The following is a 58,451-nucleotide window of genomic DNA, read 5'->3' on the forward strand; positions in this document are numbered from 1 at the left end:
TATAGTAGTATAATGTCTATTATAAGAAGATAATAATGGGTATCAAGTTAAGTAATTAGTTTCTTGTTGAAGTTGAAATACGTGCAAAGAAACAATTGAAAGTGTCTTGAATATGGGTTGATATTTAACACGGTTTACGACCCACCAATCCAGTTACAAAACAATGGTAATTGTCTGTCGAAATCGAAAGTTTCAGCGCGAAATCTTGGATCTGTTAGCATCATGAGGCAGAGCTGGTATGTGAAGCAAGACTTTGAAGCAGAGCAGGGCTTATGTCGGTTATTAGTGTCATGTAGATTTCAGATTTAGAAAGAGAGAGTCGGTGAGGCGGTGTGTCGGTGGGAATAGGGTTTTAGTGGCTATATAAACTAAAACCCTAAGAGAGGTTGTGCCTAATTCTCACGAATCTCTTGTGTAACTTGTTTGCTTATCATAGTAGAAATCATCACGCCGTTGTCGCCATGAAGTAGGTCTCACTAACCAAACCACGTAAATCTCTTGTGTTCTGTGCGATTGTTCTATACTTTGTATTGCTTTTTTTGGATTACTTGCTTTCGTCATAACAGAAAAGTGAACAATTATGTTGTACAAAGCATGTTAGAGTCTATTCACTTATTGACCTTACAAAGAAATTTTTTTTATTCAAATGGTTACTTCGTTTGGAGATCCATTATAGTTTTAGAAAAAATTATATATAAAGAATTCTTCGATTAAAGAAATAAAATAAGTCAAGTTTGAAGAAGTTAGTCATTGAATTAGGAAAGATAAAAACAAGTGTGAATAGATGAGACTGATGAGAGGATTACTTTGACATAAAAGATTGAATACAAATTAAAATCGTTCATTTTCTAGTTTTTATGGCTGCATGGGCCTGATGTTTAACTCCAAGGACACAATGACATTTTCTATAAGACTCGTCCACTCTTTTCTGACATCTTCCTCGGTTCTTATTAATGGTCGACCTAGCACATCTTGCAATGTCAGTAGAGGTATTAGACAAGGTGATCCGCTCTCGCCTTTCATTTTCACGGATTTGGAGTGAGGCACTAGAAATTCAGAGCGTCATGTAATCGTTGTTTTTTTTTTCGGTGAAATAGATAGCATTAGATTAAATCAAAGCGTTATTACAATACTTATTGACTAGAATACAAGGTACATTCATCCACACTTTATCTCTCCGATTCTTCCTGGCCCATTTCGCTAATTTGTCTGCATTTTGATTCAGCTTTCTCCCAGTATACTGAAATTTGATCTTCTGGAACTGTTGAATGTAAGACTTGATTTTCTTTATATGCAAGATAGATTGCCATTGAACTGCCTGTTTGTCATTACGAAGATGATTTATAAGATTAATGTTATCACTTTCTATGATGATGGATCGGTGATTCATCTCTTTAGCCCATTCAATTCCAAGAAGGATAGCCTTGGCTTCACTTTCTTCACTATTTCTCGCTCTACTAGATTTGACTTGTGCTCCGATGAATATAGATTTATCATTATGTGCAATCATGCTAATTCCCATATTAGAAGAAATATTAGTAAAAGAGGCGTCAACGTTAATTTTTATCATATTATTCGGTGGGGGTTGCCATTTTTCATCAGTTGAAGAATTTATATTTCTATCCTTATTACTAAGTTTTTTGTTTAAGTTCGGGTAATTTTCTATCATTTTTATAATGTGTTGCAACTCATTTATCTCATGTTGAAAGCAGTGGTCACACCTAACTTTCCAAAGCACCCAAAGAATAAAAGAAAGATGGATGTTTCCTTTGGTGTAGCATAGATTCCCATTCTCTTCCCATGAGAAAATCCAGTCCGATATGGATGTGATATTCTCCGAGATTATGTCGAAATAGAACCAGATGTTTTTAGCTAAGGCACAGTGTAAGAGGGCATGTTCAATAGATTCAGTAATATTGCAATTGGGGCAGTTATACATGTTTCCTATATATTTTCCAATTCTGCCTCTCACTGGGAGAGCTTCATTGCAGACCTTCCAAATAAAAATTTTGATTCTAGGGATGATCGGGAGATTCCAAATGAACTTCCAGTTGCGTGTAATCGGGTTGTTCATTTATCTCATGTAATCGTTGTTTCTTCCTCAAAAAATGACATTTTTTATACGCTGGAAGTTGTTTGTCACTACGTTAGACTCATGTCAAGTTAAACGGAGAAAGATATAACTCAAGATATATGTGTAACATGATTGGACTGGTGAAAAATGTAATTTTCAAGGGATATATAACATTCCAAAGTAGCCATCGTTGACCTTCCAAATACCATATATAACCATAAGATCTTCATAATACTCCGTATTTTGTATTTCATGATATATTACGAAGTTTTAAAATTCATTGTCGTTTATTGTAAGGTTATTTTCCGAATGACCTCGTAGTTTGTGACTAGTTTCCTGCATGACTTTCTAGTCTATGATAAGTACCCAAATAGCTTCTTTTCTGTCATTTCAATGCATTCATTAGGAAGTTTACTTTTCACGTTCCTACAATACTCATTAATTTTTATTTTGTCTTGTTTTATTTATTCCCCTTCTTTCTAAATCTCACCTCATCACCTTCTCCTTGTCTCCCCTCAAAATAGTTACTCCTTCCGTCCCATTTTGTTTGGGTGTTATTCTTTTTAAAGAAGTCCCAAAATATTTGTTCACTTAGTTGAAATAAGACTCATTTATTACTAGTTTTATTGATGTTTCCCAATCTACCCTTACTTTTAGTACTAATAAAAAATTTCTATTGGTTCTACACTAGTTCCTAGTTTTCATTGTAATAATCTAAAGTAAATATGGGTAATATAGGAAAATACATTTAGTTAGGAAGCAATAAATGAAAAACCTTAATAAGTTGAATCTCCCAAAAAGTCAAACAAAATGGGACGGAAGGAATATAATGTTATCATCAAAATTTAAAGGCAAGTTGTTTAAATAGTTCAAATTTTCACCACCCGTATATAATCTGCCCATTGTTTTCCTTAACATCACTGAACTTCTATTTATCTAAAAAAGGCACCTGACTCTCAAACTGTGAAATCAATGACTATGATTCAATTAAAATTACACGGAAATTTAAAAATGAAAACAGAGAGAAAACATAGGATTTTGATTTAGGTTTTTAGTTTTTTATGGGTAAGATTTATAGGGTTTTTGAAGAATGTAAGAGAAAATTATAAAGGGAATGAGAAGTTTAAGAAGAAAAATGTGTCGGTTTTGTTCTTTGGAATTTGGGTTGTAATTAATTTGTCATGCAGAGGAATTGGCTGAAAAATATATGGAAGAAATCGATGCAGCCAAATTTAAAGGGAGAAAGACAAAAACGGGCAAAATCGAAGCTACGGGTATCACAATTGGACAAAATTTTGAACGATGGTGCAAAATAACCTCCGCTTATTCGCTGTCGCTTTGCCACAATCGACCCACTTTGAAGGTAACATTCCACCATTTAGGTCCTCATAGCAGACTTTTAGTAGTTTTTTTTACTAGTTCTAGTAAGTTTTAGTTTAGGTAGTTTCTTATTTTCTTGAGATCCTAGTGTTTTATTTTCTTAGAAGTTGTTACTTGAATTTGATTAGGTTTACGAAACCTTAAGGCTTAAATTAAAAAAAAACAGATTTTCAGTGTGCAACTGTGCACCCTCCCCTACGATTAAATTAAAAAAAAAAAAAAAACCGCCACATGAAAAAATAAGACTATCAAAGCGGCCAAATGAGCTAAATGAGGGAGACATCACAATTGATCCAGAGCATGGAGCTCTCTACCCAATTTCCTCCGATGATTTTATGTATTTTTATGGTTTTTCTTTGGCCTTTCTTTCAACAACAACAAACCATGAAAAAAAATAGCACATATAAACCAAAGGTTGGTTATTTCTATGTAAACAAAATACACAAAGTAGCAGACTACCACTCAAAAACTAGAAAAGCTAAATAAAAGTTCAGCCAGCCTTATGGAATCAAATAAGACAGAAAACCACATAGAAGGATCTCTATATAGCCATCCTCCTTCCCCATTATTGCTGTTCCTTATTTTTGTCACCATTGAAACCAAATAACATAAAAATGAAACAAGAACAAGACAAGTTCTTACTTCAAAATAGCTGATTCTTTAAATAATAAACTGAAACTAATCTGTATTTATTGGCGTGCTTCAACCCATGGTGTATGAAGGAGATGGTAAGTTGATAACAGTGCTCTTAATCTTGGTCATCATGTTTATGCTGTTTGTTATTCCTTGCGAACCGATTCCGCTGTCCTTTAAACCCTGCGCACACAATTGTTATCTCTAATTAAATCCTGCATATTTGTCTCAATATTAGTTCTAGTGTCGTTGATTTCGTAAGGCACCACTCATACCCACTGGCTAGTTCCACATGCTTCAAGATTTTCTCTTGTGGCATGGGCCTGCCTCTCCAGCTGATTAATCTAGGCGAAAATCTACAAAAAGACCTAGCTGATATGTAAGACAAGGTGTTATATTATAACCTAAGTCTGGAACTGGAAGGTCTTTCGAAGCAAAATAAGACTAGGTGCCTTTCACATGAAACTTCTGCTTGAGAAAATTTAAGCGCATTGAGTGACAAAGCTTTTCGAGTAGGTTCGCATAGCCTTTATTATAAACGAATCCCTTTTACCATTGGGCTTGGGCGGTTAACATAGGGATGATAGTACTTCTAGTGAATTCATATTTGTTAGAGAAGACAATATGTCATATAAGGATAAGGGTTATTTCCCATATGGCCCCCTACTTTGTGACTAGCTTCCCGCCTGGCCCCCCACTTTACGAGAAATACCCATATGGCCCCCTTCCGTTATAACACCGTTACTCTCTCTCTTCCATTTCTTTTCTCTCTCCTCCAACATGTTTTCTCTCTCTGCCACCTCGTCAAAACCAGCCACCTCATCACCTTCTCCAGCGAGGTCGCCGGCCGGCCAAATTTCCGGCCGGCGACCTTCAAATATAAAAAAAAAAAATTTTCTTTTTTTCTCTCTCTTCTCTCTCTCTTTAAAAAATTTTTTTTTTTTTAAATTCTCTCTCCTCCCTCTCTTCTCTCTCTCTTCTTCTTCTTTCTCTCTCTCTTTCCCCCCTCTCTATTCTCTCTCTCTCGACCTCCGGCGTAGTCGCCGGAGGTCGAACAGACTGTTCTGTTCGAACAGAACAGATCTGTTCTGTCGAACAGAACAGCAACTGTTCTGTTCGACCTCCGACGAATTCGCCGGAGGTCGAGAGAGAGAGGGGGGAAAGAGAGAGAGAAAGAAGAAGAAGAGAGAGAAAGAAGAAGAAGAGAGAGAGAGAGAAAGAAGAAGAAGAGAGAGAGAAAAGAGAGAGAGGGGAGAGAGAATTTAAAAAAAAAAATTTTTTTTTTTTTAGAGAGAGAGAGAAGAGAGAGAAAAAAATGAATTTTTTTTTTTTATATTTGAAGGTCGCCGGCCGGAAATTTGGCCGGCCGGCGACCTGCCGGAGAAGGTGATGAGGTGGCTGGTTTTGACGAGGTGGCAGAGAGAGAAAACATGTTGGAAGAGAGAGAAAAGAAATGGAAGAGAGAGAGTAACGGTGTTATAACGGAAGGGGGCCATATGGGTATTTTTCGTAAAGTGGGGGGCCAGGCGGGAAGCTGGTCACAAAGTAGGGGGCCATATGGGAAATAACCCTAAGGATAATGAACCAAATGCCAGAAAGTGTAAGCTAAACATGGAAAAAACAGATTTACCTGGAAAGGAAAATGATCCGGCCCACGAGCTGGGGCCGAGTTTATTTGAATAGTTCCTGACTCCATTGCATCACTAATCAACATTGCCTTGTTTATATCTCTTGTGAATACACACCCCTGTATTTCATTTATATCATTAGCTTATAGTAATCACAATATATCACATTTTCAGAATCTTAATTCTACATCATTAAACTGCTTGAACATAGGAATCCTGGTGTAAACTATGAAGAGAAACTACGGTAGTGTTTACTCTAAGCCAGATCTGAAATCTGACGCAATGTCTGAATTGACTCGAGTCAGATTTTAGAATGTTTGTTTTTGTCTGACTCTGATGTTTGCCTCGTCTGAGTGGGTGATTTGGGGTCTATTTGATTAGGACAAGTCAGATTCGGAGAATGAGACAAAAAAATAACTACCACTGTTACCGAACAAGCATTCCGAAAAAAGGAACCGAAAAGGCAAGAAGAATTTCTATACCTGGAGGCCAAAGTTGCTAGCATTACAATGGTTAATTCCTTCTTCAACAGTTTTGATCCTAATAACAGGCAAGACTGGTCCAAAAGGTTCTTCCCATGCAATTCTCATTTCAGGTTTAACATTGTCTAATAGCAATGGCCAAATAAGATTTCCATCTCTCTTATACTCTTGACAGAAAGTTGCACCTTTTTGCTTAGCATCCATTACCAAACCCTCGATGAAATTTGCCGATGACTCTGAGACCACCGGAGTTATATCACAGTTCTCCTCTGGTGGGCCAACTGTCAATTTCGAAACTTTCGCCTTCACTTTCTCGACAAGAGTATCAGCTGCAGACTCCATGACTAGAACAACTTTTACAGCAGTACATCTTTGCCCACTGCAAAATTAGTGTAGAATCAAAGTGTTTAATTTGCTGAATTGCTTTTTTTCTGGGTTAGTTTTCAATTTGGAAACCAAAAGAAGTGAAGAAAGATCTGTGATAGTCCCACATCGCTTGGGAGAGGGTAGGGAGCTTAGTAAGATAAGTGTCTGGGGCCTTTTAGGTGGGCTCCTGGAGTTTCCACCTGGAACAAAACCCCGTACTCGTTGGTGTGTGGGCCTGGGTGACAAAGGCGAGGACTATATCTACAATTTCTGAGGCTTAGGGGCGTAAGAATATACCTGTAAGAAAAACCTCCTTTAATGATATTCGCGGCCACTAAGTCTAGATCAGCATCTTCAAGAACAATACAAGCATCTTTTCCACCTAACTCCATTTGAAGAGGAACCATTCCTGCCTTTTTTGATATTGCAACTCCAGTGTCTCCTCCAGTAAAGCTACAATAACCACGGATAACTAACGATATAATTCTCGTAATGGGTAACAAGGTAAAATATAAAAAAAAAATTATGAAACCCGAGAAAGTAACTAGTTGAAGACTACCTTATACAGTTAACTCCAGGATGCATTGTGAGAAAATCACCAATCTCGGAACCTTTTCCAGTAACACAGCTGATAAGGCCTTTGGGGAAACCAGCTAAGTGAAAACAATGTATCATGTGAAGAGCTGCTACCGCACCCTGGAATAGAACAAACAATTTAATCGAAAATCAAAACAACATTGCTAGACCCATTTGAGTGTATGATCGACCCGGGCTAATTAGTGTAAACCGAAAGGAGTTCTAACTTTCAAGCACATTGTAAGGGTAACCATTAGTAGCCTCGCCCTTGAAACAGAGTTGAAACTCTGAGTCAAGTAGTGTTTGATATTTTCTGTAGTCAGATCTGAAATCAGACTCGAGGTCTGAATGGACTCGAGTCAGAACTCAGAATGTTTTCTCTTGTGTTGACTAGTCTAAATGTCTTATTTCGATTGACCTTTTGTCTGTCTGATTTAGATTATTCAGATTCAGACAAAGAGAAACAACAACAAAAAAACGTCACCTTAGCTCGTACGGAGGAATTCAGCGATGTTATACCTGAGTTGGAGGCTTAAGCACAAGAGAGTTCCCGGCAATCAAAGCGGGCGCAATTTTGGAGACAGCCAAGTTAACAGGATAGTTGAAGGGTGGGATTGCTAATACAACCCCAAGCGGTATCTGCAATCAAATTCGATGAAACCAAAATCCATATATAAATATAAGCCTATTAGATCGATAAAAAAAACTATAGTGGAGAAAGAAATCTATCTGTCCAAATTCCAAACTCGAACTTGTTTTACAAACCAATATAAGAATCTTTTGGTTTTATATTCCAAGCCATCTAAGAGCTTAAATATCGATATCTCTTTCCAAACGACATTTCTCTATAAATTCGCTTATTGTTATTCACTCAAAGGATTCTTATAGCTATCAAATTTTCACTCATCTTCATTTTGTTACTTCTTGAGTAAGTACTATTTCACTAATCCATTTGAGTTTAGCTAGTTGAAATACACTAGATAGTGATATATAATGTTCATAGATGGGGGGGACATCTTGAACAAAAATGACAATTCTACGACAACATTTTTGGGTCGTCATTCAGTCCTTAGTGATCATTTAGAAGATTGTAATAGACAACTTCTTCGAAAATTTTCATTTAATAAACATGGGCTTTAAATCATCATTTTTTTTTGTTGTTGAAGACCTTAATCATCTTATTGGTTTCAACTATATACTGATATACTTAACCTTTGTAAAATATTAGTCATTACTTATTGAATGGTAGGTTATGTCATGAAAAATAAGTTGGCTCATAAGAGCTAATGCTGGTCCAAACTATCAATCATCCCCACCCCATCCATTGCTCAAGTAAGAATAGGTTGAAGATAAAAACTAACATCTATAGTTTGTCTACCTGTCTTATCCAAAAAATCAAAAGATGGACACACACTCTCTCTCTCTCTCTTTCTCTACATATCCTGAAAACTACCCATATCCATGGTAGCCACTTATCCTTTCACACGTTTTCCTTTTTATCTACAATCCAATCCATTACTCACCCAAGAAGACCAAGTATAAAGTTTTAAGTTGGTTGCTCAAAAGCCTCCTCTTTTTATTAGTTTCATCCACCACCACCAAAATTTAATCTCAACAAAGGGCTATTATTGGATGAGGTCCCCACTCACAAAAGGATAAAAAAAATTCAATTTCTACCCACTAGATTTTATGATTTTCAATATGGTTAGTGAATTTCATATTGGTGTGACTAGCCCAAATAAGTTAGGGAGTAGCAAGTTATTTATTTTTAAAGCCAAATGACGAAAATGACGTTCGGCGACTAGACTATAGCAACAAGAGCAAACCTCTTGAGCTTTTATGAAGAGTAAATTACTCTATACAAGAAAAAAAAAAGACAAGGAGTAAATAAATTACTGAAAGTTCACTCGAGACTTTTAAATAGTGAAGATTAAGTATTTATTAACTGTCCGAACAATTACTAGCAAAATTTATAATATTGTGACAAAAAGCGTGACAAGTTATGTAGTCATTATCATGAAGTGTTGTAGTTGAGCAAGATATTCATGAAGTACTACTAGGTCTAAATAAATGTCACTAGACATCTTAAGGTTAACCTACTGTGTGACTTTGAAACCATACCATAATACATTTGATCCAAACTAAGCACCCATTTGATGTGGGTCTACTATTTTGTTTCTTTATAGACTTATAGTTGTTAACCACTAGAAAATTGCCACATGCATGGAGAAAACAATGTGGGCCTACACAAACACATGAAACATGCATCAAATCATAATGAAATGAAAATAACATATAGTTTTGATGTTTTTGTTTGATTGTAGTTGGTACCTTAGAAACAAGGCAATATTTAGACCTCTCATTACCAGGAAAGCTATCTGAGGTTAGAAACTTTCCTTCTCCCAATATTCTCACTCCTTCTTCACCACAATAACTAACCAAATCTCCTGATCTCACAACCTTCAAAATTAACACCCACACAAATTTAGAGATAAAGGGTAAATATTTAAAAAAAAAAGTTATTTTTTATTCAACTTCCTTTATGACCTGTTATTTTTCGTAAATTTAAATGTGGTCCCCTATTTTAATGTAAATGTCATAACTACCCTTCCTATATATATTTTTTCAAAATAAAACATATATAAATAGAAAACATGATTTCCACCTCACATCTCTATTCACCAGACAAACTATATATAGGAAGGGTAGTTATGACATTTACATTAAAAAAAGGGGGTCATATTTGAATTTACGAAAAATAGGGAGCCATAAAAGAAGTTGATCACATAGTAGGGGGCAAATAGGAAATAACTCAAAAAAAGAAAAAGGTGATTTTTTGAGTGATGGTCTAGGATCATGTTATTGATAGTACGTATAGTCTTGCGAAGCAGATGACAAATAAAATTATGAAAATGTAACGTCTCGGAAAGTCATTCATGAAATCGCCATATAGAACTGGTCTAGCACTACTAATGAATCTTGTCACGCCACGTCGGCCGTATTTATTCTGGCGATAAATCTTGTCTCGCCATGTCAGCCACGATTCAACCGAGAAACTAGTCGGGTATAGTCTCATTTTCACTAAAGTTTCTAGAGAGAGAAAGAGGAAAATATTTGTGTGACCTCAGTGACAGCATCTTTAGCAGGCTTAGCAATCTCCTTAACAAGACATTCAGCTATAGGTGCTTTATTTTCTTTAAGAATGGCAGCAGCTTTGTGAAGCATTTCAGCTCTTTTCCACAGTGGTGTCTTTGCCCACAATTTCTGTGCTATTTTTGCACTCTCCATCACTCTATTCACTTCTTCTTGTGTACATGCTATAACAACAACACAAAATCAAAATTCAAACCGAGTTGAGGTGAGTTGAGTTAACTCAGCCGATTCAATACCGATTCACCAGACAATTATCATAAATTACCCATCCATTGTTAAATTCAGGTGGTAATCTGAAATGGGTTGTGAAAATTCAAGGCAGACCGAGTCAAAAACTGAGTCAAAACGTTAACCCAAAATGCCAAAAAAAAAACAGAGGAATTAGTAATGGAATTTGTCATAGTACCTTGGACTTTGTATTGAGTTTGTCTGGTGGTAGGGTTGATAATGGCAACAGATTTTCCAGATGAAGATTTCTTCCAAACTCCATCTGAGTAGTATTTGAAGACATTGTCTTCACCTATGATATCTGCAAAAATACCAGTCCCAGCCATTGATTGTTCTAGAGAGAGAAAGAGAGTTAGAGAGAGAGAGAGGTGGTTGAAGAAGTAAGGGGTGATTGAGAAATTGTGGACGGATTTATAGAGAAAGAAAGGGGAAGGTCAGACACGCTTCTCCAATGATTTTGGGGGTGTATGGAAATGGAAGTAGGAAGGTTGATTCGATGGTCTTTAGTTGAACACGTCAGCTCCTCGAATTACTCATTATCAATTGAATTTGGATTTTACCCCAATTTGGTACATTAATTTGAGGCGCCTTTAGAATTCTCCTAGTTTTAATGGTAATAATCTATTAAAATTAGAAGTAAATAAAATTAAAAGAAAATCCATTTTTAAATTAAAAATATTTGAATCAATATGTAAAAGAAATATCCTTCGGATTTATGCCATTAATTCGTCGGGCTTTAGGTTATTAATTCCGCTGAATTCCAGACTAGCAATAATTCGGCAGTTGTTGTACCACATTTTAATGCCTTTGTAATAACTAATAACCATTGTAATTAATAATCAACAAGAATATGTAAAAGAAACTAAACATGCGTGTTAAAATGTATTGAAAGAAACAAATAAATAGTTTGTAACTGCTCGCACAACAAGAAATCACTTGGGGTTCATAAAAAAAAAATATATCACTAGGGGTTTTCACGAATGAAATTATTGGGCCGAGCTGGATTTGAACCAGCGTAGACATATTGCCAACGAATTTACAGTCCATGATATACAAGCATACTAGTTAAAAAGCCACATTGGGTGTAGCCTACAACATGTGCCCAATACGCCTATGTTACAATATGTTCCCAATTTGACTATTTACTCTTGGAATAAACTCTAACTTTAACTTCTTCAACCAAAAGGATAAAAGAACAGGAACAAAGAAGAGAAACACAAAGAGAGGTCAGTCCGGATCAGACTTCCTTCCCATCGAAATTTACTATTTATAGAAAGTTAAATATATTAAGCATAGACTAACTTGGTGATCCAATCATGTATTCTTTATCTATCACTTACTAATGATTTCTTATAGTTCTTAAAGTGGCTTTGTACTTAATAATGACAAAGGATAATCACTCACATTTCTTTAGCTAGACTATTTTTTAAGTGAATATATTGAAAACTTTTGAAAGTACTAATTATTTATTTTTGTTCCATTGCTAGACAATATGTGAACTTATCGCATTTGTTTGAAAAACTTTAAAAGGGTAATGATGGGATTTTTTTCATTCCACCAGCGAATAACGTATGGACGTGTCACTTTGTTTAGGTCCATTTTAAGCTCGTTTCCAAAACTTTGATGTTAAAAGCAAGCCTCAACATCTTTTAATGGAGAGTGGGTGTACATAATATCATTTACTACTCTATACACATAGGTCTCCCATTATGTTGGAACTCCACCTCCATCATATGTATTGCAGATAAGGAAAAGGGACAAAGACAAGCTTACCAATAAACCCCAAGTTGAATCAAACTTATGGGCTGTTCATTTGGAATACAACCTCAAAATCCTTGGTCTTGTTGTCAAGTGATAGTCTGTTATCTTAGAATATTCCTACAACCAGAATCCCATTCCTTGGGTTGTGGTGACATGGGACTGGACTAAATTATTGAGCAGGCATAGTAATATGTTGGTAATAATTTAAGTTTAATATTTAGTGAGGAAGTATTTTGGATGAATGGCTAAAATTTTGGTTCATTGGGGCTAAGTTATATTTACGCATGCGGCTTTGAACGTTCTGTTTTATCGGATATGTAGCTTCTAAACTAAATGTGCTCGTAATTTATTAAGTTTATGGTGTGTTTGGTTGTAGGATTCCTAAGTAGGATTCATATAAAAAGTGGAATTTGGTAGGAATCATAAATCATTGGTCTGTTTGGCTACCAAGAATCCTAGGACTCTTGAATTCTAAGGATTCCTAATTCCAAAATTTGTATTGGACCAAAATCCCACCCTACCCCCTAGGATTTGCTAGGATTTCGGATTAATGAACTTAAATTTCAAACTTAAAATCAACAAAAAAATATTTCTTTCTACAAAATCATTATCTTTTTTCAAAATCATTATTTTTTTCAAAAATCATATTTTTCTAAAGACGTTTAAAAGTACTCAAATAATAATAAATCATAGGATTCTTAATTGTCAAACAAGCCAAAACATATTACTTGGATTCATGAATCCGTGGAATCATGAATCCCAAGGACTCATGAATCCTCCCAAGGACTCATGAATCCGCGGATTCATGATTCCGCCATCCAAACACACCATTAGTAAATTATGTTTTTTGGCAAAACAAATATAATATTAGGATGTTATAGACTATTGATTAATTCAAAGGTTTTGAATTAATCAAATGACCATTTGATTAATTGTTCACTTGGAAAAACAAGTATGTTCCCTGGCGATGAAAGGATATTTTAGGTGGGTTTTTTCTCAGTCAGTCATATTTGTCTAGAGAAAAACAAAACTCAGAATCAATTCAAATTAACTATTAAGACGAGTCAGACATCATGAATCAGACACAATAAAGACAGTAACATCTGACTCAAGTCAATTAAGACTATTCATACATCAAGTCGGACCTCAGATCCTCTTAGAGAAACAAAACAAACACTACCTGTCACCTGAGATGTTTATGAATTTCAAATAGAGAATAGAGATGGTGACAATTGATATCCTCAAAGAGACCATGTTTCAGTAGTGTCATCTTAAGATCTTCAGTAAACCAACTCATGAAGCCAAATATTCATAAACGACTTGCCCATTTTCAGATCAAAATACAGACTAGACTGCATTTCAGCATTCAGATAAAAACAAAGAGATGATATTTCTGATTCGTAAAACACAGATAATATCTTCAACATAAAAGTTACATGTTAATGTCAAACAGTCAAAAACGTTAATCCTCAGCCATCTGTAGATTATAAGAAATCAAAACATGGGTTATGGTGAAAGTAACGACGGTCGAAAAATAATTTTGGAGCTGCCTCTGATGTCACTAGGTACGCCTAGCTTGAGGAAGCTAACTTGGTTTCAGTAAGTGGAAGGTATACCCCTTCTGCCGCCAACCAAACATTATCAGGACGTTTCTCTTTAACTCCGCAAACCTGTTCAAACAAATGCACAAGAAACATACTTCAGCTGAAAGAGAAACAAGAACATTTTAGAAGAGGGACAGAAACTGTAAAAAAAAGATATCAAAACAGGAAAGTGACAGATTACTAGCATGCTTGTTTTTTGTCTGAATGTGAAATCGACTCTAGGTATGATTTGACTTGAGATAGATTTCAAAATGTTTTTTTTGTCTCATTCGTCCAAATGACTGATTTTAAGTCCAGTTGAGTCGGAGGATTCAGTTTCAGATCATTCAAATTTAGATGAGTACAAAAAAAATTACAAAGACCACTTAAGTCATTTTACCTCTTGCTGACCCCCAGCTATCCTGGTATATTTCTTGTCATGACTGTGAAGGTAACCACTCGTGTCGACGTGCTGAAGTCTAACTCTTTGGTCTTGTCTCCATGTTTTCCCTTTCCCTTCGATCTCTAGCCTAACAAAAAGTAGAAGCGGAATGGAGATCAGAAACCCAGATGGAGAAGTAGCGATCAATACCTGGTTTAGATGAAAATATACAGGGCTTGTCAGTTGTCACCTCCAATAATCTCCAGTATCAGACATGCCATCCCCTCCATAGCAGCTTACCTGATATTAGCATAATTAAGTTGCATATATATAGACAAATACGAAAAATTCTGAATGCAATTTCTCATGGTACTCTGCATTTTCTATTAATTTTTCGTTAAAACCATCAATTTCAGCTGTATTTTCAAACGCGATTTCAAGTTATCAGGGTGTGCTTTTGCCTCAGTATAAATTAGTGAGTCCAAAGAATCAAAAATGCGAAAATAAAATAAAATAAAACAATTCTCATACAGTCATACCATAAAAATAAATTCACCGAAGGAAGTATTCAAAGTGTTAATTCACTTAAGAAAAATCAGAGAGCTTGCTAATGCATCTGGCAAGGGAGAAAGAAACTATTGAATAGAAAAAGAAAATCAAAATCTGATAGAGGAGAACTATCGAACTAGTGCAGGAAAAGAAAATCAACAAAAGCATTGTTTTAAATTGCATAGCAGAAACCCTTATAGACTAACAAAGATCACTTCAACAAAAGGAAAACACACCAATCACAATGTTTATTGCAAATCTATGCAACATGGATACTCTTTTTTAATTTTTCTCAAATACTCGTATGTGATACTCAGATACTTTGAAATCCTCGCAGCACTTCAATAGGTAATGCAAGATTTTTTTTTTTTGTATGTACATCTTGCATAAACTTATACTAAATCGGCTTAGGTCCATAAAAGACTACTCTAAGCTATTGTTCTCTATGTATAATTAAACAACAGTTAATCTAAAACAAACAGATTATAAGTATATAATGAACCTAATAACTAAAACAAGGAAATGTGTATCGATAAGATCGTATTCCTGTTTAGGGATTTTCAAGTTGCAGTTTCCGAACTCCTCGTACCAACGTTAGATTCCAATACCAATGTCGATAAAACATAGTTAAGAACAAGGATACTGTATTCTTGAATGGGTTTTTAGCTAATTAAATCATTTTGGCAACATAGCTAGTTCCAATTAGATCCCATAACAATTGGAATAAGAAGATAACTCAAGACGAACATTTCAACTGTCAGCCAAATAGAATTCGGTGAACTTTTCAATTAACTAACCTCAAGATTGCCTGATATCGGTGATGCGTGCAAGTGGCTATGAAGCCATTTTCGAGTCCTCGTGTGCTGGAGACGGATAATAGTTCCGCCCTTAATTGCATCCCCTTGTTTAGCAGATGTATCAGGTTCAGGCCTTACAATCTACAACCACAAAATAAAGTAAACATGAATAATGAGAATCCATTATGAGCATACAAGTTGAAAACCCCTAAATTTAATAAAATTAAGAAGACAAAACAAAAAACCCTAAATCAATCAAATTAGCATACAAACAAACCAAAAACTGAATCAAATTAACAAAGTCAAAAGAGGGCACAAACCCAGTAGCTATTGGCATCATCCACACTAGGAAAACCAGTAACAGATTGCTGCCCACTGCCAGATCCGTAAGGCACATCATGAGAATGAAGACGAACTTTAGTCTTTTCGTGCATCAATTTCACAACTGACCCATAAGTAATCTGCTCAAAAAAAAAAATTAAAAATTGTATCTTTACACATTAAGATCCAATTACAGAATTAGGGTTTTCATTGAAAGAACACACATGTATTTATTTATATACCTCAACGCCTTCGGTAGATGGCGAAGCAGAAGAAGCAGCAGAAATTGGATCGAAATTGATACCAAGGAAGAGAAAAAGAGCGAGAGAGAAAAAAGCAATAGCCATGAAGAGAAGAAGAACGATGAACCAAGTTGTTTGCCAAAAAGGTAAATCAGATCGAGTACGTCTTATTGATTCTCTGTAGATGATTCTAGGTCCTGCCGCAGCTAGGTTTCGTGAAGAGGGTGAAGAAGGTGAAGAAGGAGAAGAAGGAGTGGGTTTTCTTCGAGATAGATTCTGAGAAGAGACTGATGAAGAAGCCACGATTCTTAGGTTTTAATTTCTCTCCAGAGCAATGAAGCTCCGGTGAGTCGATTTTTTCTTGATGAATTGGAAATTACTTCTTCTCTCTGTTTAATTACTTTCTCGTTTTGTTTAATTCTTTTCTTTTAGGGGGTTGAATATGTGAGGAGTTTTGAATCTTTATTAGATTGGATCTATCGTCTATGTATAACTTCTGTTTGGGGTTTGATTTATGTTTTAAGTCAGATCTTAAATCTGTTTTGAAATCTGAATTGACACCAATTAATGGTATTGGTAGGGATGGTAAGAGCATCTCCAGTGCAAGACTCAAGAAAAACTCTAAAAATCTTATGTGTCAAGTGTGAAAAATGGATCTCTAAATAGTCTCTTTTTTAGTTGACTATTTAGAGATGCTCTATTGAAAAACCTTCTCCAATACAACACTTGAGGGAAACTCTAAAAACCTATATTTTAGTATAAAATTAATTGATTTGCTTATGTGGCACTTAGAGATACTCAAGAGGGCACTGTAAATTTAGAGTGTCCTCTTAAGGATCTTTAAAATAACTACCGCCACCTCACTTTAGAGATCGAAGTTAAGTGTTGCATTGGAGATGGATTTTGAAGAGAAACTCTAAAAAATCCGATGTGGCACTCTAAAATTTAGAGTTTGAGTGTTGCATTGGAGATGCTCTAGGTAAAGATGATTCAAAGTGAATTTTGATTTTATTTATTTATTTGAATCGGACAATTTAGATTGAGACTAATGAAAGGTCGGTGTTACGGGAAAGTAAAGAAATTTTCCGGGGTTTGAAGTTTTGGGTGTAAACAAAAAAAAATTAGACCTTTTTATTTACCCCAAACAACCAAATTTTTTTCAGCTTATTCTTCCTTTCACCTACCACCACCATCTCCGGCGACTTCAATCTTCCCGACGACTTCCACCATCTCCGGCGACATTTTTTTTTCTCTGACGACTTCCACCATCTTCCTTTCACATTTTTTTCTTCGACTTCCACCATCTCCGGGCTCCTCCCCTTCGCCGGAGTATTGGGTATTAAACCCACTTCCAGCTGCTTCAAAACCACCACAAATCTTACAAAATCATTTTAGACCCTGATATTTGAGAAAATCCAGCTACTTCATATAACCCATAACACCCATTTAATTGAATCCTTCGTGCTGTTGTATTTCCACAAACTTTTTGTGACATTTCTGGGATTTTACTCACACAGTTATAAAAGTCACTGTTACTTAGATCTCCTCTGCACTGAAAAATAAACCAGAAATGGAAGTTTGGCCTGACCCTGAGTTGGTTTTATAGAACTTTGTTTTAGATGATTGAGAAGTTAAAGAATCTAAAAGATCAGTTAGTTAGGGTTTTTGAGTAAGATGGGTCAGTAAATGTTTGATTTGCACACCAAGGGCGTGTTTGAGGGGGTGCCACCGGTGCGGTCGCACCGGGCCCCTCAAACTACAACATTTTTACTTTGTTCGAGGGGCCTCTAAATTGCGAACCAAGTCTAATAGCTAGACAATGTAAAATGATTCAAATAAAGTGTGTAGCTTATTTGGTAAACAACATACAAAATAAGCATGAGGTCACAAGTTCAAAACCCTCAAGGTTTTTCTTTTTTGTTAATTTTCCTCAAGGTTTTTCTTTTTTGTTAATTTTCTCGATTCTTTGTTATCTCGAACTATTAGGAGTAACAACAACTATTAATAATAGATAATCAAGTAGGTTTAGGTTAGTTTTGTTTTGCTCCAATAGGTTTAGGTTAGTTTGTATAGTAAAGACTAATTGTGAAGTGTAATACTTGTTTCGTTAATGGAATAAGTTTACTTCGATGCTTGTGGTTCTTGCTTAAATAAATTTTCGGAACAAAAAATACACAACTTAGATTCATGTGAAGAAAAAAAAAATCTTGGTCCATTTTGATTTTTCCTAAATGTATTTTACATTTGAACTAGAAATTTACGCTTTAATGTTATTGGAGAAAGGGCCCCTAAATTTCTTTTCGCACCGGGTCCCCGAATCCTCATCCACGCCACTGTTGCACACCCTTTATAGACTAAATTTGTGTTATCTTGAGTTGATTTTGTTAATGGAAGAAAGCCAAAACAGAGAAGAATGGTTATAGAGATAAACCAATAAGGTTTTTGTATAAACCCATTAGAGTATTGGGTATTAAATCATTGCTAGGTTTTTTCTTTTCTGTTTACATAGATGGGTTTTTATTCTGTTAGAGAGAAAGGGGGAGAGAGAGAGAGATGATGATGATGTCGCCGGCAATACTCAGCTGGCGACTTTCTGCCGGCGACGAGTGCGTTTGGTTTCATTTTCTTTTGTTTTCCACCATCTTTTCCGGAAACATTTCTGCTTTCTCCAAAGTCGTGGCCTAATGAAAATAACTTTTTAAGTAGATTAATAATAATTCTTAGTTCGACAAAAAAAAAGATAAATAATAATTCTCATAAAAAAAGAAAAAGTAGATGAAAAATAAATTTACTGAATCTACAGAAAAATCTATAGAATCTTCTTCTGTTAACATGCCACGTTCCATAGTTTGTTTTAGCCAATGAGTTTCTTACACGTGGCCTGTGGAAGATGACATGTCTTGTTTGAATTAGGGTTCTTTAATTAACATGTCATGTTTCATAGTTTGCTCTAACTAATGAGTGTCTTACATGTGGCCTATAGAAGATGACATGGCTTGTTTGAATTAGGTTTCTCCAATAAAATGTGGATTTTTGAATGTGATCTAGACATTTTGTGTATGTACATTGGAAATAATATTTACCATAAAAAGGCTATTATATTTAATCCCGTGCAAGTAAAATTTCAAAAACTCACTAACTCAGGTAACTTTTCTGTTAAATCAATGTATAATTATTTGAGAAATGTGAATAATGGACCTATGCACGACACAACGAAATGGTTCTTCATTTGGAATATGAACTCTATACCACGCATAAAACTATTTCTAAGGAAATGTTGTACAAACAATCTACCAGTAAGGGACAAAATTGCCAGGTATATTGATAACATATACAATTGTACATACTGTGACGAAAATGAAACTCTAGACCATGTGATGTTACACTATAGCTATGCTAGAGCAATATAGTTTCACTTTCAGGTTAGATCTAAACAATTAACTACGGCTAAGCAATGGATTCAACAATGGGAACAATTAAATGAGGAAACTACAACTTTACATGCAAAAATTCTATGGTTTATCTGGAAAGCTAGGTGCGAGAATTGCTTTAATTCATCAAAACAAACACCAATACAGATGATCATCCGTATCAACAATACGTCCACCACACCACTCAGTATTGAATCATTAGTAACCAATAAATGCAGGAAAAAACTAAGGCAACAACAATGGAGACCTCCATCGACACCATTTCTCAAAATTAATGTGGATGCTTCCTTTATGCAAACCAACTGGAATAGGGTGTATTATCCATGATGAAGAAGCAAATTTTATCATAGCTATCGCAGACACTGTTAGAGGACAAAATTCAGAAGAATGTGAAAGCTTAGCCATACACTACGGTATCTTATGGGCGATCCAACTTCAAATCCAACATGTTCACTTCGAAAGTGATAATCAAAACTTCATCAAATACATCAATGATTAGAGTGACGGTTTACACTGGCAATCCAAACAGATCATCTCCAAATCTCTAGATCTCAAGAATCAGTTCACAGACATCATTTTCACTCATGATCCCAAGGAATGCAATTCCAAAGCAGATGCTCTAGCTAAATGGGGTAGAAATAATTGTCAGAAAAAAGTATGGAATGTAGTACCTTCTTTTATTTCCGCTTTAAGTTAGTTGAGTTTGTAAGAAAAAAAAGTAAAATTTCAAAAATTTTAAGTTGTGTCTTTTCTGCAAGACTGCAACTGGTGTCTAATTTGTTTGGATGTTGATTTAGGTTGGTTTTGGGCACAGTATGGGTTCATTTGAGCAAGACATTTCAGATTCGAACGAGTAAGATAAGTCAAATTCAAATAATGAGAAAAAATGAACACCGCCTAAAACCCTTATACCAGATGCAAGTATATGCAATAAAACATGCACCGCCCGCTCATCTTCATCCTCTACAATTATTTTTGTTGGAAATGTTCACAATGTTGTTTTTCTGACAAACTGAACAAACTTCATCATTCACAAAAGAGACATCTCTTCTTGTTCTTCAGAAGAATAACAATGTTTAGTCGTATGACAATTGACAACAAATAAAAGCGTGGTTTTGAAAACTTCAAGTGGTGTTAAAGATCAAATGCTTAGTAGAAAGGGAGATATTCGACAACTTTGTACTACATCGGACGGATTCAAAATGGATGAGAGATGAATTATATGGTAATAAGCCACTAAGAACAGATAAACAATTCAAAAATCTGTCAAAAATTTCTATAGACATTCACAAGTTTTCAATTGAATAGGAATATAATAAGTAGCACTTGACAGGCTCCAAAAAGAAGAAAGATCAAAGACAACTTTACATTTCGACATGTCTAAACGGGAAAACAAAGTCAACCGATTCCTATGATTTTTATAAACTATATATCAAAATATATTATAGTCCCATCCTTCGATAACCCACTGGCAACCAAGATAATAAGAAAAAAAAATGAATTTGAGTAACAATTGCTATAGATTTTCTTGAATATATATGCTTACCTCGACAAACAAGAACCTTCTGAAATATGTTGATGAGTGAATGTTGCAGTGTCTTTCCACAATGAGACTTCGATTTCTTTCTGACGGAGCTTCTCTTTAGCACATTCTAAGTCGAACTCCAACTCTTTTATCCGTTCCTTTTGTCTTTCTTCTAATAGCTCATGCAACTTCCTTTCGAGCTCATGAGGAGAAACTCCCAAATGTTCGTCATTAACCACATTTACAATTAAATCACTCGAACTTTCGATTGTTATGAAAGCAGAATCTTCGTCAATCATCTGCAATTATTACAAGTTACAACAATAAGAACTCTGGTCCGCAGAATTTGTATAAGAATTTGGCATGGTAATATAAGACAAAACTAACATAAGGAATTTTAGATTTAGCAAACAAAAAAATAGGAACACTCTGTTTGGTGTTCAGTGAGTTTTTGTGAATATTCACATACCAACTTACGCACAGATAGTGCCTAAGGCAACCTGTAAAATCATGGTCTAGAATAAGCACGAAAATGGCAAACTAAAGATATGAAGGTGGCACTTATGGGGAAGTTTGAGCTCTATTGAATCGATCATAATTCTCTGTTCATGAGGGTTTTCGTCCAAAGATCAAAGCAGCTCCGAAGCAAAAGTTTTCAATGTAAAAGGAACTTACAACATAAAGTTACAATTCACTTGGTAAAGGGTAGCAACATATGTTAGAGATTTCTACAACTCCTAACTAGTACCTCTATTCCTCATTCAAAGGACCTAAAATTTTATCTAGTCTCTCGTAGCAATAATTCAGGAAACCGTAAAAGTCGTCAAGAGTTGACAATTGATTTTAAGTATTGTGTACAGAGGCAGGATGTGGGTACTTACTCATGGGAAAAAGTAAAGAACATCTAGACGAAGTTTTATTAAACTCGACAGAAATTGATAAACTTAACAAGTCAATACTTATCTAAGACGCACAAATCATTTATGTGATAAGTTAACCGAGAAAACTTACGTTAAGATTAAGCACTTTTAGATTGATAGTGTACCTCTTGTGCTTGTTGTTGCGAATGTTCCAAAGAATCTTCACTATCCAGTATATATTGCAGGCGTTCTAATTCAACTTCAAATTCAGCCTCAAGCTCATCAAAGCCATCTACAGAGTTATCTTTTTTTCGAGATAATTCTAAATTCCGATCACATTCCTCAACAGTTTCTTTCTTAACCAAATGATGACCCGACATACGATTTTGAATGATGGAGTTACACTTGGTACTTGCAACAATAGGGGAATTCGTAATCGAGAAACAAATATCATTGTTCGAATTAGAAGAACTTACATCTTCCCTCTGAATCTTTTCGTTGAAATCTTTAATAAGTGGTTCTACTTGTGATCTCAACTCCATTATCTTATTGAGTTCATCTTTACAAGCAACCATTAGAAAAGCTAAACCTGCTCCAAGACCCAAGTTGAAAGAGACATCCTCCATGCATTTCCCTGCTGCAAACGAAATAATATATCGAAGATAGTCAGTCTATTACCACTAGAAAAATTGAACTAGTACACAATGATTTCTTAAATGTCTTTTTCTACATAAAATCGGGTTTTCAGACGAATTCTAAAGCTCACTAATTTCTAATACATTTTCAATTTAAGAGCTAAAACTGCAACTTTGCAAGTCGTAATCGAATAGAACAACTTTTTCATGAAACCCATTAAGAAACACATTGTTTGGTAAAACAACAATTTATAACTTTTTTGCCAGTACAGACTGGGAATACCATTAGAAAGATTGAAAGAAATTCTTAATGAATTCAAACAACCCTTGATCAGTGGATTTCAGAACTCAACTGAGTTCTGAAAAACCCAAGTAAAACAACACCATTTCCTTGCCAACCCAAGTAAAAAAATACCATTTTCTTGCCAACCCAAGTAAAAAATTACCATTTCCTTGCCAAACACTAAAAATGGGGAAAGTCCAAACATTCCTTTATAAAACCTAATAAGTACAAAACTCAGAGTATCTTACTATCTTCTGAAAACCCTAATAAAGAATTAAAAAAAAAGGAACATATATATAGACAGAGCCAGAGAGAAAGGGGAAATCTACCTGAACATCGATTTACTTCAATGGAAGAGGTAGACGAAGCTGCTTCATTCGTCTTCGTCGATTCATCATAATCAGAGACATCTCTAGTATCAGTAGCAGAAGAATCTAATAAAAGAAGAGACTGATGATCATCATTATTAACCACAAAATCACCCCTTCCATTATTCATACACTGAGAATCATGGATAAAGCTCGAACAGTCAAACCCAGAACTGGATTTTTTTGTAGAACCTTTATAAGAAGAAACCCATCTTGAAAAACAAGGTTTTACTAAACGAAATTGAACAATCAGATTTTTGTATACTTTTTTCTTCTTCTTCTTCTTTGTCTTCTTCATTTTGATTAAATCTTCTTCATTTCCTGTTTCTTCGTTCATTAAGATATCTGAAATTCTCATCTCCTTCTTCGTTTAGATTGATCTAAAGAGATGGTAGAAATTTGAAAACTCTCTCTCTCTCTAAGATGGATGATGAAACGAGGCCGTCCACATTCCTTTGACAAAGAAAGCAAAAGAGGGGTCTTACCATTTGAATTTTTTTTTTTTGCTTTTAATCAAAACACCGATCGAACGGCGGACAACCCACCACGATCAGATAAAAAACGTTAAATTGGACGGAACGTTATAAAATGTTGCCCTTTAAAACTCATAGGAGAGGCAAATAGGCCAGCATTGGGGCGTCTATTTTGTGGTTTGGGACTTGGGAGCATGTAAATTTCTACTTAATCAAAATTAACCTACAAAAATGTTGTTGGGTCTAAAAATTGAGTTGCTTCTGGGCGAATAATGATGCAACCCTCTCTCTCTCTAATGTGAAAAGAGAGAAATAATCTGATCAATTGGAATTGGTCACATCACTATTCTTCAGATAATCGACTTTGGCTAAAAGATATAGCATTACTCATTCACCTAATAGTATTTACGTGTTGTAACCGTCTAGCACTGCTAGACGCTTAGCATGTTCACTAAAAAAAATGGAACAGCCCCGTTTGTCTAACTGCCAATGGGGAGGTCAAAGGAGGCTAGAAAGAATTATCGGTCACAAACTAGGGTTCATATAAATTAACTTGATGATAGTTATTTTATAGGTAGAATTAGATTATGCTAGTTAAACCTGGCAACATCATGGTCACAATGTCTTATCTCTTTTAAACTATAAGTATTTGCGAAAGATATTCTAGTGATAATACTCACTAAACTAAAATTTTACATTTGTTTTTTTTTTTGCTGAATAAAATTTTATATTTGTTGTGTGAATAGATATAACTCATTCGACCCGTTATTTTGCACTTTTTTGTTTGAACTCTGTCAAATCTCTTGAGTAAATGGAGGCATGGAGCATTAGAAATATGAAAGCATACCCCGAAATAAAGTTTTTATCTGGTACTTATTTAGAAGTGGAGCGCCTTCAAGAATGTAGAAGACAACAATTGACCTCAATAAATAATATATTAGTGCTTGGCTCAACGGCAATCATGTTCAAATAATAACTTATTTTTGGGTTGAGAAGAATATAACTCTCAAAAGTACACAGGAACCTAGTCCTTAGTACTCAGAACAATAAAGAGTTAGTTTCGTTTGGTCCCTAATCTGTGACTAACTTACCCTTATGACCCTTATAAGTGTCCGACAGTTCGATTAGTCTCAAAAAACTAAAAATTGCTACTTCTTCCGGAACTACCTTTAAGGACCAAACAGAATTAATTCCAAAAAACTTTAAATACACTAACGCTACCTCATCTTTACATCTCTCTTTCATTTCATCACCTCTTTCCTCCACTTCAACTCTATCGTCACCTCATCATCTTCTCTCGGGAAGGTCGTCGACCACCGACCAAAATTTCCGGCGACCTTCAAAATTAAAAAGAAAAAAAAAATATTGTTTTCTTCTTTCTTCTTTCTTCTTTCTTCTTTCTTCTTTCTTCTTTTTCTTCATCTTCCTATCTCTTCTTCTTCTTCTTCTCTTTCTCTAATCTCCCTCTCTACTCTCAATCTCTCTCTACCATAACTATCTTGCGAAGGGGAGGATCCCCTTCGCTGGAAGTTTGGCTGGCCGCTGACCTTCGTTGGAGAAGATTGAGAGAATAAGTAATAAGAATGAGAGGTGTTAAGCTTTTAATCATCCTGGCGTCGAGCTATTTTTCCGCAGGACCTCCCTTACAGTATCGTCACCACAGTAGAGTTTAACCACCAAGTTCGGGATGGATTGGTGTGGTTCCTCTACGCCTAGGACACCAGAATATCGAACCATGAACGAAGAAAGGCATGAGAGAAAAGCATATTGACTGGTGATTGGGAGGCCCCAACATTTATCGAATTTGAAAAAGAGTCAGAAGAAATGGTTCGATCCTCTTATTTCTCGAACCGAGAGGGTGGCGATAGAGATGAAGTGGATGAGAGAGGTGGTGAGATGGAAGAGAGATAGAGATATGAGGTGGCGTTAATGTATTTAAATTTTTTTTGTAAGTAATTTCATTTTGGTCCCAAGCATAGTTCCACCAGAAGTTGAATTTTATTTGGCCGTTGGGAGTCAAATTGATCTATCGAACACTTATAGGGGTCCAAACAGAATTAACCCTTAGCTTTTTTCCGTTTCTTTTAATAAATAAATTATTGTCCATTTTAGTCGCAAGTGACAAACCGTCCGTCTCGTATAATGAATTTTACATCGTGTTGCCCATCAAATATGTTTTCGTTGTATAGAACTTATCAAATAAATGCACGTCTAGAACATTATTAACGACATGATGTTGTGCAACAAACTTATATGCCATAAAGAATAACAAAAATGTCTGAACCAAATGAATACGATTTAGATGTGTGATATATTATTATAGTAACATCTTAAAAATCATAAAATTTCAAATCTTATAGTAATATTAAAAATAAAAATAAATGTTGAGTCAGACATTTTAGACTGGGATATATATTAACATAGTAATTTTTTTTTTTATAAAATCACAATATTTTAATATTTTAGTTTAATAATCAGTTCTACCAACCAACCCAATCAAGCTCATCAGTGTTTCCACATGTTTACTCCAATCTAAAAAAAAAAGAGATTCCAAAATACGAATGATCAACTCTGCAATCAGTTGTTAGAATCAATAGGTGTTCAAATCGTTCATTTGAATAAATTGAAACCCTTCCCAACCAGAAACACAAGCTTTTTCCCTACAGGTTGAGAGAAAAAGGAAGTCTCCAATGGGACACCTAGCAATAACTCTAAAGTCCAGTTCTCAAGTGTCAAATAAAGATTCGCTTTCGTAAGTGTCTCTAAGGTCTCTAATGGAGATCTCTAAAATCTCTCTACTTTGTCACTCTTAAATTGAATATGAAAAAAGTAGTTGAAAAGAAAAGGTTTCTATTAGTTTAAATTTTAAAGTGACACTTACAGAGTCTCCAATAGAGACACTCTAGTTTTAGAGTCTCAAGGAGACACTCTAGTTTTAGAGTTTCTCTCTCTAGATAATCTATAGTAAATGTGTCCACCTCATAATAGAGTGTCTAGCAAAGTGTTCCGTTGGAGATGATTTTTAACAAAAACTCCAAAAAGTCATATGTGGCACTCCAAGTGTTAGAGATTGAGTGTCCCATTGGAGATGCTCTTATGTGATTGTGATTAGGGATAACCTTACCCAATGAAGAAAGATTATTATTACGAAGGGTTTCTAATACGTGGCATCATATATATATATATATATATATATATATATATATATATATATATATTACTTTTAAATTAGTAAACATTGTAGTATTTATAGATCAAAGTTTATAGAATGAGAAGCAAAGTTACAATACCATGCCAACAACCCTTGGTTGGAGCGGTAAGAGGTATAATCTTCCACCTAGAGGTCAAGGGTTCGAGGCACACGCTGAGCAATTAAAAAAAAAAGTTACAACACCATAATTAAAGGAAAAAGTGTAACTCTAAGTATATCTCCAACTCATAACTTTCAGGGCTGTACCACGTAAACCTTTTCAGAACTAACGGTCTTCCAACCAACCCGTATATAGGAGAGTAGCCGCCGTAACACAACCTCAACCAAGACAATCATTTTAAAACATGAAATCTTTCAAACCGCACTAGAAGAAGCATACGGAAGAAAAAAAATACATAAGTGCATGGAAGTCATGTGATTTCTTAAGAGTAAAACTCGAAGACTCCAGATACCCCACCAGACTTCTCTCAAAGAGAAATTATGCCCACCACAACCGGAAGAGATCCTAATCAAACACCTGGTAACATGGATTTCTGACGAAACCTAAGCCAAAAAGATCGACAAGGACAAAAAGAGAACAAGATAAGCTAGTAAGAGTGAGAGGTGAGGTACAGAACCAGAACCGGTGAAAAGTATGCTCATGGACTCATAGTTGAGACCGAACTAAAAGTGCTAGCCAGAATCAAAGCCATCAACATTTCCAAAATAGTCGATATTGCCTTACTGTGATCAAAAGGTCGTTATTTCAACAAAAAAAAGGATCAAAAGGTCGGCCCACATGATATAAGAGCGAGTGCTTCTGTATTATTCTGGATCGAAATGAGTGCCCATAAGATTATAAGACTAGGCCTGACAATATAAAATATATCTGGTCTCTGAAGTAAGAAGTTAGACCCAGAGAACACAAGCCTAGTATAGGAGCCCAAAGAAGAGGCAAACTGATGAGAGAAAGTGAGTTAGGATTCAACACTTGTAAAGAGTTGAAAGGCATGAATGACAAGTGTCTATCTCCTTATGATTGAGTTGACCAATCACAAATGACGCAAAAGATGGCCAACGGATTTTGGGAGTTTTCCGACAGAGAATTTGGGCCAAAACAAATACTGGAGTACAGTGTGATTTGTGTTAGATGCAGAACACCCTTCTAGATCAAAGGGCCAGGTAGTATGTCGTAAAAGCCATATCCAAACTACTGGAGGATTAACCTCGTGACTAAAAGTGCCGAAGAAAAGAGTAGGCAAAACATCTTTATGGAGAAGAAGGTATCAAAGTAGAACTAGAAAAGTCAAAGCAAAAGAAAAACTGAAACAGAAAGCTATTGAGGTCTTAAAAGAGTGTTAATGATAAACCCTGAACTACCAAACAAGATAGGAACTACTAGGAATCTGTTAAGGACTCGACTTGAAGAATAAATTAAAATGTGTCATCAAAACATATCAAAGACTTACAAGGGTTGAGCTGGGATCGGCTATCTCTCCTTTTGAGAGTACAAAATTGGTAACCTTTACACCAGATTTGATCCTCACGTGGCATCATATATTAAGATTTACTTCACCTTATTTTTGTTTTTGAATCGATCAATAATGGTTACAAAAGTTGATTTCTACCTTTTTATATTTCAAATCAGTAATAAAAACAAATATCATAAAAAAGAGTTAATTCTTATTTGGCTCCCTACTTTGTGACTAATTTCATTTTTGGCCCCTTGTTTCTTGTAAATTCAAATTTGGCCCCTTTTTTAAGATAAATTCCTTAATTACTCCTCCTACAAATTATATGTTTCAAAATAAAAATAAAAACCCTCCACCTCACCTCTCTCTCTCTCCACCTTACCTCTCTCTCTCCCTACCTCACCTCTCTCTGTCTTCTCCGACCAGGTCGTCCGCCGGAAAAGTTTTCAGTCGATGACTTGGAAAGATAAAAAAAAGAAATCACTCACTCTCTCTCTAGAAAGTCTGACGAAGGGATTTCCCTTCGCTGGAGTTCCGGACTGTTGAAGAACATTTTTTTCTTTCCATGTCGCCGACCGGAAAATTTTCCGAACGACGACCTGTTCGGAGAAGACAAAGAAGGGTGGGGAGAGAGAGAGAGGTAAGGTGGAGAGAGAGAGGTGGAGGGAGGTGAGGTGGAGGGTTTTTTATTTTTATTTTGAAACATATAATTTGTAGGAGGGGTATTAAGAATTCATCTTAAAAAAAAGGGGCCAAATTTGAATTTACAAGAAATAGAGAAGAAGGAAGCTGATCACAAAATAGTGGCCAAATAGGAATTAACTCTAAAAAAAAAAAAAATGGGTTAAAAGCTAAGGGGATCCCTCCCTTTTGTGGAGTAAAGAAGGAGCTTCCACAAAAATGGGTAGAAATGTACTCATTGACCTAAAGTTGTTGGTGGTGTCCTTTTTTTTTTTTTTTGAATTAACCAAAAAAACAAAAAAGAAGGTTCAAACAGGATAAAGACCAGAACCCATATGACACGAAATGATACAACCAGGCGCTGATCTATTAATTACCAAGTCATTGACCATCATTATTAGAAGAAGTTTTGGTAAAGAATGGAGAAAATCTAGTGTATTGAGCCGGTCATATAATAAGCAATGTCAAGGAGATATCAATTCCCTAGATAGAGAGAGGAATTTTAAAAATTAGTAACAGATAAATGAAGAAGAAGAGTCAATTCCGAATCCATTTTGTTTCAATTCCTTTGTACCAACTCCACCAAAATGAAAAACCCACCTCTCAAATCATTCCTTCTTCAAAACCCATGTTTTCGCTTCTTCGATTTTAATCGTATTCAGATTCTTCATCCTTGATTTCATCTCCTACCCTCGTTCTGCACTTCGTTGTTATATCAATGTTTAATTATTAGATTCTAATCCGTATGCTTATCTTGTAGTTTGATTTTGTTTTGGGTATTAAGTTTGATTAACTTATTAATCTGAATCCCCTTTCTTCTCTAAATCTATTTGGCTTGATCTTTTCTTTTGGAAGGAAATATACACCCAAGCTTCCTCAAATTGTTCTGTTTTGTGTTATTTGAATTAGTTAGTCTGGTTTTTCATTCGTTCTTACTTTTCAATCTTCAATCCATTGTCTTCTCTGAATAAAACCTGTTTTTTGATTAATTTCCCCAAACCCCAATTCCAATCAACATGGGAATTCAAAGTGACAAGGTGAGATTCAATGTTGGAGGCAAGATCTTTATAACAACAGCAACAACTCTAGCTAATGCCGGTAGAAATTCAATGTTTGGAGCTATGTTTGATGAACAATGGAACCTTAAACCAAGAGAAATCAATGAAGAATACTTCATTGATCGGAACCCAGGTTGTTTTTCGGTTCTTCTTGATCTTTTAAGAACTGGGGAGCTTCACATCCCATCAAACATACCCGAGAAATTACTATATAGAGAAGCTCTTTTCTATGGCCTTCTTGATCATGTTAGAGCTGCAAAATGGGGACAATTCGATGGAAACCGATTAAGACTAACTGGTTCAATAAGAGGGCGAGCTCCTGGCGATGGAACGGCAATTCGGGCAAGCCCAGATGGTGGTTGCGCCGTTGCTCATGGAAGTGTGGTTCATGTTTATGATTGGATGCTTGAAGAACACCCACCATTAAACCTTGACTATCAAAGAGTTAATGATATCGGGTGGATTGATTCAGAGAATATTGTGATCAGTGCTTGTGAGAGATTAGGTCGAGGCGACGGAGGAATGGGTTTGTTTAGTTCGTCCACAGGAGATCTCAGGTATAAATTTCAAGTTAGCCATGAAAATAGTGTTAAGAGCTTCACTGGTGGAGCTTTATGTTTTGATTCTGATTATAGAATATTTGCTAGTTGTAAAGGTAGAAGTAATGAATATGGGATTGGAGTTTGGGATCAAATTACAGGAAAACAGATTGATTTCTTTTATGAATCTTTAGGTTGGTCTCTAGGTGATGCAGATAAGGTTCAATGGCTTAATGGAAGTAATTGTTTATTAGTTGCTACTTTATTTCCAAGGAAAGATAATTGTTATATTAGTCTAATAGATTTTAGAGAGAAAAAAATGGTTTGGTCTTGGTCTGATAATGGAGCTCCAATGACAATAGACGAAAAACGAGTTCGTGATGCTATTGCTATGGAAGAAAGCAACTCAATTTGTGTTATAAATGAGTATGAAGATTTAGGGTTTATGGATTTAAGAAGTTCAGTTGGTAGTGTTAGATGGAGTTCAAGAAGTCGATTAACGAAGGGAAAAATCCCCGACGAACCTTGTTATCCTAAATTAACATTACATGAAGGGCAACTTTTTTCATCCATGAACGACAGTATCTCTGTGTTCTGTGGTCCTGATTGGGTTTTAACATCTAGTCTTCGAAGAAGTTATGGTGGTTCAATCTGTGATTTTTCGATAGGTGGTGATAGACTTTTCGCTCTTCATAGCGAAGAAAATGTTTTCGATGTTTGGGAAACTCCACCTCCCCCAATTATTTGATGATCTAGTTTACTAAATGCCTACTATTTCTTTATGTGGGTATTGTTCTATAACATTATAGAAGATGATCTCGGCGAATTTGACATAAGAACTTTGCTTTTAATGGCTAATGTGAGTTTATCGAAATACCTACATATTTGTTTTGTATTAAGGATTTCGAGTTTGTTCATATGTTTATAGAGAAATGAATGGAAAAGTAATTTATCTCTTGTTTTTTTGTTGAAAGGCTTTATAAAGTATGCTTTTGTGTATAGCTTGCTTAGAAGTAATATCTATTAAAATTAGGGTTTTGCTTTGGATTGAAGAACAAAGAATCTGAGATGTTCTTTTTTTTTACATGGCTTCTTTTTCATCTGTCACCTATTCCTTTTCCAAAGTTGGCTTTATCCATGCCACTACACCCCTGAAATAATTGTGGCAGCTTTTGCAGAATGAAGTAGTTCTTAAAAGTCTTCTCCCATGTGAGAAGTTGCAACTACCATATGAGATTAGATAGTATGAACTCTTGATTACCTAACTTGAATATTAGGTTTTCAGGTAAAACTTCAATTAGGTGTGAACAGGAAGTCATAATGATTTATGTAATACCGAAGTTTCATGGTGGGTCAATCTGCTTTTTGGCTGTTGCAAACAAATCGACATCCACCAAACTTGACTAACTTTTTCTCCTCAATCCCTATTCTCATTTTCCTCATTACATAAGTAATACGACAAGATTTAGTAAAAGTAGCAAACTTTTCTATACCATAAGAAGACCAGAACATTTAGGTCGAATAAAAGTTATGCAGAAAATTAGTATTCTTACATGATTAGGATGTGTTTAACAGATCACTGCAAGGAAAGGGTAAAAGAAGTTTCTTCAATTACTACTCTTTTATGCTGCATTTGAATTCGTTCGATGAAAAAGAAAGCACTATAAAATAGAAGATACACTATAAATTACCGTTTGGAGTAACCGAAAAGAATTTTAACAGCGATATTGGAAATGGACTTACCCTTGGCTACTCATGCATAATCTGGCATCACTTTTTTGAGGAATGTGATGGGTGAAGATTCATTTGGGACAATTTCATCAAAACCAATGTAATTTTGCTCCTTGTCGTAAACATGGCATATCGTCATTATAGTCTTCATCAAACGCCAGTTCCATGTTGCCTCATTCAGATACTTTAGGCATTGTTGAAGCACACAAATGTGAGTAAAAGTGAGACAACAATGGAGTTTTAAATGAAGTAATTAAGAGTAGAGGAGAGGAATGATAAGTGTACCTTCCCCCAGTTCTCTCGCAAAGATTGAGTAGCTGCCCGCAGGTTGTAACTAGGTATCCTCGTCGAAACATGGTGCGGAATATGCACGTTGATGTCATGACAGAGAATCTCTATCCTGTTTTTACAACGAAAAATTTCACAAATATTACTCATTTCTGTAACACTTAGTGTTCTTTCTGTCCTACATTGATATTCTCGGATACTAGTGTCAGAAACTCCATTCACTTCATTGTGTATAAAAGAAATTTTGTGTCAAAATCTTGTGTGAATGTTCACAAAATCGTGCTAGGACCATAAAATACAAGTCTAGGTTAACGTATTTATGCATAATATAACAATGGGTAACCGAAAACCAAAATGAACTTGAGTAAAATGTGTAATAAATAAGAAAACGAGAAATGTGTATGGCCGTATTCTCAGACAAGCCTTTTCCTCTTGTCTTATCTGACACCTTGTATCAGTGCCGGGTACTGCTAAACCCAAAAAATGGCGAAATATGAAGAGAAAAAAACACTAAGCGCGGGGATAAGCATTACCAACGAGGATAATTGCAATGAACAGTTCCGTTAAGTTGTGCCTGAGCAGCATTCCACTCTCCCATAGCTTTAAATGGTATATGAGGAGCTGTGTGATGTACCATTGTGAAAGTACTCATCTATAATTCACGATAAAATGAAAATATGGTTACCGATATCCAAGTTGAATTAATGAAACCCTAACTACCAATGATAACAAGAAATATAGTAGTATTTACCCAAAAGTGGTATCCCAGCCATGGCATCAACCAGAACTTAATCCATCCCATTATCCCTGTCTTCCAGATAATCAATGGCCACCCAATTGCCATAAATGCAAACACACATGCCAAACTTATTTGCACCCTTTTAACTTCGTTCTGTCTAAACTTCTTTGTATCGAAGTGCCAACTCAGCCTAGTAATATGACGGTTTAAACATTTTAATAGATCGAATGAGATTATTAAGACTCAGAGAACTGTCAAAATCAGCATTCATCTGTAAGAAAGTGAACCTATAAGGTCCAAGAAAATTATAACCCAAATGACTTCGTATTTCGGGTTTTTAGGTATCATACCAGTGACCTATTGACATCCAACATCTAAAAGGACCATATCCAAATATAAGTGCCTTCCTCAAAGCTGATTTGGCTTCAAATTCTTCTCTCCAAACTGGATGCCATGCTGTATCTCCAAGCAACCTGAACGTTAAAATCGGAGAATTTTTTAATAGAAAAGGAAATGGATAAAAATGGAGAGGGGCATAAAGAAAGACATGAATCAGATGGAAAGAACTATTCATGTGTAAAAAGGTTTAGGACTGTGATGTGACTAGCTGAGAGATATTTAAGTGTCCAGGGGGGAGTCTAAATAGTTTTCTCATACAATTAGATTCATTTTCAACCAGGATTTAAATCAATTACAGTCCAATTGGAAGAAGGCATGTCTTCCTCTACATAAATTCCAGTCCAATTGATACACTCTCAAGCCTGTTCTTACTATATTGATGTAAGTTTATTTCCAGTTGTTATTATTATTTTTTTGAGTGTACATCGAGTTCTTGTTCAGGACTAGTAAATATTATCAAGTATAAACTTCAGTATCAGCTTCAAAGTTCAATCCATGAGTTTATATTAAATTGCATCAGAGCAAGAAACCCGTAAAAGAAAATGAGACTCAAACGGATATGGGAAATAAATGAATGGATGGAAAATAAGACATACATGTTTGTTTTGGCGTGATGGCGGTCATGCTTAAAACGCCAAGGTTCATATGGGTATATTAGGGGCAAAAATGCAAGTGTTCCAACAATGTCCTCCAGTAGTTTGTTCTTCGAAAATGACTTGTGAGCGCAATCATGGCCTATGACAAAGAACTTCCAGATAGAGAAGGGAAAAGAAGAAAGAAAAAGATAGGTAAGCGCCTTGCAAATAAAAACAATCAAATTACACAACTAAGGAAGTATTAGAAAGAGAAGAAAAATACTGACTCCTGTTACTGCTGTCCCTGTCCATGCCCAAGCCAAAGGAAGTAAGTACCATGGAGCTTTGGCGATCATAAAAATCCCTATGGCATATGAACTGATGGATACCAGAACTGATTTCCAAGCTTTTACATCGTCAATCTCAAACACCTAAACAAAAAATTATAGTACGAGTTAGATGAGACAATAAACACAAGAACACTGACTCTGTGATGACTCAAACAATATGCTTGGATCAGAAAGTACAAAGCTACAAAATGACTTATGATGAGAAAGGAAAAACTGTATGAGGCTCATAAGAACTTCTTCCACTTCTTCCACTTCTTCATTACTTGCCATCTAGCCCAAGAGTTATTTTAGGCGATGAATACCAAATGTAAACTTGCGGATCATGTGAGGAAAAGAGCAGATGAAGGAGCACTTCCATGTGTTCATGGGATGACCTCAGTACTGATTCTCTGACATTTTAGAGATGATTACCTTCTTGGGAAGGGTATCAACGATATCCTTCAGAGTAATATTATCTGGAAGTGGCTCCCCAATTTGAGTAAATCCATATTTCTCACATAACTGCTCTCTGTTCTCTGGACTGTCAACTGCAGATGGTGAAACTGGGACTGCCACAGCTTTTATTGTTTTAGTCCTCTTTTGGTGAGAAAAACACTCTTGATGCTTGATCCCACTTTGGAGAATGTTCCCTAACTTTAGCTGACATATGCCTGTTTATCATTAGAATGTGTCAGGGACCTATAGATAAGAGTGAGAACTGAGAACGATTACGACTATCACGAATATCCAAAGTTAATAACACTAAACACTTCCTAAATGCATGCTATAACTTTTACACAATAAGATAAAAACTTTGTAGAACAAGCACAACTCAAGTACCTAAGATGAGAAATAGTAAATCAAACATAAATAAATATTAACCACGTCTTGCATAAGACAATACTTAACGGCAAAACCAAAGTTTCCCAGTAAATACAATATATCTGGCAATATTAATCGAAATAACTATAAATACACACTTAGTTTCTGAAAAACTCTTGATCTTGACGCTCAGAGTATCATATTAGAGAACAATGAGGTAATATGCGTGCTTACTTGGTATTTTCATTTGAAGGGAAGTTTCGTATAAAATAAAGAAAATGAGGCAAAGTATCTTGATCAACATGTGCATCATATGTAGATATTAGGAGGAGACACTGGGTCATCTTTTGATTAATTGTATTTTACATGGCATTTACCGAGTTAGACTAATCCGACGGATGAATGCCCTGATCCACTTCTTACCTCAACTGGCAGTCTGACATAGGACGGGGAACACCCGAACTTTTTTCAGGTGCCGTACCATAGGCTGGGAAGGTAAATGAATCTGGGATTTTTTATGCATTCACGTATTTTTGTTGAAACGTCCACATTTGGATTTGGTGTTTCTTTATAAAGCCTTTTTAAGGTCATAGGTGATGTCCAAAGACTTGAAGGGCCTACTATTGGACCGGGAGAGAGCTTACAGTTTGAACAAAAGAAGACTCTTTAGATATTGACTCGTCATTCCAATTACTTGGGTGGTTTGGAGGAGAGGAATTACACAATCGTTGGAGGAGACATTTAAAAGGTCAAGTTTTCGACCCTTGAGTCAAGTTTTTGTTCTTATGGTGTAAAATGAAGAATAGGCACTTTCCAACGTCGCTTCGGAAGGCAAAAATTGCAATTTCCTGCTTTTGTTGGGTTGTTGGACCCATTTGTTTAAATCTTATGTACAGTTTCTCTCTATAAAAATATAATCTTAGCCTGAAATTTATCTCTTTTGGTTATATGCTATAATTGAGTGAATTGGATTTTTCAACATTGATTCCTCTTAGCTAATTAAAGAATGTGGGTAACCTACTGTTGACAATGAAAACTGAAACAATCAAATTTTCAATCTTCATAATCCTAATATTCTTTTGTTTAACTTAAAACAACCTAAATATGAACTAACGTACCCAAACAAGTTAAAACCCTAGAGAAGAGACCCAAGTAAAAAAAAAATTGAGCATTTGAACTAAATTCATGAACTTACTTATCCTAGTTACTTGAATAAAGGAAAACAATACTATTTTGATTCTTCAAATTGGAAACATACCCGGAGAAATTCGTGAAGATAACTTACTACTCCTACGAATTTGTCTTTGATGAAGTCCCTATATAAAAATCAAACAAAACGAAATAGTTCAATGGAGTTAGTGAGAGAAAGTAGTGAGAGAAAGTATAGAGAGAGAGAGAGTTATACCGAGAAACAAAAGGAAGAATCTGCAAGTCTGACAGCCATGAGAGGAGAAATGAAGAAAGTTGGGAGTTTGGGATTATTTTTTATAGAAATGGGGGGGTTAGCTAAGCTTAGCTAGCTCAGTCCGGTTTAAACGATGAAAGTGTGATGAGTTTTAAGAGAGAGAGACACGTTAGAGCAAAGGATAGATAGAGTGTTGTTCTTTTTTTGGGGTCTTGCTCTATTGGTGGGCGACAATTGTTTGGTTTCAAAAAAGAAAAAAAGAAACTCTTTATTAGGGTTTTTGTTTCAATTACTTGGCGTAGGAAGTAACATTATATATTTTTTTTTTTGAAAACCATGATGAGAGAGCCCTAAAGCCCGACATAATGAATCAGGTCTAAAGCCCGACAAATTTATTATATTATTTACTTTATAGATTGTCTAAATTAGATGTAATAAATCTTGATGACAAACTGCTTCCACCGAGACTCGGTCCCACGACTTTATGGGCTTAAGAGGGGTGTCCAACCACTGCACCAAAGAATGTTGGACTAATGATATAAATTGAATCCGGTTCTTATCAATTTTAATAGAAATGGGCTTTTGTAATTAGGCTTTAGAGGAAGTTTTAAAAGGCCGCGACTTTGGAGAATAAAAAAAATCTCAAGGGCATAAAGACTACGGTCAACTAGACTTAACCCAGGGGGCATATTCATTTTGAGTCCCAAAATTGATTTTTTCGATTTTTGGTCTATAATCTTCATCTCCTTCCCTATTCCTTTCTCCTACTCATTATCTCTTATATTTCTTTGTCTCCTGTTGATTTTTATCTCTCACAGTTGCTCACACACACTCTCTCGCTCTATCTCATTTTGTAGCAAAAAACAAAAGACACATGCAATTAAGAATTAACCTAAATTTGATTCCTCCTATTCTTCCCAATTGCATCCGGCTTTTTAGTAAGGTGGTAAAGATCCCCAGGGATTCAACCCTAATTAATCACCAAAACAATGAGCATATCAAAATTAAACAACCATTAAACACAGACTATGTGCCTTTAGGATACCCAATGCCTTGCTACCAGTAACGTTTTCATGATGAGAACCAAAGCAATAACGCCAGTTTGAGATGGAGCGAAACCCTTTTTTGCGAATTCAGTCCAAACAATATAAACCTATTTTAGGGTTTTGTTACATTGCATTCACTATCAAAATGACAATGGAAATGATATGTTAGGATTAGGTTTAAGAGTATTATTACATCTCGAGGGGAAATCTTCAACCAGCTACGGCAAAGTCGAAGAAGACATGATAGAGAAGATGAAGATTAAGAGGCGAAATTCAATCAAGTGAATTTTTGGACTAAACAACAAATATGCCACCTAAGTCAACCTTGATTGACAAAGTCTTTATTCCCATGAGATTTTTCTTTATTCCCCGAAGCCCTAGCCTTTTAAAAGAGCTTCTTGAAAGTGTTAAAAGACACATTCCTCAATTAGAAGATGAATTTATGTGAAAAGAAAACGTCTTTATACTTATTTGGGATGGTTTTAAAACTTCCCAGGTTTTAGTTATGGGGAAGTTCTAGAGACGCCCCTAAAGGCGCCTACTTTCCACACGAACCCACCACAAAATTTGAGTGTGGTATTGTGCTTTTCTAGAAGGATATATTGTCCTTCAATTTTCGGATGTGGTCTTGGCTTTCTGGTTTCTCCAAATAGTCTTGGTTCTCATCCTATGGCCAACAACTAGCTCAAGAATCAAGATGTGAGATTTTTTTCTCACATTTGAAAGGTAATTATTGACCACCACCTTATGTTTAATCTTTTCCTAGGGTACATGTGATGACTCGTAAAACGCCATGAATACTAGAAGTCACCTATGGTCTTCGTCTTTATAGGTCCACACAGTACAAGCTGTCGACTTCATACAAGTCCGACGATCAACTAAAGCAAGTTTCTCTATCATCTTCATACATGCATCCCAAATCCCTCCCTTACAATCCAAATTCAATATCGGAATAGAAAATGGTTATACGAGCTAAAGCATTGGACATAATAAGTAAAACACAAATTACATTATAAAATCACTAAAAATGTCAAGATTATTATGTGTATTTATTAATTATATGTTAAATAATATTACTAATTCACGTTATTTTCTATTTTTTTTCGTTTCCAAAATACTTCTATCCATTAAAATTTACATTCTTTTGAAGAACCAAGAAATTTTAAAAATCTTCTTCTTCTTCCTCTTTTTCTCCACTTCTTCTTCTTAGTTTGTCGATATCATCTTCTTCTCTTCTTCGATGACCTTCTTCTTCATCCCATCGTCTTCATCTACTTCTCTTCATATGTTGAAACAGATCTACAAAATCGTCTTCATCCATAATGAGCAGTGAAGAAGACCGAAATTTGACCAGGCAGAACAAATTGAGTTTGCGAGACCGACAAATCAAGTTTATTTTTTCTTAGAAGACCAAGTTTGTTAAATCAAATTTGCATTATGTAAACGGAGTTTGCAAATATGCGAACTGGATTTGATTTGTCGAAACAAAGTTCGCAAGATCTGTAAACTGAGTTTGTATTGTACAAATTGAGTGTACAAAACCAGCAAATAAAATTTGTCTTTGCAAATCGAATTTGGAAAGATCTCCAAATTGATATAAACATTTTCGGGTTCTAGTTCTTGCAAATTTACAGGCATTGCCACTGCTACCACATAGTGGATTATTTTAAATCAATGGGTTGGTGTAAGGGAGGAGTTTATTAATTCAACTATTCTCTCACTTATATCTCAACCATAATAAACAATACACAAGTGTGGAAGTTGTTGAAAACGTGACAAGATTGAAAACAAGGATCTATAAAATATTTACATTAAAAAAAATAAAAAATAAAGACATGAGTTGATTTAAGATAGGATTGGGTCAAGAATCAAAGGAGACTTCTCCACCCCCCAATGGCCCAATTGCTCCCCACTCTTGGTGGCTGTCTTGACCTTGACTTCCATAAGAAGAGACAAGGGCAGCCGACATATTGCCCCATTTATTTATTACTCAAAGTAAGACTTAATCTATATAATTGTAGGTTAGTCTCCTACTCCCCACCATTTCTATTGTAATCAAGCTCAAAGACTTTAACTTATTTTTCATTTCCTTATCTCTCTAGCAATTCATAAACTTATTATTTGATTTATTCAGTGTAAACCAATTTGAGTAAACTTCTTCATCAAGATGGATATTGTCGACTCAAGTTGTTTGGATACTTCTCTTACCTTGTTTCACCTTAACTCCAATCATCTTTTACATGATTCCGCCCGAAACCCCGCAAATTCGATCAAAGAATTAAGAGTACAAAGCCTCGAATTCGTCGATATGGGAACAACTATTCCACAAAAAGATAAGGTATGTGAAAAATACGATGGGTCAAATTGATCACATAAAATCATAGATCCAATATATACTTCTCACAGTACATAAATCGAAACGATAGATCACATAAAATTATAGATTTGATCTCCTTCTCACCATATTTGTATTTTTTTATGTTTTGTGTACAGGCAACAAATGGTTTGGAAGAGGAGTTGAATGGACTAATAGCCGAAAACAAGAAACTAAGTCAGATGTTGATGATGATGTGTGAAAACTATAACACTTTACAGAACCATTTGATGGAATTGATGAGCAAAAAACCAGCACCTAATAAAGATGAATCTCTTATTGTTTCGAAGAAGAGAAAGTTTGAAGATAACATGAACAATAATGGAGTTAAAGTAGGATCTGCAGAGAGCTTGTCTAGTCAGGAAGGTCATAATAATAAAGAACCAACTAGTAGTACTACTACTATTGAAGAATCGAAGACGAAGATCTCTAGGGTATATTCGAAGACCGATCCTTCAGATAATCGCCTCGTAAGTACTCCTAATTCTAAGATACTTACACAATTCTGACCTAGTTTAGGATGAATTACTATTGCTTGATTCATGCTTTCATGTGTACTTTCTTACTAAATCTCTTGTTGTTCTATTGTCATATAAAACAGGTAGTGAAGGATGGTTATCAGTGGAGGAAATATGGTCAAAAAGTTACTAGAGATAACCCATCTCCTAGAGCTTACTTTAGGTGCTCCTTTGCCCCTACTTGCCCTGTCAAAAAGAAGGTACAAAGAAGCGTCGAAGATCAAACCGTCTTGGTAGCGACATATGAAGGCGAGCACAATCATTTAATGCCCGTCTCTCAGAAGGACCGAAATTTGGGTTCGAAAAGTGGTGCAACGACGACCCTGCTTGGATCGGTTCCTTGCTCAGCCTCCATTAATTCTTCAGGACCTACCATTACACTTGACCTCACCCAACCTGGATTAACTCATCATCATCATCAGAGTAGTAGTAGCAGTAGTAATACAAGATCTAGTAGTAATCCTAATGTTGAATCGGCAATTTTTCAACAAGTATTGATTGAACAAATGGCTTCCTCTTTATCGAAAGATCCTAGTTTTAAATCAGCTCTTGCTGCAGCAATTTCTGGAAATGTTTTCCAACATTCACTTTCCAATGACAAGTAGTATTAATAGAGATGATAGAGATGATAGAGAGAGACGGTGTAAAGGGAGTGTAACTCGGCTTAAGTAAGTGAGTGCCCATATAGAGGGTTATTTTCGTCGTTTTAAGCTGAAGAGAAAGTTTGTTATAACAAACTTTCCCTCCAACTCTTTCTCTCTCTACTCGAGCTATATAAGCCTGAATGTATAGATATTTGATCATAATAAGAAATACAACTTCTAAACTCAATCTCTCTTTCTCTCTCGAAAACTCACATGGTATCAGAGCTCTAGGGTTTCTTCGATCTAACAATGGAGGAAACAAGTTCACACTCAAATCCTTCTTCATCTTCTAATTCAAATCATCTTCCATCCTTTAATGTTACAAATTTCATAGCAGAAAAGCTTGATGAAACTAATTTTTTGCTTTGGAGAGATCAATTCGAAACCATCTTGATCAGTAATGATCTAATTGGCTACGTCGATGGATCTATAACTGAACCAGAAGCTTCGATTTATGAAAATGATAGAGAGATTCTAAATCCAGCTTATCAGATCTGGAGAAAGCAAGATAACTTTGTCAAATCATGTCTAAAAGCTACTTTTTCTAGATCTGTTTCTTCAGATGTGCTTGGATTAAAGACTTCTCAACAAATTTGGGAGTATTTGAATACTGTTTATGCAGAAGAATTCGAAGCTAAGCAAGATCTTCTTCGAAGAGAGATTCAAAATACACGGAAAGGATCAGCTACAATCAGTGAGTACTTACGAAAAATCAAATCCTTATCTGATTCCTTAATTGCTGTTAATGATAAGATCTCTGAAAAAGAGATAATTAGAATCGTTTTAGCTGGTTTAGGAAAGGATTATAGTCAATTTATTGTTGCTATTGATAATAGAACAACTAGAATAAACTTTCCTGAACTTAGATCTCGTCTTCTTCATCATGAGCAATGGCTATCTGCTCAAGAGAAGTTTGATGAACAATCTGCGTATTATGTGAAGAATACAGATTATCATAAATCATCTACATATAATCAAAAGAACAATTATAACCAAAACAAGTCAAATTACTCAAAACCAGGCTATACCAGATACAATTCAGATCGAACTAATACATCAAATCAAGTAAAACCTAGAAACTCTTCTCAAACAAAGCCTCAAACATCTGAAACACAACATCCACTTCATAACCAAAAAGCTGAGAATTTTGATTTCTCTAGCATTCCTTGTGGAATATGTCACAAATGGGGTCATAAGGCTAGCAAATGTAGATTTCGATATGCTCCTCCTTCTAGACCTTCAGATTCACCTTCATTTGCTGGACTTCATATTGGAGAATCATCAAAATCTCCTCAAATTGATGGTGATTCTGATCCATCTCAAGAGGAGTGTCATATTGCTGTAACAGAAGAAGGATTCACTGCTGGTGTACTCTCTTCACCTAATTCAAAGTCCTGGATAGCAGACACAGGAGCATCAAGTCATATGACACATGACTCAAAGGTACTTACACACTCTACTCCTTATCTTGGTAATGAATCAGTCATGGTTGGTAGTGGTAACACCATTAGTATTGCTAGTACTGGTAGCTCCAAAATGATGTCTGCCTCACAAGAATTTGATCTTCATGACATTCTACTTGTACCAAGTATTAGAAAGAACCTACTGTCTATTTCAAAATTCACTAAAGACAATGATTGCTCAGTAGAATTCTTTCCTTGGGGTTATAACATCAAGGACTTAGCTTCTCAATCCACATTGCTAGAAGGACCAATGGTCAATAGCCTTTATCCTATTGAATTTACACCATGGTCCATTACCCAAATTGAGGCTCTATCAGCCAACTTAGTAGCTTCTCCATCTTTGTGGCATCAAAGATTGGGACATACTGCTCATGGTGTTCTTGAAAGTTTACATAAGTCAAAACTTATTCAGCTTACATCTGAAGATACATCTAAGCTGTGTGATTCATGTCTTTTGGGCAAAAGTAAATGTCTTCCATTTGAGCCATCTTCTAGTGTGACTGCAGCTCCTCTTCATTTAGTTCACTGTGACATATGGGGGCCTGCTCCTATACCATCAGCCAATGGATTTCGATATTATATTCTATTTTTGGATGACTATAGCAGATTCTTGTGGATTTACCCATTGAAATACAAAAGTGATAGCCTAGCTTGCTTCAAGAAATTCAAAATCACCTCTGAAAACTTGCTATCTACAAAGATTAAGCTTTTTCAGACTGATGGTGCTCCTGAACTTACAAAAGGAGAGTTCAAGAAGTTTCTTGATGACTCATGCATTACATTAAGGATTTCTTGTCCATATACTCCTCAGCAAAATGGAAGAGCTGAGAGAAGAAACAGACAAATCACAGAGATAGGAAATACTTTGTGTTTTCAAGCTTCCATTCCTAAAGAATATTGGTTTGATGCTTTTGAGTATGCTTCTTATATCATTAACAGATTGCCTACTAAGATTCTAGATGGAAAATCACCTTTTGAGGTTCTCTTTGATAAAGCACCTGATTATTCTATTATAAAAGTTTTTGGCTCAGCTTGTTATCCTCATTTGGGAGCAATAAGAAAGGACAAGCTTAGTCCTAAGTCTGTGAGGTGTGCTTTTCTTGGATTTAGTCCTCTTTATAAAGGATATAGGTGTCTTGATGTTCATTCTGGAAAATTCTATGTCTCAAGACATGTGGTGTTTGATGAGTGTTCTTTTCCTTTTGAGGATTTTAGCCTCATATCTTCAAATACACTTCCATCTGCACCCTCTACTCAGGTGATTCTTCCTATCCCTTCTTCCAACAGTTCCATATTACCACAGTTTCCTTCTATTCCTAGTACCAATGTTGTTCCTTTTGAAAATTCTGTACACACAAATGGAGAATCTAGTTCCTCCTCTTCTTCTCCTGTCTCTGCACCTCTTGCTCCTCCACCTATTCATCATATGACTACTAGAGCAAGAGCTGGTGTTCATAGACCCAAAATTCTTCCTGAATTTGTATCTCACCACACCATATGTCATCCACTTCCACAGGCTTTTGTTACTCTTTTACATCAATCCATTGATCCCACCTCTTATACTCAGGCTTCTAAGTCTCCTGAGTGGTGTCAAGCAATGAATGAAGAAATAGAAGCTTTACATAAGAATCACACTTGGTCACTTGTTCCTGTTCTTCCTTCTATGAATGTATTGGGATGTAAATGGGTCTTTAAGACAAAATTGAAGGCTGATGGGACTGTGGAAAGGTACAAAGCCAGACTTGTGGCTAAGGGGTTTCATCAAGTTGATGGATTAGATTACACAGAGACTTTTAGTCATGTGGTGAAAGCTACAACAATTAGAGTTGTCCTTACTGTTGCTGTTTCAAACTCATGGGAAATTAAACAGTTAGATGTGTCAAATGCCTTTCTTCATGGCATTTTGGAAGAAGAGGTGTATATGAAATAACCACCTGGTTTCTCTGATCCTAAGCTCAAGGATCATGTGTGTCTTCTTCATAAGAGCCTATATGGTCTTAAGCAAGCACCTAGGGCCTGGTTCACTAGGTTTGCTGGTTTTTTACTTGATTATGGGTTTCAAAAGAGCCTCACTGATCACTCCATGTTTGTGTATACAGTTGGTGATGACACAATGGTTCTTCTCCTCTATGTTGATGACATTATACTCACAGGGTCTTCTACTGCTCTTCTCACTACTCTGGTTTCTCAACTTAGCTTGGAGTTCTCTATGAAGGATCTTGGATCACTTCATTACTTCTTGGGAATTGAAGTCCATCCTGACAAATTATCTGGTGGTTTGTTACTTACACAAACCAAGTACACTCTTGAGCTCTTACAAAAGGTTGGTTTACTTGAGAGTAAACCAATCTCAACTCCTGTACCTTTTGGTCAGAGGATGTCTGCTCTTGATGGTGAGTTACTTGAGGATCCTCTATTATATAGAAGTCTTGTGGGAGGTCTCCAATACTTGACAACCACTCGACCTGACATTGCATTTGGGGTCAATTATGTGGCTCAGTTCATGGCTGCTCCTCGAACCTCTCACTTTCAAATGGTAAAACGAATTCTAAGGTACCTAAAGGGTACTGTTGGATCTGGAATCACCATCAAGCCTGGCAATTTGTCTTCTCTTTGTGCATATAGTGATTCAGATTGGGCAGGATGCCCTGATTCTCGTCGATCAACTGCTGGGTATGCTGTGTTTCTTGGTTCTACATTGGTTGCCTGGTCTTCGAAAAAGCAACCTACTGTGGCTCGATCAAGCACAGAGGCTGAATACAAGGCTATGGCCAATGCTACTTCTGAATTGCTTTGGATATCCTATGTCATGGATGAACTGGGTTATTCTCTTACTCATCCTTTCATCTTGCTTTGTGATAATATGGGTGCTAAGCACTTAGCTGCTAATCCTATTTTCCATGCTCGCACCAAACATGTGGAAATCGATTATCACTTCATTCGAGAGCTCTTGACTTCTGGCATTTTGAGGATTGATCATGTTTCTTCTTCCTCTCAACTTGCAGATGTGTTTACAAAAGGTTTGGCTAACCCACTCTTTACTTCTCTCTTATCCAATCTGATGTCCCTTGTTCAGATTGAGGGGGAGTAATAGAGATGATAGAGAGAGACGGTGTAAAGGGAGTGTAACTCGGCTTAAGTAAGTGAGTGCCCATATAGAGGGTTATTTTCGTCTTTTTAAGCTGAAGAGAAAGTTTGTTATAACAAACTTTCCCTCCAACTCTTTCTCTCTCTACTCGAGCTATATAAGCCTGAATGTATTGATATTTGATCATAATAAGAAATACAACTTCTAAACTCAATCTCTCTTTCTCTCTCGAAAACTCACAAGTATAGGTAATAGATCAACAAAAAAAAAAGTAGTATAGGTAATTGGTTAGAGAATGGGTAAGTTAGGTTTGATGTAAATAGAACTCGAAAATGCTGAGGTATATGTGATTTCATTTTGTATGTAACATATCCTTACAATTATATGGCTTAGTGAGTTAAATGTCTTGCTTTTATGCTTTCTCAGTACTTGGCTAATATATTACCATAATTGGACTTTTTTGGTGTGAGAATACCCACGTGAAAGAATGCGTATCTAGCAACCAAAAATATAATGTCTAGATCCTCTCCATTCATTGAATCATTATCAATTGGTTTTGAGTTATATGACCATAAATTCAACATGATATCAGAGTTAAGTCCACACGTGATAGGCTTAAAACAACACATACTCCACGTCACCCGAAAGAAAGAAAAAAACACATGTGTTAGGCTCAAAAAACCCCACAAGTGAGGAGGCATGTGAGAATAGTCCCTCATGGAAGAATGGGTATCTAGCAACCAAGAATATAATGTCTAGGTCCTCTCCACTCATTGCCAGTTAGTTTTGAGTTGGATGAAATGTAAACTTAACACTTGGAACAAATATATAAATAATTAGTAAAATATTTAAATAATTAGTAAAATGTAAAAAGATTTACGGTGAAAAGTGAGTGAGATAAATCGTCTATTATGAAGTACGGAAGTAGTAACAAAATTTTTAATTACATGGTACTAAAAGGTTTGAGCATATATTCACGACGGAAATGAGCCTATCCAATCCTTGTGATGTGTGATTTATGATGTCTATTACACTCGTATATTTATGTATTTGACTAATATCCTTGAAAACTTTCATAGTTTGTCTTCAAATATTTGGTATAACCTAAGCACATAATCTTATAATTTTCATGGAGAAAATGGATGGGCAGCTTATATGCACGCACTAATAGAGGCTCCAAATGAGTAAGTCCATCTTTGACAATGATAAATACTCGGAGCATGGTACAAGACATATGTGGAATATATTTATTTTCACAAAATAAATTGAAAAATGAGTAAGCTAAAAATTTTATTTGTCCGTTATTAAGTTTGTGAAATGCAAAGAGTAAGATGTATAACATATTTATGTTTGCACAAGGTAATTTAGAAGACAATATGCAACACATTTCTTTCTTTACAAGATAAATGACACAATGCATTAACCTATCCGTCAATGGCTTTGTCAAATACAAAGGGCAATGCATAACATTTTAATTTTTGTGAAAGACAAATAAAAAATTCATTAGTCTAAATGTTTTTGTCGAAAGCAAAATAAAAAAAAAAGTGTGAAAATCATTTCTTTCTTCACATTGCAAATCGAAAAATGTTAGAGCTAGTCAATGTGTTTGTCAAATGCAAAGGACAAAACGCAAAACATTTTTTGAAACCAATTTTTGATCAAAAACGAATTTGTTCACTCTTCTAGTTAGGGCCCTTCTCATAGCTTTCGAGCCGAGTCAGACCCCTTTCACGGACAATCCTCTCACGCACGGTCTCTTGCATAAGGATCAGAAATTTACAAAATTATTGAGAGCAAACTAAAATTTGTTCAGAAATTTTCAAAAATGTTCTTCACGTTGGTTTGGGCGAGAATTGTAGTAAGGACAGGCTGGAATTTTCATTCCTGGAGTAAATTTGTATTTTCACGAAATGAATTTTTTTCCCAATTATTATTCAAGATCGGACTTGGTTTTTTGTTACCACCCGAATTTTGGACTTTAAAATTATCGGCGCAGTTTAAGAGCATCTCCAAACGTTGGATCTCTATATTGGCATAATCTTTATATTTTTAGTAGTTAAACAGAGTTTCACTCCAAACGCAAAACACTATGCAAATCTCTATATTGGTATCTTTGTTATTTTATTAGTTGTAAATCTATAACTTATTATTTTTATTAGTTATAACTTCTAAAACTTGATAAATAAAATAATATTAATATCAGGGGCGTGGCTGAGATATTGTGGGCCCTGTGCCAAATTTCAAAAGCTCTTTTTTCGAAAAATTATTACTAGGAAAAATTTCATCGCCAACTCTCATTTAAAAATTTTTCTCCTTCTAGTTTTTGAAACAACCAAATCTTCATAATCATTTTAGTCAAAAATTCACTTTCAAGGATGAATATTATAAATTAAGACTCATTAATCAACAATGCATAGAGAGATAGATTGTGAGAGGGGTTTTAGAAATTTGAGATTGAGAAGGTTAGAGACCAGCATGGAGAGAGACCGCGAAAAAAAAATTAAGGGTGGGAAAACGACTTTCTCACCTTTTTTGTTATAAAATTTGTAAAATAATTTTGTTATCTTTTCTTCCTATGAAATTCGATTTTTTCACGTTTTAAGTCCAATCTAACAGTAAAAAATCGATGTTCTATTTTCCCATTTCACATGTATCAAACAGACCCTTCGTTCGATATAAATTTGTTAATTGAATAAACACGGAAATTTTGTACTTAAAGTTACAGATAATAGGTAGGTAGATGAAGAAAAAATAACTAACAAAGATGGGAGAAGTATGAGAATATTGAATTTTTTTTTTGGATTTTTGAGTGAGAGGCCCAAAAAATGGAGGGTAAATAAGCATTACCCCCAGCTCAAAAAAAAATGAGAACCCAGTCCAAATTGTCAGGACAGCTCACAGTTTTCTGGTTTTTATTTTATTTATCCCTCTTTTACCCCTCCACGGGAAAGTTCTGTGTTTTCTGACAATCTGACGGACGACAGCGAAGCAATTAATTCCCCGTACATGACGTCATGTCAGAGAAACATTCAGATTTTCTGAAAATTCAAAAATGGCGCCATTTTTTGACGAAATTTCAGCCAATTTTTTTGGATCCCTCCCATTATATTTTGTTTCAACTCCTTCTTTCTTCTTATTTATACATCCAAAAATCTTCTTCATCATTCTTATTTTGTTTTTCACATTTTATCTTCTTCATCTCTTTCAATCTCTAAAAACATAAATTTTCTTTTCTTTCTCTCTCTAAAAGTTTTATGTTCTTATTTTTGGATGTTCATCATTCTTTTTTGTTTCACATTTTATCTTCTTCATCTCTTTCAATCTCTAAAAACATCAATTTTCTGTTCTTACTCTCTCTAAAAGTTTTATGTTCTCATTTTTGGGTGTTCATCATTCTTATTTTGTTTCACATTTTATCTTCTTCATCTCTTTCAATCTCTAAAAACATTAAAGTTTTCTGTCTTTCTCTCTCTAAAAGTTTTATGTTCTTATTTTTCTTCTTCATCACTCTTATTTGTTTCACATTTTATCTTCTTCATCTCTAAAAACATCAAAGTACATAACCAAATGTCCAGTGCACAGAACCATTTCCGGTACAGAAGAAAATTCCCAGTTCCAAAGTGTCCAGTACTAAACCAAATGGCCAGTACATAGAACAATTCCCGGTGCACAAGAAAATTCCCCAGTATAAAAATGTCTAGTACATAACCAAATGGCGAGTACACAGAATAATTCCCGGTACACAAGAAAATTTCCACTACAAAAATTTCTAGTACATAACCAAATGGCTTGTACACAGAACAATTCCCTGTGCCACCGCACCGGTGGTACCCCTTTACCCACGGCTCTGATTAATATATATTATATATAAAAACATTATATTAAAACATTATAATATTAGAGATATAACAATGCGTACATTACTACAAAATACGAAAATATAAATTAATATTGTTACGTAACTACTCTCGTAAAATTATTTAATACTCCGGTAAGTCTCCACCTCCGCCTCCACTTCTAGATTCACCTCCCTCTACACCTTCATACCCACCTCCGTATCCACCACTTTCGTATCTACCAATTTGATGTTCACCACTTTCATACTCACCACTTCCGTATCGACCACCTGTATAATCTCTTCCATATCCTCCCGCTCCAGTATTTTTTTTATCATAATTACTTGTTTTTTGTTTTCGAAAATACTCACGTTCTTCTGGGTCTATTATAGAACTTAGGTCTTTCTCCATAATATTGTTTTCTAGTTGTGCACGATTATGATCTACTTTATTACGTTCTACCTCTATTTTGTTACGTTCGTTCTCAGCTTGAAACATCGTAAGTTGATGACGATTATAATCAACTCTTGTCCAAACTATCTCTAACCCTCATGATATGAAAAAAACGATATTTCACAATGATACAAGAAGCATGTTGGAAAGATGTTGAACGAGCATTTGGTGTTCTTCAAGCTAGATTTGCCATTATTAAGGAACCTGGACGTTTTTTGGGATAAAAAGGTGCTCCATGATATAAACTGTGTGCATTATAGTGCATAACATGATCGTAGACGATGAACGTGAAAATGATGTTGAGCATATTTATGAAACACTTGACTCGGATGAAGATATCCAAGAAGATGACACTGAAAGTTTTTATTAATAAAATTTTAATTATGGTAATTAATTAAATAGTATTATTAGTTTATTGGAATATAAAAATAATAGGACACAAGTGTCAATTTATAAAATATATTAAGGACTCAATTATAAGTTTCGTGGGAACCAAGGACCAAAAATACATTACGTCCCATCACCTCTAAAATCTAGAGAAGTGAATAGTGAGCCTTCAAATGTGAAGGCTCACTATTCACAAATCTCTACATTATAGGGAAATAGAGCTTCCTTTGGAGATCCAAAATCTCTACATATAGAGGCACTGAGAAAGTTTGGAGATGCTCTAATATCTCGCACCCAAAGTAATTGATTTTAGAGACTTCAAATCGCTTATTTTGTATGCAATGGTGATAGTATGCGAAGCAAGTATCTTGACCTGGGTACACTTCCTCTCACTAGATCACGCTCTAATATCTCGCACCCAAAGTAATTGATTTTAGAGACTTCAAATCGCTTATTTTGTATGCAATGGTGATAGTGTGCGAAGCAAGTATCCTGACTTGGGTACACTTCCTCTCACTAGATCACGCCCGTCCAAGTACCCTGGTCGGGAAACTTGCAGGGCATATCATCATTTTTGTTATGTATTCTCCTCGTGACACTCAATCACTCTTGCCATTGTGGCATACGGTCAAAGTTTTGTAATAGTTGACTTGTATAGTTTGTTAACTTTTTCAAGGATGGGCATACCATCATTTTTGTTCTGCATTCTCCTCATGTCACTCAATCAACTCTTGCCATGAAGGCATATGGTCAATGTTTTGTAATAGTTGACTTGGATAATTTGTCAACTTTTCTTGGGATGGATCATTTTTTGTTCTGTATTCTCCTCATGACTCTCAATCAACTCTAGCCATTGAGGCATATGGTCAACCTTTTGTATTAGTATAGTTTGTCAACTTTTTCTAGGATGGGTATCTCGGGTATATGATCATTTTTGTTATGTATTCTCGTCGTGACACTCAATCAACTCTTGCCATTAAGGCATTGAGGCCTATGGTCAACGTTTTGTAATAGTCGACTTGTATAGTTTGTTAATATTTCCTAGGAATGGTATGCCGGGCATATCATCATTTTTGTTCAGTGTTCTCTTCGTGACACTCGATCAACTCTAGCCATTGAGGCATACGGTCAATGTTTTGTAATGGTTGACTTGTATAGTTTGTCAACTTTTTGCAAGATCAATAACCATAAATGTCAAAAGGACAATTCTACACTCCTTAGGTCATGAGGTCAGCCTTGAGCATAATTTCTCTGTTACCCTCCTCTAAATATCTTATTTGACAAAATCAATCTAACCTAAAATTTTATTTACAAAATTATAAATTAAATTTTATCGAACACTTTTCAGTCCAATTTAAACTTTTAACCATGAAAAAGAGATCGAGAAAAAAATAGAACTTATTCCCAATTTTCTTTTGGAGAAGGTAAAATGGATTTCATTAGTTGCTAAGGTTGCAACATCAAAGAAAAAGAAAATAACAAGATAAATTACATACAAAACTACTGGATCCAATTAAATACCAAGTCTGAAAAGGAAGTGGATGTCTTCTATCCTTGGTATGTACTCCAACAAAAAAAAAGAGTTTTGACCTAAATTGTAAGATTTTCTACATACTTACACTTTTCTTCAAAGATATTTGTGTTTCTTTCTTACCATAAGCTCCACTTTATAGCATAATGTCTTCCATACCTCAAGAAAATTTTCCTATCAAGCGTTTTCGGAAAAGTATTAGAGTCGACTAGGTCGTTGAAATGATTTACCGATGTTGTGAACTTGATGAAAGACAAAGTAAGAGAATTCCAAATCTGATTTATAGCTTGAATCCAATATATATTGTATTTCCTTTCATCAATCGTAATAGAGTTTAGCTCCCTTTTTTTAAAGATAAAATTGGTTAATATTCTCTAAACGAACTTTTCTTTTGTTAATTTTTTTTAGATTTGGCTGACTTTTTTGAAGCTAATAGAATTTTGCATAGATTTGTACGAGTGAAATTTGCATAAATTCACATTAAGATTTGTACAAATTCGTACACCATTTGTATGAATCTGAACAAATTCTTGAGTTTGTCCAATACAAAGAGCCAAACTCAAAAAATAATAATTAGTATTAAATTTTGTCTTTGGTCTAATTTTGTATGATTCTAATTCAATTAGTTTGTGCACGGAATGAGGACATCTTTTTTTTTGTTTCTCTTTTCTAGTGTTTTGGTGAGCTGGGTGGACTGAATCAAGACATTTCTCTAAAAGAATATAGGAATCTAATGTATACTATGACCAGCCAACTAGACAATTAGTCAAGGTCTATTGTTTGAAATATAGGACCCACAAATTCTTTTTTTTTTTTTTTTTTTGATGAAATTAGTCAAGTAGACAATTAGTCATGGTCAATTTTTGAAATATAGGACCCACTAGTTACTAAGTGTGGAAGAAGTTTTTTTTTGGGGTTATTTCTCAAATAGCCCCCAACTTTGTGACCAGCTTTATGCCTAGCCCTCTAGATTAGCAAAAATATCCATATGGCCCCTTTTTGAGTTTCCGTTATAACACCGTTAGCCAGTCAACATTTCTCTCTCCTCCATCTTATAACCCCTCTCTGCCACCTCATCTTCTAGCCAACTCATCATCTTCTCCGGCAAAGGTCGTCGGCCGACCAATTTTCCGGCCGGCGACCTTCAAACCTAAAATTATTTTTTTTCTCTTCTTCTTCCTCTCTCTCCTGTTTTCTCTCTCTTCTTCTTCCTCTCTCTCTTGTTTTCTTTTTCTTTTTTTTCTCTCTTCCCCTCTTTTCTTTCTCTCTCTTCTCACTCTCTCTATAAATGGCCGGCGAGTCTGGGAAGCCAGACCTTCAAAGGTCTCCTTTATTTGTCGGAAAAAAAAGAGTCCATCATACCAATTTTCATTTTTAGAGAGAGAAACCAAAACCACCAAATACTCTCTCTCTCTCTCTCTCTCTCTCTCTCTCCATCTCTCTTCCTTCAAGGTCTTCTTCTGAGAGAACTTTGATGGTTCTGAACTTCTCTATACATTAATGGGGGATCTCTAATTTCTTTATAATTTAGTCGTTCATTTGTACTGATTGTTGACTGATACAAATCGCGACGGCTGAATTTCTGGTTTTGGGGGGAAAATAGGGATCATTCACAAGTATCAATTTTGAGGGTTTCTAGGGTTTCGATTGAACTTTTTTAGGTTTGGGTTTAATTGTTTTTTTATGATTGTGAGGGATTGGATGAAATCAAAAGGTTCAGAATGTAAGAAATGAGGTATGGATGTATAAGAAGAAGAAGATATGGGGTGTGTATTTGGTAAAGAAACTCCTCCATCTTCAGTAGTAGTAAAAGAGAAGGAAGATAATGAAAATGGAAGGAATTTGGTTGTTGCTTCTACTACTACTAATAAGGAACAGGTTCAAGTAACTACAGCAAAAGTTGTTTTTCGCTTTTAGTTTGATTAGAACTTATTGTATTGAATTCCTTAACTTTATGATCTTCAGATTGGGCAAGGAACTTATAGTAATGTATACAAAGCTAGAGATATATTAACAGAGAAAATTGTGGCATTAAAGAAGGTTCCAATTTGGAACCGGAGAGTGTTAAATTTATGGCTAGAGAAATTCTTATACTGAGACGACGGGATCATCAAATGTCATCAAATTGGAAGGTTTAGTTTATACCTTGTATTTGAATATATGGAGCATGATTTAGCTGGACTTGCTGCAAGAAAGAAAAGAAAGAGGGGAAGAGAGATAAAGAAGAAGAGGAAGAGAGAGAAAACAGGAGAGAGAGGAAGAAGAAGAGAATTTTTTTTTTTTTTTAGGTTTGAAGGTCGCCGGCCGGAAAATTGGTCGGCCGGCGACCTTCGCCGGAGAAGATGATGAGTTGGCTAGAAGATGAGGTGGCAAAGAGAGGTTACGAGATGGATGAGAGAGAAATGTTGACTGGTTAACGGTGTTATAACGGAAACTCAAAAAGGGGGCCATATGGGTATTTTTGCTAATCTAGAGGGCTAGGCAGGAAGCTGGTCACAAAGTTGGGGGTCATTTGGGAATTAACCCTTTTTTTTTGTTGAGATCGGGTGGAAGAAGTTACCATCACTTAACTTGCACACATATATTTTCAAGAAAACAAAAACTAGCACACATATATTCTCCACTATTACACCAAACTCACACATCATGAAAGCCTAATGAAGCCCATCCATTTATACTTCGTTATCTACATTTACCCCATGGAAAATGTTATTCGGCTAGACAAAATATGACCCGATTGACCTGAACAAACAATTACTGACGTCGTGTATGAATTTGTTTTGTTGTCTATTTAGGCCACTTTTATTGGGCCAAGTAACGTCGTTCTTATCTTATATAATTTATAAATTAAAACAAAATATTGTTAATTAAGCACCCAAAAAGAATATGCCGACCAATGGAAATATTGGTCTCTCTGACTATTAACTTTATATAAAGTCAAGGGGAATTTATCATTCTAAATGAAATTGAGAAAATAAAAACCAAAAGTAAAATCCCACTAGAAAGGGAAAAAAAGGATAATCACTATTGTGGTTGAAGACAAACTAGCTAGAATATTTGAAGACAACCTTTCTAATATGTCTAAGCAGAGAACCTTCCCCTAGTTATGGACAAACTTATTTAGTATTTTTATCCATATGGTTAAAACTTTAAGCAAACTTGGATACCCAAATTAGGGGTGGGAAAAAGATCCGGAAGACCGCTATCCGACCCGTTCGACCGAGATAAAAAGTGTCCATGGACACCCGATGGTCATAACGGTCAGTGTCCGACCGGCCCGAAAAAATTGGCGGACGGTCACGGTCAAAATTTTATGTCGAAGGACCGACCGTTGACCGACCGGTACGAGTGACCGAATAGGTTGACCGACTAAACTGTCCTCATTTTTACAAGTTGACCGTTGAATTTTATAGACATATAAATATATGATGATCGTTGGCTATAGTCATATAGTCCTCTGGAAGACCAAACATTAGTGAATGGCTTAATTATATCTTGTCAAATGATGATCAACTGTGTTTTTTCTTTTTTATATTTACTTTTGATTTCTTGGCTAAACATCTTCATTTGTAAGTAATTTTGTTTGTGGTAATAAAAATAAAGTTCTGAATTAAGTAAATTTATTGGAAAGTCCGGACCGAGACCGTCCGGTGTCCGACTGGACCGGTAAAATAAACGGTCTTGGACGGTCAATGGACAAAGAATTCTTGAGAGTGACCGTCCGAGTCCGCCCGAGTAAATAGGTGGTCACCAACAGTTTATGTCCGAGTCGACCGGTTCGATGAAGTTAGAGTCCGATACCGACCGGTCCGGACCGATTCCCACCCCTAACCCAAATTGCTCAAAGTTTGAATTTTATGTTCTCTCAATTTTGAGTGTCTCTCTCTCTCCCTCCAAAATAATGAGTGAGAAAAAAGTAAGATGAAATGCACGGGATGAGGACAATCTTTTGCTAATTAGGGTTTTGGTAGGATGAATAATACGACCAACCCAACTCATCCGTGTGGTCTTCAACAAAATAAGAAAACTCATCCGTGTGGTCATGGTCCTTGTTAGAATTATGGGGCCCAATTCTTCCAAAAATACATGTACCAAGAAATAAAAGTTTGAAAATATATCCTGCCACTTGATCGGAATAGACTGAAAATTACCCAATGTCAAATCTATATTCTTTTGTTGAACTAATATCATATCTATTTCCTCTTAACAAAAAAAAAAATAATAATATCATATCTATTTCTATTGGGTTTCTATTTAGTATTTCTCTTAATATATGTAGTGCTATATTTCGGGATTCTTGTTAGTTTATTACATATTTAAAATTAAATGACCATTAGAATACAAGTCAAAATATGATAAGATGGATTTACCTACTTCAAGAGTATATATCTCTATTTTTTTAATATGGACTCCAAAAATTAGTATATTTAATATGGTAGATACATCATCGATAAATACATGAATCAAATAAGTTTGATAATTATTATTATTAAAGACATCTTGGATTTTAGAGGTCATAAAAAGACTCTTAAAGCATCTCTAATGCAACACTCGAACCATAAATCTTAGAGTGTCACATAGGATTTTGTAGAGTTTTTCTTTAAAATTCGTCTCCAGTTCAAGACGCAACATGAATCTCTAAAATGATGTGTCAAGACTATTTTAGAGATTCTTAAGAGGACACTCTAAATTTAGAGTGTCTTCTTAATGATCTCTAAGTGTCACATAAGCAACCCAATTAATTTTATACTAAAATATAGATTTTTAGAATTTCTCTTGAGTGAAGCATTGTATAAGGTTTTTCAATAGACTATCTCTAAATGACCAAATAGAAAATAGACCATTTAGAGCATGTCCAATGGGACACTCAAACTCTAAAACTTAGATTGCCACTTAGGATTTATAAAGATTTTGTTAAAAAACTTTCTCCAATGGGACACTCTACTAGAAACTCTATGATGATGTGGTGCATTTGTTCATATAGACTCTCAAGGGTTTAGGGTTTATAATGTCTCATAAAGACTCTCTAGATGCTAGTCTAAACTTTTAACCAATATAAACTCTTGTTTTTCAACTACTTTTTCTCAATTGAATTTAAGAGTGACATGTGTATTAAGTACATGTGTATTAAGTACATGTGTTTTAGAGATCTCCATTGGAGACTAAAAAAATTTAGAGTGCCTCTATATTGACAGTGAGGAAAGAGAATCTTCATTGACACTTGACAACTAAGACTTTTAGAGTTTTTGTTAGAGTTTTTCATTAGAGATGCTCTTAGAGATCCACTTTTCACACTTGACACGTAATTTTTAGAATTTTTCTCGAGTCTTGCATTGGAGATGCTCTTAAAAGTCATCACAGGGGCATGAAAGTTCAGTTTTATTTATACCTTTTTAACACAAGTTAATAAACGGTGGATCCCATATACATCGTGATCGAACTTTTGACTTCCGAATTTTTAGAGTAGATGAACACAAGGGCGGAGTCAGGGTGGGGCGAATCCTGGCTCCAGCCAGGGGTAAACTTTTAAATTAAGTTGAATTTAGGCAGGAATCTAACATGAAATGCAGGCAGTCTGAATTGTTAGCCAGGTGGTTGAGCGCACCAGAGGACATGGGAACGAATCCACCAGCAAGCATCTAGTTTTTACTCTATTGTTTTGAGATAATTTCCTGTTAGCCCCCTGAGCTCTTCCAATTTTAAATTTTGGTCACAAATTATGCATCTAACTTTTTACCAGATTCATTTAATAATTTAGGCTAGTCAGGGGGTCACGAAAAAAAAAACTAACTGGTTAACTAATTGTTGACCAGAAAACATTTATTACATTGATTTTCCAAATAAGATACCAGACCCATATAATTTTAGGTAAAGTCTATACAAAAAGGCCGCGGCTTTGGGGAATAAAGAAAATTCTCCGGGGAATAAATTCTCCAGGGAATTCAGATTTTTTTTAAAATTCTCCGGGGAATAAATTTTTATGGGGAATGCAAATTAAATTTTTTTGAAAGTTCTCTTCCATCTCATCTCTTCTCTCTGCCACTTCATCTTCTCGCCACCTCATCATCTTCTCCGGCGAAAGTTGCCGGCCGGAAAATCCGGCCGGCGACCTTCAAAAAATTTTTTTTTTTTTTTTTTTTCTCTCTTCCTCTC

The 58,451-nt window shown here is 35.4% G+C and overlaps 6 protein-coding genes across 9 annotated transcripts; 2 read left to right on the top strand and 4 right to left on the bottom strand.

The window, feature by feature from the left end:
• Positions 1-3,858: 3,858 nt before the first annotated feature.
• Positions 3,859-11,174, bottom strand: ALDH11A3 (aldehyde dehydrogenase 11A3). Its single transcript, XM_086666287.1, has 9 exons — positions 10,699-11,174; positions 10,263-10,456; positions 9,471-9,599; positions 7,659-7,778; positions 7,123-7,259; positions 6,861-7,016; positions 6,198-6,576; positions 5,718-5,834; positions 3,859-4,270 (listed from the first exon to the last, which is right to left on the bottom strand). Exons 1-9 carry the CDS (start codon positions 10,844-10,846, stop codon positions 4,157-4,159), a joined length of 1,494 nt encoding a protein of 497 aa, XP_086522413.1. The 5' UTR covers positions 10,847-11,174; the 3' UTR covers positions 3,859-4,156.
• Positions 11,175-13,654: 2,480 nt separating this feature from the next.
• Positions 13,655-16,879, bottom strand: LOC147550453 (stromal cell-derived factor 2-like protein). The gene is made up of 6 exons (XM_086667915.1): positions 16,156-16,879; positions 15,913-16,053; positions 15,593-15,733; positions 14,497-14,546; positions 14,265-14,394; positions 13,655-13,951 (listed from the first exon to the last, which is right to left on the bottom strand). Exons 1-6 carry the CDS (start codon positions 16,258-16,260, stop codon positions 13,853-13,855), a joined length of 666 nt encoding a protein of 221 aa, XP_086524041.1. The 5' UTR covers positions 16,261-16,879; the 3' UTR covers positions 13,655-13,852.
• Positions 16,880-20,840: 3,961 nt separating this feature from the next.
• LOC147550454 (protein POLAR LOCALIZATION DURING ASYMMETRIC DIVISION AND REDISTRIBUTION-like) lies at positions 20,841-25,027 on the bottom strand. Of its 2 annotated transcripts, none has more exons than XM_086666628.1 (3): positions 23,219-25,027; positions 22,157-22,605; positions 20,841-21,410 (listed from the first exon to the last, which is right to left on the bottom strand). In XM_086666628.1, exons 1-3 carry the CDS (start codon positions 23,613-23,615, stop codon positions 21,129-21,131), a joined length of 1,128 nt encoding a protein of 375 aa, XP_086522754.1. In that variant the 5' UTR covers positions 23,616-25,027; the 3' UTR covers positions 20,841-21,128. The 2 variants fall into 2 exon arrangements, with proteins under 2 accessions (XP_086522754.1, XP_086522753.1); XM_086666627.1 differs by having other exon boundaries at positions 22,157-22,608; positions 23,219-23,738.
• A 4,387-nt stretch (positions 25,028-29,414) lies between these two features.
• Positions 29,415-31,643, top strand: LOC147550455 (BTB/POZ domain with WD40/YVTN repeat-like protein). Its single transcript, XM_086666632.1, has one exon. The coding sequence runs from the start codon at positions 30,090-30,092 to the stop codon at positions 31,416-31,418; it is 1,329 nt and encodes a 442-aa protein (XP_086522758.1). The 5' UTR covers positions 29,415-30,089; the 3' UTR covers positions 31,419-31,643.
• Positions 31,644-32,134: 491 nt separating this feature from the next.
• FAD6 (fatty acid desaturase 6) lies at positions 32,135-37,378 on the bottom strand. 3 transcript variants are annotated; one of them, XM_086666631.1, is made up of 11 exons: positions 36,959-37,204; positions 36,812-36,869; positions 35,164-35,402; positions 34,690-34,833; positions 34,424-34,575; positions 33,779-33,901; positions 33,441-33,618; positions 33,223-33,341; positions 32,687-32,801; positions 32,414-32,585; positions 32,135-32,249 (listed from the first exon to the last, which is right to left on the bottom strand). In XM_086666631.1, the coding sequence occupies exons 1-10, from the start codon at positions 36,995-36,997 to the stop codon at positions 32,424-32,426; spliced, it is 1,329 nt and encodes a 442-aa protein (XP_086522757.1). In that variant the 5' UTR covers positions 36,998-37,204; the 3' UTR covers positions 32,135-32,249; positions 32,414-32,423. The 3 variants fall into 3 exon arrangements, with proteins under 3 accessions (XP_086522757.1, XP_086522756.1, XP_086522755.1); XM_086666630.1 differs by having other exon boundaries at positions 32,135-32,331; positions 36,959-37,187; XM_086666629.1 differs by having other exon boundaries at positions 32,135-32,585; positions 36,959-37,378.
• A 2,681-nt stretch (positions 37,379-40,059) lies between these two features.
• On the top strand, positions 40,060-41,501 carry LOC147550457 (putative WRKY transcription factor 40). The gene is made up of 3 exons (XM_086669041.1): positions 40,060-40,342; positions 40,498-40,848; positions 40,980-41,501. Exons 1-3 carry the CDS (start codon positions 40,172-40,174, stop codon positions 41,499-41,501), a joined length of 1,044 nt encoding a protein of 347 aa, XP_086525167.1. The 5' UTR covers positions 40,060-40,171.
• The last annotated feature ends 16,950 nt before the right edge of the window (positions 41,502-58,451 follow it).

Source organism: Eschscholzia californica, unplaced genomic scaffold (assembly GCF_041429995.1).
Source record: "Eschscholzia californica isolate CP2 unplaced genomic scaffold, dmEscCali1.0.p SCAF_3, whole genome shotgun sequence".
NCBI classification, from domain to species: domain Eukaryota; kingdom Viridiplantae; phylum Streptophyta; class Magnoliopsida; order Ranunculales; family Papaveraceae; genus Eschscholzia; species Eschscholzia californica.

What these genes read in the sequence shown, in the direction of transcription:
- ALDH11A3 (XM_086666287.1), bottom strand. Translation starts at nt 10,846, where the DNA reads ATGGCTGGGACTGGTATTTTTGCAGATATCATAGGTGAAGACAATGTC. An exon ending in CTAAAGATGCTGTCACTGAG is followed by an intron (nt 9,600 to 10,262) that starts GTCACACAAATA and finishes TTAATTTTGAAG; the next exon opens with GTTGTGAGATCAGGAGATTT. An exon ending in CGGATCATTTTCCTTTCCAG is followed by an intron (nt 4,271 to 5,717) that starts GTAAATCTGTTT and finishes TTGTGTGCGCAG; the next exon opens with GGTTTAAAGGACAGCGGAAT.
- LOC147550453 (XM_086667915.1), bottom strand. Translation starts at nt 16,260, where the DNA reads ATGGCTATTGCTTTTTTCTCTCTCGCTCTTTTTCTCTTCCTTGGTATC. An exon ending in CATCTACCGAAGGCGTTGAG is followed by an intron (nt 16,054 to 16,155) that starts GTATATAAATAA and finishes TTTTTTGAGCAG; the next exon opens with ATTACTTATGGGTCAGTTGT. An exon ending in TAGCTGGGGGTCAGCAAGAG is followed by an intron (nt 13,952 to 14,264) that starts GTAAAATGACTT and finishes TTGTTTGAACAG; the next exon opens with GTTTGCGGAGTTAAAGAGAA.
- LOC147550454 (XM_086666627.1), bottom strand. Translation starts at nt 23,615, where the DNA reads ATGAGAATTTCAGATATCTTAATGAACGAAGAAACAGGAAATGAAGAA. An exon ending in TGAAGTAAATCGATGTTCAG is followed by an intron (nt 22,609 to 23,218) that starts GTAGATTTCCCC and finishes TTTCGTTTGCAG; the next exon opens with CAGGGAAATGCATGGAGGAT. An exon ending in CGCAACAACAAGCACAAGAG is followed by an intron (nt 21,411 to 22,156) that starts GTACACTATCAA and finishes TAATAATTGCAG; the next exon opens with ATGATTGACGAAGATTCTGC.
- LOC147550455 (XM_086666632.1), top strand. Translation starts at nt 30,090, where the DNA reads ATGGGAATTCAAAGTGACAAGGTGAGATTCAATGTTGGAGGCAAGATC.
- FAD6 (XM_086666629.1), bottom strand. Translation starts at nt 36,997, where the DNA reads ATGGCTGTCAGACTTGCAGATTCTTCCTTTTGTTTCTCG. An exon ending in TGGATGTCAATAGGTCACTG is followed by an intron (nt 33,619 to 33,778) that starts GTATGATACCTA and finishes TCATATTACTAG; the next exon opens with GCTGAGTTGGCACTTCGATA. An exon ending in GGCTGGGATACCACTTTTGG is followed by an intron (nt 33,342 to 33,440) that starts GTAAATACTACT and finishes CGTGAATTATAG; the next exon opens with ATGAGTACTTTCACAATGGT.
- LOC147550457 (XM_086669041.1), top strand. Translation starts at nt 40,172, where the DNA reads ATGGATATTGTCGACTCAAGTTGTTTGGATACTTCTCTTACCTTGTTT. An exon ending in CTATTCCACAAAAAGATAAG is followed by an intron (nt 40,343 to 40,497) that starts GTATGTGAAAAA and finishes TTTTGTGTACAG; the next exon opens with GCAACAAATGGTTTGGAAGA. An exon ending in ATCCTTCAGATAATCGCCTC is followed by an intron (nt 40,849 to 40,979) that starts GTAAGTACTCCT and finishes CATATAAAACAG; the next exon opens with GTAGTGAAGGATGGTTATCA.